Source organism: Thamnophis sirtalis, unplaced genomic scaffold (genome assembly GCF_051295495.1).
Source record: "Thamnophis sirtalis isolate CommonGarterSnake01/CBP01778 unplaced genomic scaffold, rThaSir2_p1.2 scaffold_3, whole genome shotgun sequence".
Classification (NCBI taxonomy): Eukaryota; Metazoa; Chordata; class Lepidosauria; order Squamata; family Natricidae; genus Thamnophis; species Thamnophis sirtalis.
Window position 1 is genome coordinate 68139378 of NW_028261383.1, and position 72089 is coordinate 68211466.

A 72089-nucleotide genomic window follows, 5' to 3' on the forward strand; every position below is an offset into this window, starting at 1 on the left:
ACATGATTGCCATTTGCACACTTCACAGCCAGCTTCTGAACATCAGACTCAATGGTGAAGCTGGCGGCAAAATTGCAAGTCACAGTCATGTGATGTTAAAAACTATGTTGCTTAGTGATAGAGTTGCTGATCCCAATTGTCATTAAGTGAGAACTACCTGTATTTAAAGAAGCATAATCAATACAGATATTTTTTCTCAATGGAATATAGATTCTGCTAATCTTTTTTTCTTTTTTTACTGAAATTGTTACAAAAGAACAATTCTTTGCAAACTTACAATGGCATCCTCTCTACTGCTAAATAATCTAAATCTAAAATAAGGTATTCATGCATTGTTTAAATTTAGAAGACTGCTGAACACATAGCAACTCTGGGAGTTACACAAATGAAAAACAAAATGAAAATATATTAATAACTAAAATAAAAATTGCTATGATAAGGTGGGTGGGGAACAAATTAACCACAAGTGTACTAAACATCTCATGCCATGGCAGTTAACAACCCCTGTCTAGCCCAAAGGCAAACGTTCATGGCTGTTCAAACTTCTCATTTAGTATTTTTAATTTCAGTTGCTTTGCAAATATTGTGATGAATATGCTGTGTTTTACTGTATTGACATTAAGATTAATTGAGATTTTGATGAATTTTATTTTGGTTTCATAATCACATCATTCTGGAGGTTTTAATGCATCACCATAAACAGCCTGCATTCAGCAGTGAATTCTGACCGGATTCCTTCAGCAGGCAAAAATGCAATCACATTGCGTTGTTCATGGTGTACTGATGAATATTCACTGCAGCTTCCAGTTTATTAATAGTAGAAACATTAACAATAACAACCTTTTCTTATAATACACTTTCTGCCATCTGAAGTGAAATAACCAATGTTAGAGAACACACCAGAACTTATGGAGAACATCATTCCTGCCCCTCTAATGTGGGAGGCATTGCTTCTCTTTCAACCTTCTTAACCCAGAACAATTAATGATGGTGCTTACAAGATTGGAAAATGAGAGCCAGTGCTATTAATACACTCATATAAGGAAATTATTACAGAGAATCTACAAAGGTGGATATTTATGAACTGTGTATCTAAATGGATAAAATGGGAGCAAGGAAAATACTATTTAGATCCTGAAGACTGTTATAAAAATGCATAGTGATAGACAATCTTCTCTTAGTTGTCATAAGATATGAAGTAATAGTGTGCCTAGAGCATGATTCTGCTTTAAGAGCAAGTTTGTCTCTTCAGATTTTTAATATTTTGAACACCTGTCTAATCAGTTTCATGTACAAAAAAGGAACTACATACTACTTTTCCAAGTACCGAATTCCACTATGACATTAAATATGTAGCCTACAACATAAACAACATCCAAAAATACTTTGAAATCAGCTCCATAGCTAATTGAACATTTAGAAAAGTCTTGTGTATCTCTTTAGATGTCTCCATTTTTTTTCTAGTAAGAACTATTGGCAATGACACCTTCAGTGTCTTTTTTTTACGGATTTCTCATCCTTCATGGACACTTTTCACATCCAGGTGACCTACTTTCTATTTGACCATCCAGTCCACTTTTCTGAAATTTCTATACAGCTCTTTTCTATTACTAATATTATGGTTTATATTATTACTATTAATAGCCTGCATATTATAAACAGAATGATAACACAGTTGCTTTCTTCCCAAGATTTGGAATTTCAGTCCCTCTTGTTCCTTCACCCATCTTCTAACCAATGGTGTCAGCAAAAGAGGGCAGGGATTTGTTGGAACTGACAAGAGTTAGACTTCCATCAGCTGTCAGCGTAGCTGAAATCTCTCATTATCACTGTCACAATGCTTCTTTGAAAGTTTGGTCAACTGACATAGAAAGGCTTCATCTGTATAATCTTTACACAAAGAGATTATTATAATATATAAAAACTGGAATTGGGATGGAATGGGCATGCACAGGCAACACTTTTGATGGAATTGGCCACAGAGCCAAGCAGAAGTGTGCACACATGGAAACAGCTGGGGATAATCTCAAAAGCAGGCACAAAGACTTTCTAAAGGACAAGGCTGCTTGAGGAGAGCGGCTTAACTAATGCGACAAGCCTCATGAAGTCTGAAGTATTTGAATACTTCAGGTAGTATGCAGTATCTTCATTCTCTCCCACACACATCTACATTCTAAGGAGCTATGTGTGATGTGGTAAGTGAGAGATGTAACTCTGGACTGAACATGACCAATTCTTTGGTCCACTCTGCATTCTACAGTTCAGCAGTACTTTAACAAGAAGCCAAAAATAATACAGAGCCTTGGCGATTTAATAAGAATCTACTAATTTATGGAGATAATCTACCCAAATATAGGTAGGTGGTCCTTGACTTCAAAGGGTTCAGAGTTCTGATAGACTGACTCAAAATGATACAGCCTAGATTCAAAGTTCCAAAGGCTGTTCCTTCCCCCTCATGATTGCATTTTGCATACTTGACAACTGGCATGTATTTATGGCTGTTTGCAGTATCCTGTGGTCATGGGGTCAAGGTGTTATAAAATATTTATTCATAACAATAGCTATTTTAGTATAAAATGACAAACTTCACTATACCATATTTGAAAGCAAAGAATTAAGTTATTGCCAACATCTCACGTTGCCTGTAGTTAGTTCTATATAATACAACTTTACAATAGATTTACTTTCAAATAGTGATGTGATTGATGACTTTGATTTATCAAAGGAGATGTAGAGTCATTACTTGGCTGGAAAACTACCTATACTTATCATATGTGCTAGAAGGCTCTGAACCATTTTAAAAGTGATCCTAATTATTTTCACAGTCAACAGGAACAACAAATTAGGCAAAATATTGGAAAATGGTATTATAGAAGAAGTACAATATTGGTATATCAAATGCTAATTATGCCAAAAGAACTTATTGATAAAATCAGTTTGAATATGAATATAAGACAACACAAAAGTCTGTGGTATGGGATCAACATCCTGTACTATGCTATGTGACATGCAAGGATTTTTGCTAACTTAGATGCCATCTAAGAATTGGCACCACAATCAAAACTGATTAATCTTTATAACATGCCAAGGTTGTTATGGGTTCTGCAAAATTTCATTTGGACTTCAATTTTTCTAAGGCTTATCAAAAGCCATGATTTTTTTTTTGCACAGTTTTCTGATGTTATCTGGAATACGGATGGTGTCATCCTCAATGCAGAAATTGTTAAAAGGCCCTGTGATTTTGATTTTTGTTGTACTATGGCACACAGTCTCAGTTTAAGGAAGTAGACATGATCCAAAGAAAATAAAATATATTTTAGAAGCACAAAGTCCTGAAAAATCTAGATTTTCTGCGTTCTCTTCTCATTATTCAAGGCTATCTTATGAAATAGGATACCCTGACTACACTGACTGCTCTTTAGAAGGCCAGTTCCTGAAGATGAAACTTAAAATACTTTGTCCACCCAATGAGAAGGAAAGACTTACTGGAGAAGAGCCTAATGCTGAGAAAGATAGAGGGCAAAAGAAGAAGGGGACAACAGAGAATGAAGTGGCTGCATGGAGTCACTGAAGCTGTCGGCATGAACTTAAATGGACCCCGGGGGATGGTAGAGGACAGGAAGGCCTGGAGGAACACAGTCCATAGGGTCACAATGGATCATGACTTTGCAACTAACAACAACCATCTTATGAAATATATTCTTAGCTATGTAGATATTTCAAAATAACTACAATTGCTGACTAACAAGTACACCCTTGGCACTTTTCTGAAGCAGATGAATAAAGATGCTTTAACTAAGGAATTTAATCTCTTCCTTATTATAATCTGAATATACCAACTTTTGTGGTGAGCGATGCTTCATGCCTATCCTGCGGGACATGGTGCCATCTTGCTACAGGTTTTAGAAGAAAGATCACAGAAGCCTGTTGAATATTGTATGTCAGCCATTCACTTTCTTCTCTGGAGCAGAATTCTGCCTAGCAAGATTCTTTGCTGATAAAACTTTGACATGCTGTCCAATCCAATAAATGACCAGAAATAATTGTTCCCTGTGGCTGCTTAATCATGCAGCTGCCAAATTTTCTGTCCAAGATGATTAGGATGAATGAACTGTTTTACCTGAACACAAAGTATGCCAGTTGTTAGAATTAACTCATAAGAAGTTTAAAGAAATAGTGTGAATCAAAGTGATTTGGCTTGCAAAATTTTACTTGCCTAATATGGATACAGATGTATTTTCTGAAGAACTGTGCTGTTTATATGCAAACTCAGTCTTTCTACGACGGTTGGCTACAATGCTCTCTCCCACTCATTGGGCCAACTTGTTGGCCCTTTGAGGGATTCTGGATGATGAAGCACTAGAAAAAAATCCTAGAGCCACATTGGAAAAAGAAAAAAACGAACTTGACAGAGCACAAATGAAAGCTCAGGGATTATATTGTGGTGATAAGAGTGGCAAAATGTAATTATTTTTCAACTCTTTATCACATCCATAGATAATCATCCAGTAGCCCTGTTTAATATGATTTAGATCTTGTTGGAAATGGACAAGCTACGGAATCATTTGCAGGGCTGCTGTGATGAATACTCTGGCTATCTGGTGGATAAAGTGGCTTGGATCATTTCAGAATTGGGCTGCAATAGGCAAGTCCTGTCAAGGTGACTGAGGCAACATCTGGTGAGGTTAGCTAGGATGAGAATTAACCTGCTACTCCTAAGGAAATGCCCTTTGTGACTGTGAGCTTGATCACAATCTATTAAATCAGTGGTTTTTCTGCCTAGCAGTATGTAGTAATGGTAACCTCCTTAAGGAAATGGTGGTTCTCCTTGCCTTGAAAGTGGCAGTGTTGCACATTTCAAGAAGCTGAAACCAACAGTCTAGATAATTTTTGATTGGTATTTAAACTTCCCCTATTTAGGAGTGTTACTGAGAAAGTTTTGAGCTGCACTTCAACGGGACCCAGAGGAAACTTTATTTAGATCTTTTTCAGTTGGGTTTCAGAATAGATCACAATATATAGTTAACAAGTTTGTTAATAATCTCTAGTGAGATTGTGACTGGGATGATGCAAGTGTCCTAGTTCTTAGTTTACAATACAATACAATACAATAGCAGAGTTGGAAGGGACCTTGGAGGTCTTCTAGTCCAACCCCCTGCCTAGGCAGGAAATCCTACACCATTCCAGACAAATCGCTATCCAACATCTTCTTAAAGACTTCCAGTGCTGGGGCATTCACAACTTCTGGAGGCAAGCTGTTCCACTGATTAATTGTTCTGTCAGGAAATTTCTCCTCAGTTCTAAGTTGCTTCTTTCCTTGATTAGTTTCCACCCATTGCTTCTTGTTCTCCCCTCAGGTACCTTGGAAAATAGTTTGACTCCCTCTTCTTTGTGGCAACCCCTGAGATATTGGAACACTGCTATCATGTCTTCTCTAGTCCTTCTTTCTATTAAACTAGACATAACCAGTTCCTGCAACCGTTCTTCATATGTTTTAATCTCCAGTCCCCTAATCATCTTTGTTGCTCTTCTCTGCACTCTTTCTAAAGTCTCCACATCTTTTCTACATCGTGGTGACCAAAACTGAATGCAGTATTCCAAGTGTGGCCTTACCAAGGCATTATAAAGTGGTGTTAACACTTTAATCCTAGCAATAGCACTTAGACTTACATACCGCTTTACAGTGCTTTACAGCCCTCTCTAAGTGGTTTACAGAGTCAGCATATTGCCCCCAACAATCTGGGTCCTCATTTTACCCACCTCAGAAGGATGGAAGGCTGAGTCAACCTCGAGCCTGGTGAGATTCGAACTGCAAAACTGCTAGTAGCCAGCAGTCAGCAGAAGTAGCTTGCAGTACTGCACTCTAACCACTGCACCACCTAGCTTCTGATACCATTGTTCATTGCATTAAGTATAGGTTTGCTCTAGGAATATTGATGGGAGATCAAGCCAGAAGCATTTGCCATCTGGGATAACTGAAGGTTCTTGTCTTTCCATTTAACATCTAAATGAGACTGCTAGGTGATATAATCCGTCAGTCCGGGATCCAGTATCATCAATATGGTGATGATACCCAGACTTGCCAAATGATGGAGTCAAGGTCTTGACCCAGTGTCTGGATAGTAAATACTGAATGTGGAGAGAGTCAGAATCAACCATATGAAGACCACATTTCTGTTGCTATTTTGGTTACTCAGTCTTGAAGAATTTTCACTTTGAGTCTTGGGATAGCACTTCCCCATTCGCTACTGCATGATCTGAAGGTGTTCTTAAATTTGTAAGTCCTGCTCAAAAGAGCAAGTAATAACTATAGCTATAAAAACCTTTGCATAGGTCCCTCTTATGCACCAGAAATACCCATTCCTGGATTGGGGTGCTTTCTTGATATCAGTTATGACTTGAGAACCACGCATGTGAACAATTACAATGCTGTCTATATGCAGCTGCCACAGAAGACATTTGGAAGTTGGAGCTGGTTCACAATACAGTGCCATGAGAAGTAATGGGCATGCCATGTTATGCCCATGCAACATGTCTGCTTTGCCAGTTAGTTTCCTGGTACAATTCAAGATGCTGATTACCACCTATAAAACCATTCATGGCATGCTACCTGATGGACTGGCATTGTTTGCATAATCAGGGAAGACCAGAATCTCATGGTCTCATTGATTTAATAGTGTCACCTGATGGGACCCAGAAAATGTGCTTTCTCTTTTGTTGCACCTGCCCTTTGGAATAGTTTCCTCCCAGAGATCCATATGGTTCCCATACTGACCTCATTTAAAAGGTCATTAAAGCATGGCCTTGGATTAGAGTGTGTAGTGAGCCTCTTATAGGATAATGTATATTAAGCTGGACATTTATTCTCTTCTGGATATGCATCTCCTTTGTTATATGGTTTCTGTACAGTTTTTATTATTCTAAGCTGCTCAGAGTCAAAATTGGAGTCAGCTCAGAATTATAATCTCAGTTCAGCAGTTTTATACATTTTAGGTCGACAGGCAGATAGACTGACAGACTGACTGATAGACGGACATAGTGAGTACATTGTAGGATTTTTTGATCAATTTGGAATTCTTACGAAATGTTTGCTGATCTTACTTTCCAGTTTGTAAGTCACTTTAAATCCCCCCCCCCCTGGTTCTGTGACATTAAATTGCACCATTAATTCTGGCTGTTTTCGTCTGGACTGCCTGTTTGTGTGCGTATTTAATTGGTTTATTAGTTTTCTGGATTTTAAATGTCAACCAGTGTCTCATGGAGTGGGCAGCTACAACTAATGTAATGAATTAAATATATCATTTTATTTATTTATTTATTTATTTATTTAATAAGTTTTTATGGTGCCCATCTCCCTACAAGTTGATTCTGAGCGACATAAAAACATATCATCCGTAGTTCTCCTTACTAGGCTAAATGTAACAGGGAGATAGAGGATTTTCATTGCTATTTAAAAATAAAAACCTTCGGGTTGCGCTCTGTGAAGGAAGGATTTGGAAAAAAAAGTATTACCTAAAACAGGGCTGTCAAACTCGTGTCGTCACAGCGGCGTCACATGACATATCTGGACTTTCTCCCCCTTTGCTAAACTGGGTGTGGGCATGGGCATGGCCATCTGGGCTATTGGCCACGAGTTTGACAGCCTTGACCTAAAATAATATTGTTCTACTCCACTCAGAATTCCAAATAGCAATAGCAGTTAGACTTATATACCGCTTCATAGGGCTTTCAGCCCTCTCTAAGCGGTTTACAGAGTCAGCATATTGCCCCCAACAACAATCTGGGTCCTCATTTTACCCACCTCGGAAGGATGGAAGGCTGAGTCAACCCTGAGCTGGTGAGATTTGAACAGCCGAACTGCAGAACTGCAGTCAGCTGAAGTAGCCTGCAGTTCTGCATTTAACCACTGTGCCACCTTGGCTCTTGGCTCAAAGGAAACACCTGCCAAGCTGCTTGGGTCTTTGGTTGCACCGACTAGAGAATAGCATTAGAAAGATTATATTAATATCATAAGAGTTAAGTGATACAGTTTAAACATTTGGAATAGTCTATGTTGCTAACAATCTGCCCAGCAATAAAGTTCACCCAACATATAAAAGTATCCATCATGTTGTTATTTGTGTGTAGGTGAATATTTCTGATTCTTCCCTAGGTTAGTTAACCCAAAGATGGTACTGTTTTAATTAGAAATTGCAAGGATCTTCAAATGTTCCAACTCAAGTGGAATTCAGTAAGTGGGTTGTCCTTTTAAATTGTTACACAGTGTGGCTGAATGTTTAGAGAGAGAAATTCTTAATAATAAAATTAATTTGAGAGTAGAACCTGTTTCACCACATTTCAAACAAGGGCTAGACAGCCAACTCTCAGGAATGCCTTACCTTGGTTGCAAGGCAGTGGCTTTAAAGTTTTTTTTTTTAAATGTGATTGTTAGGTAATCCAAACCAATATTGTGGTGTATTTCTGATTTAAATTACCATAGTTTAATGACTAACCATTGTATAGTTTCTGGTTGAAGTATATTGCTGTTTTAACTGACATTTGAACTGCTATTTTATATTGTGTGCCTATTTATTGCTGTCTACTCTGTTTTTATTATTAAGACTGCAAACCTATGGCAGAGATTTTCCTTATTTCTGTACTAAAACTTGTATTTTTAAATATTATATCTTTGTAAATAAGTAACGGGTAGCAATGTGGATGCAGAGTGTACAAAATAGATATGAGGAGGTTGGTTTTTTTAAAATATAATGTTGCTTGCTTTTAGTTTTCACTTAAGATGTAGGTGGAGACTCTTGAAAAGGAAGTGGTTTAATATAAATAACTGGAACTTCAATGAATTCTGCCTTATACTTTTTAAAGCAGCATTTAAGCTGCTCATGAATAAACAAATTCAATTTAATGTAACAAAACCTCTTATATGCGAGGCATATTCAACATAGTGTCTTCCCAACATGCTGAGTTAGGAAGGAAGGTTAATTTCATAGTGTACAATAGATACATAGTATACAGTTTGTTCTGATAATCCCACATGGATAGCACATACATTTACAATTGTTTTGGACACCATAGGTTTCCCATATTTTAGACATCATACTGGGAAAATAAGTAGTGAAAGCATGGGCTTTCACTTCTGCAGCTTCTAATGAGTAAGTACTGCAACAAAATAGCAAGAGTAAACATGGCATGGCTATTAATGAATTATATAGTAATTTAAGTATTCCACTTTTCTGAGTAAGTACACTCTATGTCAATCTTAGATGGTAGCATATGGCAATAGTATGCCGATTTGCTAGGTGTTCTATAAAATAACAATATTAACGAGGTATAATAGTGTTGAAATAAAATTAAAATAAATTGGCATTTGATTGTGCTTGTAGATTCTGATAAAAGTATGTCAAAACAGGCCAGTACTATTCAAAATGTATTGTTATGTAAGGCATAGGTATAGCTAAGGCTGATACTACCTCTTCTCTGTGTTATTAAATAGTGTCATAAGAAAGCCTCAAGATGGAAATCAGGATCTTTGCATCTATCTAATGGCAACTATGAAAAGTGTATGATTATGATTTGGAATGTAAGAGACATAAATAATAATGTACATTAAAAATGAAATGAAGAAAAATAACTCTTATCTGTAAAGCTAAGAGAGAGAGAGAAAGCATAATAGATCTGAATTAAGGTGGATTGATCTTATATACCTAGGTTTACACAAAAGGTGATCTTGAAAATCAATAAAATATAACTCTGCCCTGACCTGACATCCATATTAAGTGCCTAACTCAGTACTTAAAGTATCATTAACTAACAGCTGTGTGAAAAAGCATTGGGGATTACCTTTTAAAATGCCATTAAAGAGGCTATTTCTGAAAGTAAATTCTTTCTCAGGATGGAATTTAAGCTGAAGAGCAATGTGCCCTTCTTTCCTTCTCAGATCCCATGTTGGATACCTACTCTCAACATCATCATTGATGATCACGTGTTAGTTTTGCCTGAAGTAGGCAATTTTTGAACAATCAGCTCTTTGAATTGTATTCAGAAACCTATTCATTGCCTACAAACCAGTGGTAAATGGCTTTCTTACCTGCCATAGAATGGCTGTGCATTGTACAAAAAAAATATAGCTTCCATGCAATCTTTGAAGGAATATTATATAGAGATAGAGGAAGATGGAAATGAAGGTATAGGTGTAAGTATGAATGGAAGGGCTGAATTATACATGAGAAAATATGAATGGGTATCACATGAATTGACATTATCTGTTGTCTGGTAGTAGCAATTCATAAGTTAGTGAAAGTTACATATTACCTTTCAGTGAATGGTGAAATATTGAGCTTCCTAATAGAGTGGAAAAAATTACGTTAAAGGGTGACTCAGAAGTGTTTGTCCTTACACTGATCGGAAGCATGAAGAAATATGCTATGGGGATGGAATGAGGCAAAGATTGTGACTGAGGGGAAAAAGTAGGAGAATGATAGAAATACATTGTGAATAGAATACATAGAATAGCAAATGTAAAGGAATTTTATCATTCTGGGAATGAAAATGAAGTTTCTAAAATATTACAGAATACGAACAGATAAATATTTGTGTGTTATCAAATAAACGATTACTTTCTTACATTACTAAAGAGCCATAGTGGTGCAATGGTTAGAATGCAGTATTGGAAGCAAACTCTGCCCACAGCTGGGAGTTTGATCCTGATCAGCTCAAAATTGACTCGGCCTTCCATCCTTTGAGGACCCAAATTGTTAGAGGCAATATGTTTACTCTGTAAATTGCTCAGAGTCTGCTGTAAAACAATGTGGGATGGTGTCTAAATGCTATTGCTATCTTCTCCATGAAACTAAGATTCAAAAAGAGAAGTAATGGCAATAACAAAACTCCATTCTTCGTAGTCATTGATAAATGAGTTCCTCTTTGAAGAAATGGTAATAGCAATAGCAGTTAGACTTATATACCGCTTCATAGGGCTTTCAGCCCTCTCTAAGCGGTTTACAGAGTCAGCATATTGCTCCCACAGTCTGGGTTCTCATTTCACCCACCTCGGAAGGATGAAAGGCTGAGTCAACCTTGAGTCGGTGAGATTAGAACCGCTGAACTGCAGATAACAGTCAGCTAAAGTGGCCTGCAGTACTGCACCCTAACCACTGCGCCACAAAAAGTAAATGAGAGGTCATGCACCCAGTTCCAAGATTCTGTAACCTAACTCATGCAATAAAGCAAACTGTAGAGCTGTCCAACACGCATGCAGCGTGTCAATTAATCCTTAAAAAAACCAGCACATTTTCCGAATATCATGCAACTGCTGTCGTGAAGCCCTGGGAAAGGAAATATTTGGCTTAAGAAATTACCAGCAGGTACATGACCATGCATGTATGGAAAAATACATTCAGTTTTTCCATTCAAAACTTAAATGCTGGACAACTTTAATCTATAGCCCTATCAATTATTATTTTAGCATCACTCTTAATATTGGCTCAACTGTTTAATAAAAATATCAAAATAAAATAAATAAAAATTAAAAATTAAACCATGGTTCTTTATTTTATTCCAGGTTGTCCTTCTACTTTTCAAATCAATGGTCAGGTTAAGTCAAGAATAGTGCTGGAAACATGTGCTAAGTTGCAGCACGGTGAAAGAAAATCCCAGTTGGATAAGAAATATCTGTTAAGACCCCAAGGTTTGTATCTGTGTCCTCCTTTAGTAATGTGATTTTAATGTCATGTTTAAAAAATACATACACTGAAAGATGAAGTTACAGTCATCCATCAGGTGTTTTATGTAGTTGCATGAACAAGATAATATGCATCAAATGATTGCAACTAAAGTTCATGATGTTATAATTATGGTATGTAAGGAGATTAGGTTTTGCTGGATTTTTTGGCTCCTATTAGGAAGCTAATTATGATTACTTTCTCCAGTGCTCTTTTACTACTGTTAATTTGACTATGTAGGAGAAATTAAATAACCAATTTTGTTGAATTTATTTTGTACAATGACAACAAAGGCTGTACTATAACTTAATTCTGATTCATTAGGCATTTATAATCAATAAATAAAATAGAATATATGATTTTAGGCATGGAAATCCTGTCCTTGTATAAATTTATTTATTTAATTAATTTATGTTAGTGTCCAGATAAAAATGACTCTGTGTGGCCTGAAGAAGAGAAAAATCAACTACCACCACACAAAACAAATAATAACCAAGCATTTCTTTCCATAAAACCTCTAAAAAGAATATCTCACAGGTGAGAATCACTGCCCAACCCAAGCAAAAACAGTCTCCAGTACATTACAGAAGGCCAAAAGAATCTGGGCTGTTTAGATTGGCCATTACTTTGACAGATCTCATGTGTGGCATGCAGAATTTATAGGAGATAGAACATATGCAAATAACACAGCTCTATCATCTTGAAGGACTTCACAGATGCTATCCAGCACCTTGAATTTCACTTGGAAACCTATTAGCAGCAAATACAGCTTTCAAAGATAAGCCAATAACTATCCATTCTGCTGTATTCTGGACCAGTGGCAATTTCTGAGGGGTCTTCAAGGGCAGACCCACATAAATCTTATTACAATAATCCAAACAAGAGATGAATGTTTTTATTATGTCTGGAATCCGGATAAAAGACAAAATTTTAAATAGAGAAATACAAACAATATGTTGTAAGTAAATAACACCTTTGAACTCTAGGGAATGTGAACTGGGGAACTTTTGGTGCTTGCTGAGAACCTAATAGAAGTTTATTGTACTTTGTAACAAAGCTGGAAAATATTGTTTCAGGAAGTGATTGAAGGGCTAATTAACCTAAGGAGGTAACTCAACTTACAGTAAAACCTCTATTTAATGGACCTTGACTTCAGTTGTGGTAGACAAAATATGCTTATACAAATAGTTCTCAATTAACAACTACTTGTTCAGAGATTGTTCAAAGTTACAACAGTGCTGAATGAGTGATACTTTCAACTTGAAGTATCAAACAGTCCCAGTACTCCTGTGGTCATTTGAAGGTTGCAAGCCACTCTGATAAGCAGTTTGAACTCTCAGCACTTTTTTCTCCACCAGCTACAGGACTCACTGTGGTCATTTGCATACCCTCCACCACCTAGCAGCAACCATCTCCTGGTCCATCGCGTTTCCATTGTGCCTTAACGGCCACCCACACATCATTATACACTCTTCTCTCCAGATAGCAGCCATTCCTCTCCACTGTACTTGTGTATCATCCTCCACTTGGCACCAGTTACTTACCTGAGCACCAGCCTGTTTAAGAGCTGCCATTTTCAGTCCCAATTGCTATTGTAACCTGAGGATGACCTTCTGAGCATGTGTAAAATTCCATTTCCATTTCACACATGCATCAAATACCCATGTGTGAAATCTCATTCATATTTAATGGATGTTCTGTTTCAAATAAATACCCCCTTTCTCCTTTAAATGGAAGTAAACATTTTATTTCTTCCCATAATCCCACAATAGTGTCCCTAGATAGTGTAAGAAAAGTCTTCCAGAAAAGTAGAATCTATTCCCCAAACAACATGGCTTGTCCAAAATAAATTAAAATGAGCAAAATCTCATGAGATTTTGGATTATTTTCTGGGACGGGGAAGTCAGCCATTGGGTGAGAATTTTCTTTAAATCTGTGCACTTCTATTTTGGTGCAAATATGTTCTGCAAATCATATTTAGATCAAAACTTTTCAGAACTGTTTCAGTAAATGGTTAAATCAAACTTTAACAAGAAAAACAGGCTGCTAATCCTTTAGCAATATGCATTTAGGTAAGGAGACAGATCAAGACTCCCACATAGATTATATTTGTCATTGTTTCGCTAAATACTTACTGTACTTTCATTCTTAGTTACTTTTGCTTTGTGAAATGATGATTCCCTATGAATATCAGTGTGTATAAGCAGAGTGATGGGACTCAAAAATTCATAACAATGTGCCAACAGTGCATTTTAATGATATCATTTGGGTTCTCTCATTAGTGAGAGACTTTGATGGGCTGAGGACTTGTTCAGTTTCTCCACACTGCTGGGAATTCAAACTGTTGATCCTAGGACAGTTTGGTTCTCATGTTTAGGCTTCAAGTCTAATTATCCAGTACACGGTTCTTGCTTTTAGCCTTACTGAAGTCTTAATAACCTGCTGGATTTCAAACTGTGACCTCAGAGAGATTCTGACAGTAATTTCTATTGACAGAGATTGCCATTTTCAACCATATGTATTGTGAAGACCGTGGTACTATGGGTGATGATTAATGAGAAGTATTTCTCATTCTAATATTCTATCTTTGCTTTCTCACTAGCTTTTGATATTGTTTTGATTTTTTTTTGTTCTTGCCCCTCATTTTGTGTAAATTGAATTCTTTAATTCTGATGTTTTCCAAATTTAAATTCTGAATCCCCGTTTAGTTCACTTATGTTGCCCTTGTGAAATGAAATATACTTTGACCAGGTTACATAAAAGCAGGACATGATTTTTTTTATTGTCTCATTTGCACAGCATACAGCATTCTAAAATTTTGAATGCTTAGCATTTTCCCCCACTAAGCAGGTCAAACCTGATTGAAACACAGGTATTGCAGAGACAAATAATTGCCATTAATTCTCCTAAGTCACTTTTTCTGTTTCTACTTGAAGGATCAGTTAAAGTTGCTTTCAGCTGTAAGGAACAATGAAAACACATGACCCTGTTGCTAGGGGTTACTGCTTGGAGGCTTTTAAAAAGCACTACTTACTTCCAAGCAGGGTGAGAATTTCACATGGTTTGCTGTGTTTTGAAAAAAAAAGACTCACACAGTGGGACTGAAGTGCATATGTGCTTCATTGTTTTCTTCTCCCCCTCACGAACAAGCAGCAGTACATGGCAAATGCTTTTGTCACAGTAATGTGTTCAAGACTGCAACAAAAGAGGAAGGATATTTAGCATATTGTACTATAAAAAGTTGGGGGGAAGGGAAAAGGAGAAATGATGGGCTGTTTTTAATTTGCCTTTTGAGGTTCCAGAAGAATGAGCATGGGAGGATGAAAAAAAAAGTCTTTGAAATATTCCATGGCTTTAATGTAATAGTATTCAAAGTGTTGGGTCACCACTTCTTCAAATGTTCAGCCCTGCGTTAACGAGTATGCTAGAGCTAGAGGTTTTACTAATTTGCAATGTCTTTGCACACTGTATATCCTGTTTAGCAACCAGGAAGTGGTCACACTTGTTCTATCAAGAGTTGGAAGATACTAGCTTTACATGAACTCGTACCACTTCACTTAAAACCAGTGTGCTTATACTTGAAAATAACCTAATGTTACATGGCTTCAACTGTTGAGAACAAACAATGTCTCCAGGAGCACTCAACTTTTGTTCTGTATTAGCTGTAAAGATGAAAAAGAATTTACTTTTTATTTTGGATTTGTAGTACCTCCAAAACCTGTTCATCTTCAGCCTGCTGGACAGGAGAAGATTCCTCCAGCACCATCTAGGCCTTTACCAGCAGATCCAAAGTCTTCAAGAACTCAAGTGCCTGAAGTAGAAGCCACACATGCCTCAGCAGATATAAGCAGGCTTATTGAAAAATTTGAAGAGATAAGGTAAGCGTGTTTGGTTAATTTTCCGGTCAGAATCTCTTCATTTAAAGAATATTGTAAAAAAAAAAAAAAGCTACAATGAAATTGGAATAGCTGAGGCATACAATCCTTAAATACAGAAAATAGTAGTGATTTGATTATAATAGTGACCATTATTATAATAGTTACTAAACTGGGTCATTTTAAGTGGAGGGGGGGATTGAAACCTATCTCACAACCAATGGAGGATTTTAAAAAAATTGGAATACTTGTTTTTATATAAGTAAAAGTGATTGGCTTAACGCTTTTTAAAATTCTTAATATATAATAGGTTGTAATATTGATGAGTGGCCAGTCCAAGTGTTCATGATAATATATTTCTGTATCCTAAAAGTTTGTTCCTGTTTGATCTTGTATTGATATAGTTTGCTTGAACTACATGGTTAGGCATTCTTTTTATCCTATAAAGAATACTTATTTAAAAATTGACAGACTTGTCAATTGAGAAGTTATGAATATATTGCAAATGCCTAGGAAGTGGAGGTTTGTCATGATAGCATAATCTGTAGGTGCTGGGTTTTGTTTTTGTTTTTGGAAGCTAAAAATACATAGTCTAAAAGCTAATTCCTCCGAATGCACTGACTTCCTTAATATAGCTCTTAAAATTATAAAAGCCAAATTTGTGGCTTTTACTTGCTCCTTATAAAAACGGAAAACTCTGTGTTTAAATATATTTGTATGAATATTCAAGGCAAAGAATGAGGCTTAGAAAGACAACCAAATATATTTTGGTGCTGATGTAGAAAATTCAGATTCTGTCATTACATTGGTTTAACCAATCCAGTGAAAATTTGCTTTAATAATACTTTAGTAATAAACCACTTTCCCCAATCCAAAATTAGAGGTGGTCCTGGAAACTTAAAAATTTGATATCATAATTTGTGATAGATTAAATATTACTTCAATTATTGCTTTTTCACAGTCTATGAATTCATATGGATGTCCTAAAATCTCTCATATCAATAACCTTGAAACTTTTTCATTTGCAGGCAACCCACACATGTTGGGCAAAGAAATCAGATTAATTTAGTTTTTAAGATGGAACAAGAACCAGATTCTTCTAAACAGCATTGCCCAATCGTCTATGATTTGGTGGCTTCCAGCACTACAACAAATGAAAATAAAGAGTTGGATGAGAGTGGGCCTAACATCTTGGGTAGTCCTGAAGGGTCTAATACAGACCTAATGAAAATCAAAGAACTAAACATAGATGACACCACAAACACTGAAGATTTTACTAATGTGCCCATCAGCAAAGCTTCTGTGGCAGTGCACAGCCATAAGGACACATCCATTGAGATGAATAGCAATGACAAAATCCCTAACAGAGATAGTGGAATAGACAGTCCTTCTTGTAATGTAGCAGGAGAGAATTTTCCAAACGAGGAAGTTACAGAACAGAAAAAAACAACGGGAACTGGGGATCTAGTTGAAATGGACAATGACAAAAAACCTGTCCTATTTTCTGCCGGGGAACAGAAGAGAGACTCTGCTCAGGATGAAGACAGTGATATAGATGAGGGAAGCAGTGAAGAGCCGGAAATGGCAGACATCTCCAAGCTGGAATGTATAGATGTTAACAAGGTATTTTTTTTTAACTTCTGCATTGCTGTTATAATACTACTACTTTCTGTGTGGGACTTTTATTTTCAGCACATTCTAGCATGCATAAAGTTGCATTATACTGACATACATAGTGCATGGACTTAGATCAGTACTTCTTACTACTTGGCTACTTGTAGATTTGTCTTTTTTATTTATTCAAAGCTTAGTTCTGATACCACATTATTAGCTTCCCTTCACATTCTTTACCAATGCCAGTCAGTATTTTTTGCACATTCTGTGTATGTGGCTTTTAGAAATAAAATATATACCATATTTTTCGGAGTATAAGCCACACCTTTTCCCCTCAAAATAGAGGCTGAAAATCTGGGTGCATCTTATACACTGAATACAACATTTTTTGCCTCCTGAAACCCCGCCCCCTTTGCAAAAATGGCTATGCACAGCCTTTAGGAGGCTTCCAGAGTGCTCCTGGGGGCTTGGGAGGGCAGAAAAGAACAAAAAACAGGCCTTATTTCCCCCCAGCACCCAGGACAACTCTGGAAGCCTCCTAAAGGCTGTGCACAGCCATTTTTGCAAAGGGGGCGTGGTTTTGACAAAAATGGGCCCATTTTTGTGAATAATGGCCCGTTTTTTGCTCGTTTGCCCACCCTAACCCTAACCCCAGTCCCAAGAAACACTCTACAAGCCGCCTAAATGCTATACGTGCCCTTTTTTGACAAAAACGGGCCCATTTTTGCAAAAAACAGGCTGTTTTTTGCTCATCCCCCCCCAGCCCCAGGAGCACTCTACAAGCCTCCTAAAGGATATGCATGCCCTTTTGGGGGCAAAAAACAGGCCCGTTTATTTGGGAGGTCTGTAAAGTTCAAAAACCTTTTTAAAAATTTTGCCTCTTCAAAATTTTGGTGCGTCTTATACTCCAGTGCATCTTATACTCCAAAAAATACAGTAAGTATTATTGACCAGTACATTTAAGAAACATTCATATAAGTAGACTGTTAATAAAATGCATTCTTGTGTATGTCCTGATAGTAATAATAATAATACATTTTAAAATTTAAGAAAAAAAGATTTTTTAGCAAATTATTTGCTGGATGTCTTTTGTTTTCTCTGCTGTCTAATCTTTCCTACCTATATGATGGTGGGTCAATTCCAGGGGTGGGTTTCTCGCCCCGTTCCAACTGGTTCGGTTGGAACGGGGCCGGCGGCATCCTCGTGTACGCGTGCAGTGCGCGCTGCACGTGCACGGCGCACGCATGCGTACTAGCATCTGTGCGATGCTCCAGCTGCTCCTGGAGGGTCACGCATGCGCTGTATGCATCCTGCGCATGCGTGGAAGCGCAGAACTCGTCAAAAACGGGTAAGGAGCGCCGGCAGGCGGGTGGGCCATTTGCCATTCCTGGAAGTTACTTACTTCCGAGTTCTCCGACCAACCGGTTCGCAGGGACCGCCGCGAACCAGTTGAAACCCACCCCTGGTCAATTCACCCCCCCCGCCAAAAAAAATAGTTCCATCTTTCTTTTCAATGTTAAAATGTTTTCTGACTGGTGTTTTAGGTGCCTTAAAGTCCCTAAAGGTTAAGAACTAAGTTGTTCAGAAACTGGCTACAAAGAGAGCTTGGTAAATATTAGAACATCCAAATATCTATTAGAAAGGGCAAAGTCACATGGATGAAAATTGTACTGGACTTGAGTATTTACAAAATAGTCCAGACAAATGGCTGCGTTTACAATCATTTTGGCATGGCTATTAATTTGACCTTAAAGACATGATCTATTTTTCCATCAAAGGTAGTATAAATAATTCATGAGCATTCGTTTAGGAGGTAAGTGTTTCTGTATTCATAAACACCATCTTTTACACCAATCAGCTTATGAATATGACTCAGAAGGCCTATAAACATTGATTTTGATGTTATGGTAACCAAGGTAGTATAATAGTGGTAATTAAGACAAAACTTGGAAACTATTCTAAACATTACAAGCTCAGAATGTGTGTTCTTGTTTTGAAGCTGTAATGCATGAATAGAATAATTTATAATAAAAAGAAATGGCAAATCCTTAATTTGCACTTACAACATCAGTCTTTTCAGTAATAGCTTATATTGCATTAGCTGAATTATTCTTAAGGCAATACTGCTCTTAGCATCAGAGAGCATTGTTTATTGTTATTTAACTATAAATATATGTAGCAATGCACATAAGATGTTGACTGTTTTTATTTATTTCAATTTATACGGCTATCCATTTCAAATTCATGACTCTGGGTAGCTAACAATAATTGAAAATGCCAAACAATAAAAGTTAACAAAACTCATGTAACCTGTAGCTTAGGTAAAAACCAACACAGGTCAGCACAGCCATTGTACACGGTTAGGCACAACCCTTGATCTTAAAGTCCGTTGGTGGGGGGGACATGGCTTTAAGCTTGTGGAACTCCAAAAGAGTCAGAACCAATCTAATTTCTAGGGCAGGTTGTCAACCTCAGCAACATTAAGATATATGGACTTCAATTCCCAGAATTCCCCCAGCTGGCACTGGTTGAGACCCAGAGCATATTATTTTTGCTGTGTCTAATGGAACAGGTAGACATAATCAAGAAGTGATAGGCCCTCAAATAACCCAGTTTCAGAGGTGGTATTCAGCAGGGTCTGACCAGTTCTGGAGAACCGGTAGCAGAAATTTTGAGTTGTTCAGACACCTGGTAAATACTACCTCTGACTGGCCCTGCCCAGGGCTGAGTTGCTCCCTGCATTACTGCCAGTTTGGTGCATGCAAAAATCTGCAAAAACGACATCAGGTGTAGGGCGACACGCCCGCCACCACCATTTCTCACCCAGCAGAGAAAAGTTGAAGCCTGAGGAGGGAGCCTCCTCAGCTAGAGCTGGGTGAATCTCTTGCTGTGCCTGCAGTTCTGTGCAAGGACAGACTAGTCTTCTTTTCAAAGTTCACATACTTCCTCTTGGTATCCCAGGAGAGAGCTTGAAGGAGACCCCCTCATGTCTGGGGGGGCGGGGAGAAGAAGCATGTTGAGTTGGCCATGCCCATCCAGTCACGTGACTACCAAGCCACTCCTACCCAGCCAGTCATTAGAGCAGAGAACTGGTTATCAAATTATTTGAATCCCACCACTGTGTAGAACCAAGGTAAAACTCAAGCTATAAACAACTAGTTAGGAATGGGAAGGTTGTCCTTTCTCAGATGAACTTCTACAAAGAAGAAAAGGGCAGCTCCATTTTCCCTTTGTTCCTTTGTCTTTCATCACAGGAGATGACACCTCTTTCCAGTCTACCTATCTCCAGATAAAAGGTACATCCTAACCTGGAGAAAGGTTGAAGGATTCAGAAGTAAATAACCATAGAAAGAAATGCAGAGTTAGATACAAATTAGGAATTTTTTGAATTTATATTATGGACCGATCTAATCTGTTTATTTGAATGCTTAGTCCTATTTCATTCCACCTATGTATGTGTGTGTGTTTCTTGATATATATTCATCCCTAGAGTTGTCAGTAAAAACCTGCAACATTCATGAGATCTTCCTTTTCCTTTCCCCCCATTATTTTCAATCCTCAATTAGCCCTTATCTTAATTACTTAATCTACTTAATAAACCTAATCATCTGGTATTAGCAGGCTCAGTCTGACAGGGAATGTAGCCTATTATAATACCATATCACTCTGCCACTTGGAGAAGTCAAGAGTATAGAGACTTCCCAGTTCCTTTCCCCTGCGACCAGGTGCAAAGAGGAATTTTCTTGGTAATGAGTGGAAATTGTCGGCAATTGAAAAGACTTTCCAAGAATTGTGAGAGAAGGGTATAGGGGCCATTGTCTGAGAGAGCCCATGTAGCCAATTCACCACATACCTGTGTATCCACATACTGAACAATCAATACATTGTAAGTTACACCTTGGTGATTTAAATCACCTCTCATTGATTTTGTTTAATGAGCATACAGTTGTATAGTTCTTACAAATGGTTTAACAGTAGTGGAGTAAGACTAAAATAACTCTGAGTTCAGATATTTTCTCAGTACATTTTATAAAACTAGAGATAAATTGGCATTTGCAAAGATTTGGGGGACTAGTATTCATTAATATTTTCCATCTTGCCACTATCCTGGATCACATTATTGCCACTGTGCATTTATTTTAGACTTGGGTGAAAATGGAGAGATCTTGTTTTTCTTCAGTGACAACAGGGGATTAATTCCTTTTTTCCTTTCTTCCTCCTCCTTCCCTACTTTTAAAGCAAGATCAGGAGCACTGCTTAAACCTCTTGTGACAAAACATTAATTGCCTTTGGTTAATCAGTCAGGCCAGTAGGACTACATTTGATTCAGAGAGGGAAATTCCACACTGAAATAAGTAACACATTGGAGGGATTGATATAGTTTGCTAAAGATAATAAATATCTTACATGGTTCTTCATTTGTTATAGGAATTTTTGCTGTACTAATCTGATTTTGGAATAACAGTGAAATGTGCTCCTTTAATAATCACATGCATGATTATTGTATGTAATTGTGTATCAGCTAATTGTATACTTGATCAATGCAACAGAAAATACTGAAGTATTCTCACAGGAGAATACTTCAACAATTGGAATACTTCAACAATTGGAACAGTACAAAAAGATTCTTGATTTCTCTTGTAATTGGAATATGTATTTAAAGTGGATTTTGCATTTTTCGTATTGTTACAGTATTCAGAACCACAAAAGCTGTTTAATATTGCAAATGAACTTCTGCATACAGAAGAAGCTTATGTTAATAGGCTTTATCTTCTTGATCAGGTAAATTTATTTTAACTGTTTTTTAAGATGCATTGTTGTGCTATAGTTACACTTATTCCAAATATTGAACACATTCAAGTATTTTCAAGAGCAATGTGCCTGGCCCTTTTCCACTAGGGAAACCAGATCTGAGCGATAGATACCGAGATGACCCATAGGTGGCAGAAAAGAGTGAAGAGTTGTTATATGTGTGCTGCCATCTAGCTGTCACCTGGATTTCTGCAATCTGGTTTCTTTTTTTCTAGTTAAGATTAAATGCTTTTGACTAGTAACCCCCTTGTTATATGCATGAGTCACATCTTAAAAATACCTTACTTTCTGGCAGACCATTGCTGTATGCAATACCCACCTTAGATATCTGCACCTTAATTTCCAAATGGCTTCTTTTCCCTGTGTAGACTACTGCAATCCATAAGAATGGAGTGAATAAGGTTTATACAAACTAAACCTATTGGATGTTTTTTCTCTAAATGATTTAATGTTTCAGCTTCATAAAGATTGCTTCAAGACTGCTGACAAGAATAACTTATCCAATTCTGATGAAATGTTTATGCTCTCTAATTTCATTGAGAGGATGCTTTATCAACCATACCTCTCTCCATCTAATCTTCCTTATTATCTTACCATACTTCCCTTTTATGATAATATAATTATACAGTACAATTATCTATCTATCTATCTATCTATCTATCTATCTATCTATCTATCATCTGCTGTTCATCCATCTCCACATGGAAGATAATTTTTCATAGATAGATAGATAGATAGATAGATAGATAGATAGATAGATAGATAGATAGATAGATATAGATAGATAGCAATAGCAATAACACTTAGACTTATATACCGCTTCATAGTGCTTCACAGCTCTCAGAGTAAACTACTTAGAGAGAGAGAGAGTGATAGATAGATAGATAGAGAAAGAAAGAAAGAAAGAAAGAAAGAAAGGACATAATATACAGTAATATAGCAAACATTTATTCAGAAAAGATATCTGAAGATATCCGTAAATTGTATTGGACTTAGCTTTATATTTGAGACTTCATTTTTGTTAAGTGAAGCTAAAGAGAAACAAATTATGTATCACCTTACATGCTGAGTGACCTTGAAGGTGGGATATATCTGCTTAAAAGAAACCGTCTTAATAAATTCAACATCCCTTGAATATACTGTATAATGGGAAGATTCCTTAAAAAAATAGAATCATCTTTCAAAATCCAGCTACATCAATATAAGTTCTATACTATTTGGAACTGATTTTGTAGAGCTTTTGTGTTCTTTTTTTGTGCAGGTTTTTTGCACTAAATTGTATGAGTCGGGAATTCCACCTGATGTGGTAACAGGAATATTTTCGAATATTTCTTCCATATATCGGTTCCATGAACAGTTTCTCCTTCCTGAACTCAAAACAAGGATTACAGATGAGTGGTGGGTAAATGAAAAGTTACAAGGAAATATTTCCATATCAAGAGCTTCCTCATAAGTAAAGCAAGGTGTTTTTTTTCCTGTAATACACTATTGATATTAGTGTAATATATTTACAAACACATAATATATACTTTACAATAGAAACTTAACAAATTTCACATTGCTTTATTGGGACTAATAAAATAAAGGAAGACAGGAATATTCTCGTAAAACTATTCAATAGTCTTCTACCATTTCCCTAACCTTACGAGTTATTAGTCAGACCTAGTATAGAAGCACTGACCTTTCCCACTGTGTTCGGAGTTAGTAACTGCTACCTGCTTATATTCTCACTGGGTTAATTAAGTTTGCATCAGTAAAGCCTATTTTTACAAATTGTAGCACAAACAGAGCACTGGCCAAATGTAGAACTGGGTCCATAAAGAGACAGTTGGGTGGATTCTAAAGTAATAATCTGTAGAAAGAATTTATTCATACAGATAATCAATTTAGTGATGTGTAATATCAGGTTGCAGAAATTAAGATGGTTTAAGAAGTACAAGGCCACATTTTGCTTTTTCTTTAAATGATAAATTGATTTGGTCAGTTAGACATTATGTAAATACATCCTGAAAAGTGTATAATTCAGTAATCACAAAGCTTATCTCCAAAGTGGTTAATAAGGATGTAACTAATGGTTATAAATGATTTTTAACATCGTCTTAAAATTTTGCTGGTGTTTTATGATATTTCAAAATATTTTGAATATCACTAAAAACTTTCATTATTTCCAGGTGTTCCAGACATGGACATTCACAATACAAATTGTTTTCAATGTTGAACTTAATTTTATATAATACATTACAAAATCAAGTAGAGTTGTCTTTATGCAACTACAGTTGAATAGATCTAGATACTATCTGTATTTGATAGAAAAAAATATAGACATTTGGTGATTTCCATTTGTTGAAAATCTTTTGCCTCTTCAAAAAATTGTCCAGGATTTCAGAGTATAGTGCTACCTTGTGGAGGGAAACAATCAAAAGTTGTTTTTATTTCTGGATCCCATCATTTGCATATGAATCAAACCTAGGGTATGCCTATAATAATGATGAATCCAAGTTTATATCTCTCTACCTCTTTAAATGTGTGTCTTTAGGGATAAAAATCCAAGGTTAGGAGACATCCTTCAAAAGCTTGCTCCATTTCTGAAGATGTATGGAGAATATGTAAAGAATTTTGACAGAGCAATGGATATGGTAAACACATGGATGCAGAGATCATCTCCTTTTAAGGATGTCATCCAAAACATACAGGTATGTTTCTAAGTTGCCATTTGGAATATAAAATGTATGTATTCACTCTTTTTCTTTGTTACATGCCAACATATTTTCATATTGTTTTAGCCTTAACCACAGACTATAAAACAGAAGAATAACATAAAATCATAGAATTAAAACTGATCTTAAAGTAAAGAGACCAGTTTTAAAACATTCAATCTCAAAGAAACATTAAAAACCCATTGTAACAAAAAGATTTCTTTAGCTAATTTAAAACTAATTGGGTATGAGATTGATCTGAAATTGGGACTGAATTCTGCAACGGTGGTGCCTCAAGTGACCTGGCCTTATGCTACCCTTACACCAGCCAGACATCAGAAGAAGACAATACAGTACAATTGCTTATATCCTGAAAGTCTATAACAGATGGAGTACAACCAGGGAATAAAATATTTTCCAGTCCATTTGAAGTCATGGCATTAGATATTTGTGAAAAGTTCCTCACATGTAAAAACTTAGAGAAGGAGATTCCTGGATATTTGCAGCTGATATACAGAACTGAAGTCATTTTGTACTGATGCCCCTCTTTTTTATAACTTAAAAAAAGCATCATAGAATAGTTATGCAAATATTACTTTCAAAAATGAAATGATGTTTATTATTGATATTTTTCTTACTATGTAACATAATACTTGCTTATAACATTTTTCAGTACGTGCTGTCATCTCGTATACTACAAATTTGTCAAGATGAACTTGAATTTATGGATAAGCACACCAATTACCTTAATTTATGACTTTCATTTTAATTTGTTTGATAGACTTATAGAGGTTGTGTGTGTAAGAAAGGTGATACTAAAATATTGAAAAAGTATTTCACCAAATAAATATGAACAGGGTAGAAAAGGGAGAGAAGAGCTTCTGTAATTTATGATGTTTAGACTGAAATTCGGCTATTAATCAGGATCTTCTCTCTTTCTGACACTTTCCTTCTTTCCCCCCTTCTTTCTGGTGATTTGCCATATGAAAACAGCTTTGTATAATGTTTATTTTCTTTTGCCTGCAATATTTGCCACGATCTTTATATGAATAATACTATAGTCTGTGACCCTTTGTATAATTTTTATGGAATGGCATAAAAAATATTGCCAAAATCTCATGATAGCTGCTGATACAGAAACATGTTGATATTCTGAATTTGATTTCTCATTAAATTTGATTTCTTATTAAACTATTTTTAAAATGGCTAACAGTTACATGGAAATAAGACTGACTGTGTTTGTATGTAGGTGTGTATAGAGGTGCAAACATACAACATAAAGATTGCTAGATTTTTTTTTAATATTGTCAATCATTCTGTCCTTATGGAACAAGCATTGGGTTTGAAGAAAGAAAGTGTGTGTTTGTGTTTGAGTGGTTCTCTCCTCTCTCTGTAGTTGGAGACAATAAATGTTGGCCGGGGCTGGATGGCTGGAGGGAATCGATTGAGCCCTTTCTGTGCTTTGCCCACCTCAAATTTGGTTTGGTTTTGGTTTTATTAACATTTGTATGCCGCCCTTTTCCCTGAGGGGACTCAGGGCGGCTCACAGAAAAACCAGGGAGGGGGAGAATACAACATTAAAAAACGACAACATATAATAAAATAGTGAACAACATTCATTCATCATTCGGGCGGGGTAGCGGTCCTTATCCCCAGGCCTGACGGGCGAGCCAGTTCTTCAAGGCTATGCGGAAGGCTTGGACGGTGGAGAGGGTACGAATCTCCACGGGGAGTTCGTTCCAAAGGGTCGGGGCTACTGCTGAGAAGGCCCTCCTCCTTGTAGTTGCCAGCCGGCATTGGCTGGCCGATGGGATACGGAGGAGGCCTAATCTATGGGATCTTATAGGTCGTAGGGAGGTAATCGGCAGAAGGCGGTCTCTCAAGTATCCAGATCCACTGCCATGTAGGGCTTTATGGGTGATTAATAGCACCTTGAAGCGCATCCGGAGATCGACAGGGAGCCAGCGCAGCTCGCGGAGGATAGGTGTTATGCGGGTGAATCGGGGTGCACCCGCAATCACTCGCGCGGCTGCGTTCTGCACTATCTGAAGTCGCCGGATGCTCCTCAAGGGCAGCCCCATGTAGAGCACATTGCAGTATTCCAGCCTAGAGGTCACAAGGGCCCGAGTGACTGTTGTGAGGGCCTCCCGGTTCAGGTAGGGTCGCAACTGGCGCACCAGGCGTACCTGGGCGAATGCCCCCCTGGTCACAGCTGTTAAATGGTGGTCGAATGACAGCTGTGGATCCAGGAGGACTCCCAAGTTGCGAACCCTCTCTGAGGGGTGTAAAATTTGACCCCCCAGCCTGAGTGTTGGAATATTGGCCAAATCTTTGGGAGGAAAACACAACAGCCACTCGGTCTTTTCCGGGTTGAGCACAAGCTTGTTAATCCTCATCCAGTCCATAACGGCCTCAAGACCCCGGCCCATCACGTCTACCGCTTCATTGATTTGGCACGGGGCGGACAGATACAATTGAGGGCTACTGCAATATTATCTACATTAATGCAAGACCACACAGAAGCTATAGTTGATCAAGAATGCAGGACAGGCTATTATGAGTTTGGCACAGTATGCACATGACACACTTTTGCTTAATGAACTGCTGCATAGTTACCCAATTACATTTTAGATGTAATTGAAGCTTCTAATTATCATCTATAAATTGCTTTATAGCATAAGACTTGGTTATTTGAGATAATACCTGCCTTCTCTAATTTCTACCCATTCTGTATGAACTAGCAGAGTCAGCATGCACCCTCAATGAAATAGAATAATTGATGGGACCTAAGAAGCAAGCTTTCTCTGTTATGGCATTTATCCTCTGGAATAAGGTTTTCCTAGAGAACTGTTAGGCCTCCATCCTGCCCTTATTTAAACAAGGCCTTAAAACTTGCTTTTTTTTTTACCAGGCCTTGGGCTATAATGAGCAAAGGATCCCTTCAGAAAAAAATGGTTTGTTGATTGCTGGTGTGTGTCTCTCTGTGTATTTTCTGGATATTCCTTTTTTGATTATTTGTATTTTATTATTTTATATTGCCTTAAATTTTACTCTACCCAGTGTGAAGTGGAACTGAATATCCTACCAATTTAATAAATAAGTCATCACAATGCATTCTGCTTACTCCAAGTAGCATCTGTGCCATATTTATTTATTCAGTTTGGAGCTGGCCTCACTCTGGGCAAGTCACAAAGAATAACAAAAACAAAATACAAAAAATAACCAGTTCATTCAATAATATAAATACATGACCCATGCCCTTTTTTTAAAAAAAAATAATCAATGGAATACATCTTTTTGCAATTCAGAAACAAGAAATATGTGGAAACCTGACATTGCAACATCACATGCTGGAACCTGTTCAGAGAATTCCACGCTATGAGCTTCTCCTGAAGGATTATCTTAAAAAACTTCCTGGGGAATCACCAGATAGGAAAGATGCTGAAAGTAAGTGCAGTTTTCATCCATGCCGTTGTAAATAAGTTGCTGAACAGTAAAGACACATTTCAAGAATGAATGTTGATTATCCATAAAATGCCTTCTATGTAATATAACAATTAGAACTTGTTCCTGTTGTTTCAGTTTAACCACCCATATAGTACTAATTACTTTAAGCTATTTATATACTACTAAAACTCTCATCATAACAGTTTCCTGGGGAAAATAGTGCATTATAGGGCAACAGTTTTTGCATCAAGGTACCTCAAAAGGGCTAACATATAGACTGTATCCATGACTCTCAAAAAAATGAAATTTGGGGAAGTTGTGGTTGCTGCAGTGCTACTGGCTGCTGGTGTGATGCTACAGTTACATGATATTCATTTTCAATGTTCTGTGACAGTTTTCCAGCCACACTCACAATCCCTTGCCCCCTTCTCCACCTACCTGCCTGCTGAGAAAGGAAGGGAAGTTGTGATGGATTGTGTCTTTGAAGGGGGAGGTGGTGGACCACAATGAAACAGCACTTTCTCAAGATTTCCTAGGGTATATCAGAGTTAAGAGTGTGTAGGTTTAGTCTGGCAAGGTTTGGTTTATATACTGTGAGCAAATAAAGAGCTGAACTTTAACTGGATTGTTCTACACTATTCTTGGACTAAGCCTAAAGGGAAGGGAGGAAGGAAGATTACTGATGCTCCTCCCCTGCTTCCCTCAATAGGGAACCAGCATGAAGCCAGACTCCTGCTCCCAATGCTTTTTTGCCTGCCCTTCATCATTCTGTTTCTCTGTTTAGATAAGGAAATGCCTCTGAAACAATGATCAAACAGAGCATCTAGTCTAGCAAACCCACAAAATCAGGAATTCAAATCTTTAATTTTTTATATACAGTATATAATATATAACATACATCTAGTAAGCATAGAAGTATGTTTCTGTCACTATATTCCATTATGTTTAAAAGAGTAGAGCCTCTAGTATGTATTAATTCAAATGGGTTATTGACAAATAATATTTCCTGATATTTTAACAGCTGAAAAAGCAAAATAGTCCAGTGGCCAACTTTAAAAATCATGGTTCAGGGTCATGTCAATAAGCTCAACTAAAGTGTTAGGTTGTGCCCTCAAACATAAAGGTTACTTTTTATTAAATAGAAATAAACAGTTAAACAATCCATGGGTCAAATTTGACTTTTTAAGGGAACTGATGAATTTCTTTTAAGTCACATTTTCTGTTCCAGTATATAGGGTCACATGCAATAGAATCCAGTAAGTATATATCAACGAGGTATCATTTTTTTAGTGACATAGAAGAGAATGAGGTTACGTTTGCATACTGAAACAGCCCATTTTAATCCAAATTACCAATTAAAACACCAATGCTGTTCATTCAATACAATTTATTATGTTTTGACATTTGAGTAAATACAATTTTCTTTTGCTTAATAATATTATGCACTATAGCAGTGGTGAAATTCAATTTTTTTACTGCCAATTCTGTGGGCATGGCTTGGTGGGCATGGCAGGGGAAGGATACTGCAAAATCTCCAGTCCCACCCCCCCTTCCAGAAGAAGGATATTGCAAAATCTCCATTCCCACCCAGTCTGGGGCCAGCCAGAGGTAGTATTTGATGGTCTCCGAACTACTCAAATTTTCTGCTACTGGTTCTCCAGAACCTGTCATAACCTGCTGAATTTCACCCCTACACTATAGTATTTTTTATCAGTGATGCTAACTCAATAATATCAAATTCATATTGATCCTAAAAGGTGTAGACATGGTAGAAGTGAGTTCACTAGCTTGCAATTTTGGACTCAGATTATGCATACCAGGGGAATAAAAACTGTATTATTAGCCAATAATAATCTTCAGAATGAATAATTGTATATTGCAGAATCACTGGAGCTCATTTCTACTGCAGCAAACCATTCAAATGCAGCCATCCGAAAGATGGTGAGTAGAAAGTATGTAAAACAAATGTCATCTGAGCCATTAACTGAGATGCTTGCTTGAAACACTGTTTTTTTATTAATGCTTAAACTCTTTAATATGTATCGGACTAATATATAAAACTACTGTTTTTTATTTATATTTAATATTATGTGTATTCCTTGTGGGACTTTTGTTTCCTTACTATTTGTTATAGCAATAGCAGTTAGACTTATATAGTCTCTGCAGTGCTTTACAGCCCTCTCTAAATGGTTTACAGAGTCAGCATATTGCCCCCAATAATCTGGGTCCTCATTTTGCTGACTTTGGAAGGATGGAAAGCTGAGTCAACCTTGAGCTGGTGAGAATCGAACTGCTGGCAGCTAGCAGTCAGTAGAAGTAATCTGCAGTACTGCATTCTAACCACTATGCCATCCTGGCTCTGTGCCACTTCTTATGCATTATTTACAACATATGGTTAAGCTCAGAAATTTATTTTGTTAACAGGTCTTTCCCCCGTATTAATAAGCAAATGATGGTTTTCCAGGCTCACCTTTACCTGGCATATATCCTAACCATCTCTCCAGCAGAGCTGGGTTGCTCCTGGTTCAGCCCAGTAGTGGTGGTGGTGGGAGGCTCCGCCTACCTGCCCAGACACTACGCAAGCACTAGCACGCGCAAGAGCAAACCAGTAATAAATCAGTTAGCAACCCACCACTGCTGGCCAGCCAACTCTTCTTCCTCTCTGGAAAACCCCAGTTTTATCATTATTCCTTTTCCCCATGGTCTCACCTGCTCTTCTTCCTTCCCCTCCCCAGCACCACCAAAACACTGGCCAGGCTGTTGAGTTTTGTTTTGCTATGCACTAGCATCCTTGGCAGGCTGGGCAGCGTTCTGAAGGGGAAAGGAAGGAGAAAGAGGGTTTTATCTTAGAAAACTAATCAAATGGCCTAGTTTTCTCAGGTGCTAATGCTCAGGAGATTATCACAGAAGTTGAATTGCAAGTTTAGGTCTTATAGAAAGCCACATTTTTAAAGTAGTTCTGCAGAGTTAAATTTATATATTTTTAAAAAACCTCCTTAAAATAAAATCTAAAGTATAAGAATGAAATGTTATTAGTAGAAAATCTTCCAGTAAATCATCTAGCCAATTATACCTTCTATATTTGTAATTATTAGAAACAGACTCTATCTATGTACATGCAAAACTTTCTGCTTCCTAAAAAAAATAAAAAATAGTATATTAAAACCATTTTCTTAGTTGAAAGATTCTCAGATTATCATTTCGGTACCATTTGTTATTTTATTTACTTTGTTTTAGTTGAGACTTGTCCCTGTTGCTTGGTACACAGGCAGATTTTGCAGTAATTCAAAATATTAGTTATGCAGTGAGCCAATATAACAGAATTATATTAAGCTGGTATTGTTATGTTTATTTTATATTGCTACAAGATAAATAGAAAACAATTTAAATAATCTGACTTCATCTGATAATTATTAATGTGTGAAAATTGTCATCTGCGGCTATAAAATGAAGATAAATGAAAAAAGAGATAAAGAGAAATGTGTTGAGAATATGGAATCCATAAAAACCTCACAAAGACAGATAGTACAAATTATTCTTATTCGCTATTTAAAGTGGCTGAGACAGCTTTTATTTCTCTTTCTTGAATGTAGAATGTAAAATGTCCCATGTGTCTGTATTATTGTAGGTATTTTACTACTGCAGATGGCATACATGTTTAAGTTCTTTGCAAGGCATGCAGATTTAATTGTGGATTTCTTACATTGTGTGACATTAAAAGAAAATGTGTGTGAAGTTTTTCTATTATTAGAAAAACTGTTCTGATTACTTATTTTGCACAAGAGTATAAAATGAAGAATGACAATAATTACTTCATGTCTAACATATTATTTATTAAATGACAGAATTGCCTTCTCTTATAGGGCATTTATAATAAATTAGCAAACACTAGAAATACAAGAATTGTGTATTTCTTTTGTTCTTGTAGGAAAAGATGCACAAGTTGTTAGAAGTGTACGAACGCCTTGGTGGAGAAGAAGATATTGTTAATCCTGCCAATGAATTGATTAAAGAGGGCCATATTCAAAAACTGTCAGCAAAGAATGGCACAGCACAGGATAGGTATTTATTTCTGGTGAGTCACTTGGTTTCTTTGATATAAAATCTTTTACTCTGTCCACATAAGCTCCTTTGACTAAGTTAATCAATCTTCGACACACCTGCCCACAATCAAGAAATTCTATCAATAGTATTTCTACCTTTCTTAGCTGGCTTGTGTTATCGTTATTGAAAGAGTATTCCAAATGTTTTAGGAATAGTTAATGTTTGGCTTTCCCCCCCCCCTTAGTCTTAGCCAGGGGGTTTTGTGTGCCTGTGTGTGAATAAATTGTTGGTGTTTTTTTGCTGGTTTTTTTATGTGTTTGAATGTGAATACTGCTATTTAAGAGAATCTGGGTAGAACAAACAATGTTATTTAGCAAATGTTGTTTAGCATGCAAAGCTGTGCTTTCCTAGTTATGTTTACCTTACCTTTGATCAATTGGTGAGAATCTTGATAAGGGGACAAAAACACACCAGGAATAAGCCAGAATTCTGAGCTCAGACATAAGCATGAGTAAAACAGGGTGTAATTTGTAAAACAACTTCAATCCACATTATTAAGTTTCTAATTGATTGCCATAGTATAAACTGTGGTTTGTGGCCTGATATGTTTACAGTCAAAATAAATTATTCTGCAACTTTAGCACAAAACTATAATTAGGAATCTGTAAATAATCTGCAAGGCTTTACCTATCTTTCTATCTAAAAACTCTTTTCATGTACAATTTTTGTTTTGTTATATATGATACAGCAATATACTTTATTGTCCCTGAATCCTCTATTGTGAGGTTATATATGAAAACATAAATTTGGATTTATTAAATATATTAAAAAGAATATGTAAACAAGAGATGTTGTCAATAAGAGATAAGGAAGCATAAATGAGTAATTCTGGAGTTTGCTATCTTGCAATCTTATCTAAATATAGATAGTCCTCAACTTACAACCACAACTGAGCCCAGAATTTATGTTGCTAAGTGGAATTGTTAACTGAATCACTGCAGTTGTTAATTTAGTTACATAGTTGTTAAGTGAATCTGGCGTCCACATTGCCTTTGCTTGCCAGAAGGTCGCAAAAGGGGATCGCGTGACCCCGGGACACTACAATGGTCATAAATATGAACCACTTGCCAAGCATCTGGATTTTGATCATGTGGCCATAGGAAGGATTCTGCAAAGTGTGAAAAAAAATCATAAGCCACTTTTTTTCAGTACTGTTGTAACTTTGAACGATCACTAAATGAACTGTTGTAAGTCCAGGACTACTTATATATTAGATTTCCAATATGGATAAAGATGGAACTGAACAATGTTGGCATACTTACTGTATCTGCTGTTACATCAAATGAATTGTGCTAAGAATTTACCTGGAATACTTTTAAGGAGCAGTTTAGTGTAGAGTTGCAGTTCGGATCATATCCATCTCCCCATTCAACCATGGCATTCACTGGGTGACTCTGGGCTAATCACTGTATCTAGTAAGATTTCTATCAAAACTATCAAAACAAATTAGGAAGACACATGTATGTGGCCTTGAAGTCCTCACGTGCCAAAAGCAGGGGGAGCGCAGGGGGGTTGCATGCAGATGTGCTACACCCAAAATGTGATGGACACAACCCTAGCATGCATGCGCGCATGACCAATCCTCCCCCCATTTTTGGCATGCTTTCACCCTCCCCAGGCTCCAGAGGCTTTATGGGAGCCTGGGAAGGGCGAAAACAGCCTTCCCTGCCCCCCGGAGGCCCTCTGGAGGCTTCTGGAGCTTCCCTGAAGCCTCCAGAGCGCAAAAAACTGGCCCTAGGGCAAACTGGTAGTTTGGGAATGGACTTCCAGTTTGTTCGTATAGCCGGTTTTAGACCTCTGGAACCTTCAGGGACCTTCTGAAGGCTTCCCTGAAGGCCCTGGAGGGCAAAAAGTGACCCTGGGGAGAGTAAAAAATGGCCTCAAAAGAATGCCGAAGTCAGCTGTCCAGCGCGCACATGCGTGCTGGCCAGCTAACAGGACAACGCCTTGCATACCCTGAGAAATGGCTCTGTATGCGTGCCATAGGTTGGCCATCCCGGTCCTAGAGAATACTGAAATGCAAATACAATAAATAAAAAAATACAAAACAATAACTCAGTACATGTGCGGACATGCCCTGAAGGGAATATGCACAGATTATTTGTAGTAGTAAGGAAGAGTAAAATTAAGGTACTTCCCCTAAATGTGTACCACGCAGCACATCTAAATCTTTTGATTCTAGAATCTTCTGATAAAATAGCAAAATATAGAAATGTCTGTTTAATAAAACTATTAACTTTTATGATTCATTAAAAAGCTACATAAAGTATTTGGTTTTTTATATACATATACATGTGTGCATGTTATTCTTATGAAATAATTATGTAAAAATAACTACAAAACATACATCTTTTTTGTTATTTACAGTTTAACAGCATGGTGTTATACTGTGTTCCAAAACTGAGATTGATAGGCCAGAAATTCAGTGTTCGTGAAAAGATTGATATTGCAGGATTGCAGGTTTGTATATGATTCGTTTGGTTTTACTTTCTGGTGTATGAATTTCTAGTGTTAGTTAAGATACATAGTTACTGTTATATTTTTAATAAGGAATTCATTTCTGAATGAACTTCTATTGAGAGAAACACATTGGTTTGTCTGATCGTGATTAGAATTAAATACTAAAAAATGTCAAAATGTTGATTTGGTTTTCTAGGTCCAGGAAATAGTCAAGCAAAATGTGACCCATACTTTTTCAATAACAGGAAAGAAAAGATCCTTGGAGCTACAAGCCAGGTACAGATTATTTTTCTTCTCCTAAATATATTTATTTATTTTGAATTGGACCTTTCCCATCCTAAACTTCTAATGTAATGTTTAAGAAATATTAAAAGGGAAAAAAAGTTGATGCATCTTGTTTGTATTATATTTGCTTAGGCAATATTCAATCCAGGGATGGGCTTCAAAAATTGCAGCAATGGGTTCACTTTCCCATTGCTGGGTAGGCGTGGCCATGGTGGGGTGTGTCCTGCACCACGGCGGGGTATGTTGTTTCTCCCTCCCCAGGCTCTGGAGGCTTTTTTCGAGCCTCTGGGAAGACGAAAACTGATTCCCAGAGCTCTAGACTCTAGAAACAGGTCCATTTCTCGACTTCCAGAACTTCTGGTAGGTCTATTTTTCACCCTCCCCAAGCTCTGGAGGCTTTCCTTGAGCCTCTGGGAGAGCGAAAACTGCTTCCCCTGGACTCCAGAGGCCAGAAACAAGCTCTTTTGTAGACTTCTGGAACCTCAGAAAGGCCCGTTTCCCCCCCCTTCCTGAGTCTCCACATGACCCCTGCACTTACCTGGCATGATGAACTGGCCGTGTGGAGATTTCTGGGATGGGCAGGGTGGGCGGTGCCAACCAGGGGGTTCACCAAATTGAGCAGAATACTAGCTAGGGGATCACCCGAACCCGTGCAAACCCCCAGAAGACTACCCCTGGTTCAATCCCAGCAAAGAATGATTGCTGTTCACCTATAGCAGAAGTTGAGCATAGTATTGCGTCAGGATTAAATCCTTCTCACTGGGAATGTGTAGTTCCTGAGGAAATCCCACTGCAAGGAATAAGAAATATTTGAGGCATCAACTCTCAGGGCCTTCCATCTTTCAGATACGTTCATGAGAGAGGAAGGGGGAGAAAGAAGTGAAGAACTTCCCTTACCTACACCTCACTTTTCCTATTGGAAAGTGCCAAGAAAATGCTTCAAGGAAGCCCTTTGAAACTGTGTCTTGAGCCTTTTTTGTTCCCCTTTTGCTATTTCAACAAGACAGACAAAGATCCAATGAAGCAACTAGCTGCTTCCAAATGCTTCTGCCTTGAAGGCTGACCTCCCATGGAGCCTGGTTTGTTTAGCTCATTGGAAAAGATGAAGAGTAGAAGAAACCTGAGGAGGTGACAGTATAGAGTGCACAGAGCACTCTAAGGTGGAGGCTACCTGGAGGGTAGCATTATTTCTGAGTGAAAAAGCACAGTGGGACAGAAATCCTCCGGAATTCTCTGTTTCATGGTTCTTCCGAGCCTTGCAACAGAAGAACAAGAGCAGAAACAATCTGAGACTTTATTTTAGCCAGCTGGAACGTGAGGTCTAGAAAGATGTGAAGTTTTACTCCCTAGTTTATACCTTTCAGATATTAAAACAATTCCATATATTAAATTATTTATGTCTGGTTCTCAAAGAATTGATATTATAAAAAGAAAGGCAAACACCCTTTGTTCTAATTTTACAGGACAGAAGAAGAAAAGAAAGATTGGATTCAGGTAATATCTATTTTATCAAGGTTTTTTCTTGCTTCGCTCTGTGCTGCTGAAGCAATTGGGTTTTCCCAGGGCACTGTGCATTTGCACTGCATAGCACAAGCAGTTGTGGCTTCCAAGGATGGCTGTGGGTTCACACTGCACTAGGTGGGTGGGAAGACCTGGAGGCAGTCCCTTACCTTACTGAGTCTAAGGGCTGGGAAGGAACAATCGCATGGATTGGGGTGGGTCCTCAGCTAATAATTGGCAGAATGATATGATGTGACATGACATATGTATTATAATAGTTTATATATTATAATACATAGTTTATATTATTATATTTAAGAGAGATCCTCTGTAAAGGAGATGGGTGATATGAAAAATAAATAAAATAAATATAGCTAAACATCTCACATTAAAAAATATATGTCAATGTATTATTTATCCCATTTCTACGCTCTCACCTAAGATTAGATTATAATTTTTTCCCTTTTTCATGCCTTCCACTGCTTTGAGTTGTGTCTCTTTCATAACTTTTTCTTCCTTCACCTTGCTGGAGTCTTTCAGACATCACATCTCAATTGGAGTCCACACTCTGGAAATTGAGAATCGGTCAAAAACCATTAGGTTTTTTCAGAGCAGACAAGATTCGTTCACAATATTTGCCTTGGATTAAAATTCATGAGATCATATTTTGCACTAACTCCATTTTCATTGGCAGCCTGGTGTATACATTATTTCAGTAATGCCATTTAACTTTTTAGAATGGAAACAAACAGTTTTCTGAGTTACAATCTCATCTGCTTCCTTCTTCAAGATCCATTATCTCCCTCATTCTTCTCACTAAACAATTCAGATAAACCTTGTATTTAATTAGCAAAAATTATTACCCCCTCATTATCTGCAAGACACTCTGTTTTCTGAATAATTTTAATTTGCAATTTTAGACTTGAACAGGTAAAATTGTGAAACGTTGAAATCTATTAATGATCATTTAAGAAAAAATATTGTGTGTTGTTGTGGTCTAAGTCTTTGCTGAAAATTGTTTTTACTTATTACTTTTCTTTGAAACTACCACAGGTTATTCAAGCAACAATTGAAAAACATAAACAGAACAGTGAAACATTTAGGGCTTTTAATAACTCCTTTTCTCAAGAGGATGAGCACTTCCCAGATTCATCAGTAAGTAATCTAAGCATTTAAGATACATTGTATGGCAGATACACGTTTTCACACAGGAAACAATAGTGTCTGAAGAGTTAGGTTATAATGCCTCTTCAGTGATATCATATTCATATTTAGTGGGATCCTTTGACAGGTCTGGATTTCGCCTGCGGGGCAGAAATAAAAGGCTGAAATGTAAGAAATAGGAATTTTAAATTAAATTTTGTTTTGATTTGATTTAGCAGTTGCCAGATTCCAAGTGACTTTAGACAAACTACACTTTAAAAAGTAAAGCACAATAAAATAGAAGTAAAGTACAAATCTATAATACACAAAATAAAAACTGATTGGGTTTAATAAATACTCTAACCAAAGTACTTGGAAATATTTGGAATATTGGGGAATACAAGCCTGGAAAAACAGCTAAGTTTTCAAAGATTTTTGAAATATCAGGGGAGAACCATACAGATCTCTGGGGAGATGCTCTTCCAAACTTATTCTAGGTTATTGTTAATATATGCATACAGTGGTGCTTAGAAGTTTGTGAACTCTTTTTGAATTTTCAACATTTCTGCATATGCATGACCTAAAATGTAATCAGTTCTTCATAGAAATTCTAAAACTAGATAAGAGTACCTAGTTAAACACAGGCATCAAAAAACATTATATTTGTTCATTTATTTAGTTGCATTTTTGCTGCCCAAGAATTTCTGAAAGCAAAGGTTAACATGCAGTTATTGGGCTGACTTGTGATGGGTTATTTTATTTATTTATTTGTTTTATTTGTATTCTGCCTTTATTATTTTTACAAATAACTGAAGGCAGCAAACATATCCAACACATTGTCCACCTCCCACTTTCCCTACAACTCAAGTGAAGTGGGTTGGGTTGAGAGAACGTGACTAGCCCAGAATCACCCAGCTGGCATTCATGGCAAAGGTGGGACTTGAACTCACACTCTCCTGCTTTCTAGCCTGGTGCCTTAACCACTAGACCAAACCAAACATTTTTATTTTTAAAAAACTATTATATATTTTAAATGTTTATTTTGAATAAATAAAATATTTAGAATATTTTATTTAGAATTATCTTTCTATTAATTTCTCCAAGCCTTTGAATCTAATTTCAGGATTGATTTGTTCTGATTTGTTTTTGGCTTTCTCGTTATCAGATAGTGAGCACCAGTTCCATGGAATCTATGCCAGGAACAGACAGTAGCAGCAGCACATCTGCAGGGGTAAGCAGTTGTGAAACCAATGCCTCATTAAATGCTTTGTTTAATGGGGCGCTCTCTGTGTGGGTGCATGTGGGTGCGTTTGTGCACGCACATGTGTAGGAAACAGAAACTAGTTTAGATAAGTCGTATTTCTTCCTTCCATTTTACTTACAAAAGCATTTTTGCCATGAGTAAAGGTTATGCTTTGCCTTTTCTAATACAAAGCTTTAACACATACCTGATTTATGAAACCGATAAGCCCTTATTTCCTGTACTTTCTTTAAATGCAGTTTGCTGCACATTCAAGTAGGTACTATAAACCATAGCAATGTACATAGTATATGACAGATGCCTCACGGGCTGCTACAAATTTTCAGTTGCTCAGATACCAGACTGTATTTTTCATATGAAAATCCCCATTTAACTCTAGGCTAAACTGCTCTGCCTAATTCAGCTGCACCAGACTTCCTTATAATTAGGGTTGCCACCTGATAATAGAAATTGTTGCTAGTTAATCAGTTGTGTTTCCGCCTAGTAACTGATCGCCTTATTAAGTCTGTGTAAATCTACATATGAATAGACAGTGCTACTGGAGAGGAAAATGCACCCTTCCCTTTATATTTGCACATGAATGTTGTAGCAGGTGCCACCAGAAAAGAGAAGGGGCGTTTCCTGGAGATAGAAGAATGTCCAGCCAACAATCAGGGCTGGCTGAAGATGCTGTGCTGCCTGGGGTGAAGATGGCTCAACTTAGAATGATATTTTCAGTCTTTGTGGTATACAAGCATTACTGTGTCATAAACGTAGTCTCTGGGATTGCTTCATCCACAATGCTTTGACAACCCTTTCTGACACAGACAGAGATGCTTAAGAGGATAGCTTCTCCTCCCCAATTGAACAAATATAGATAACACCAGCAGTAGAGGACCAATCAGAGATATTTCCTAACTCCCTGGATTATAGTGGTTTTACCACAACCCCATATAAAGGAAACTCAAATTTGTTTAATATTTTGATAAAAAAATAAGCATTTCTCTCTTCTAAGGCACACACATTCTTCTTGCATTTAAATCATTTGAAAGAAAATGAAAATATAACTAATACCTTTATTCAACCAAAGCAAACAAAGATTCAAGCAGTCCTCAACTTACAAGCATTTTGTTTGCAATTGTTCGAAGTTGCAGTGGCCATGAAAAAAAGTGACACATGGTACTCGCTCTTAATAACCTTTGTAGCATTCCCACATCTGTTGAAAGCCTCTGGCTTCAAGTCCCTGGATGTTGAAACCACCTCTTGGGAAACCTTGGCACAAGATCCACCAAGGCTACCATACATCTGAGGACAGAAGAACAACCGAGCACAAAGAAGTGAGCACACCGCAAAGCCAGAGCTACAAATGCTGCAACAATGGTGCCCACACCTGTCTGCCCGACATGTGGCAGAACATTTTGTGCCCATATAGGCCTTACCAGTCACCTGCGGACACATCGTGGACGGCCCACAACCTGTTAGATGTCAAGATCCTCTTCGAACACAATGGACAAACATCAGCATTCCCACAACATCATCAAAATTTGATGCTTGGCAACCGGCATGTATTTATAAGAGATGCAGCATCTTAGGGGTCATGTGATCACTATTTGTGAATTTCCCAGATGGCTTCTGACAAAGTCAATGGAGGAAGCAGATTCACTTAATGACTGTGATTCATGTAACAACTGCAGTAATTCATTTAACAACCATGGCAAAAAAAGTTATAAAATTGACATGGCTCACTTAATAATCATTTCCTTAGCAGTGAAAACTGTGGTCTTAGATCAAGCAGGAAACCCTTTAGCATCTCAGACAAATTGGTCTTTTTAAAAGCCTCCAGTGCTGGAGCATCCACAGCTTATGGAGTCAAGTTGTTCCACTGATTAATTGTTCTAACTGTCAGGAAATTTCTCCTCAGTTCTAGGTTGCTTCTCTCCTTGATTAGTGTCCACCCATTGCTTCTTGTTCTACCCTCAGGTGTCTTGGAGAATAGTTTGACTCCCTCTTCTTTGTGGCAACACCTGAGATATTGGAACGTTGCTATCATGTCTCCCCTAATCCTTCTTTTCACTAGACTAGACTAGACATATTCAATTCCTGCAACTATTCTTCATATGTTTTTATGATTTGAATAAGGATTTTAATAAATGATTATTAAATCATTTATATTTATTCATATCACTTAACTAAATATGTGGCTAAGAGAAGTTACTGAAACACTCTGGGTCTACTTTAAGAAACTTTGGCTTGAACTGTAGGAGCAAAGCCCATTTTTTTCTAACCATGCAGGAGTTGTTGATTGGTAGCTCTCTATTCAATTTATGTCTGATCTCAATGGCCTTGGCTCATTTGTGCTAGAAATGGCAGATATATGCAAAATATGTTATAGTTTTTCAGATGCGGCCAAAGGTAAAAAGAAGTATAAATACCCTGAGTTATTTGATCCACACAAATATTAACTTGCTAAGTTTTTAAAAACTTTTTAAAAGTTTTTAAAAGCCAAGAAATTAAAAGACTCTTGCTCCTGGGGAGGAAAGCTATGGAAAATCTATGAAAACCCTGCCAACAAAAGTGTGTACAGTCAAGGCTATGGTTTTCCCAGTTGCAGTGTATGGCTGTAAAAGTTGAACCATAAGAAAGGCTGAGCGCCAAAGAATTGAGGCTTTTGAACTATGGTGCTGGAGAAGACTTCCTGCAAGTCCCTTGGACTGCAAGGCGATCAAACCAGTCAGTCCTAGAGGAGATCAACCCTGACTGCTCTTTAGAAGGCCAGATCCTGAGGATGAAACTCAAATATTTTGGCCACCTAATGAAAAGGAAGGACTCCTGGAGAAGAACCTAATCCTGGGAAAGATTGAGGGCAAAAGAAGAATGGGATGATAGAGAATGAGGTGGCTGGATGAAGTCATTGAAGCAAAAGGGATGGAGGAACATTTTTCATGGCGTCATGATGGGTCGGACTTGACTTTGCAACTAACAACAAAGTTTATAATGGAGGAGCAGCATGTTATCTGTTGCCAACACATGCAAAAACCTGTCAGATCCTTCCTAGGATTTACACATGGGTATGAAGCCCAGCCAGGCAGGAAGTTATGCTGCCTTCATTTGTCCTTGAAATGGGGGATGTCCCTCCCTCACCTGGAGGTTAGATGGACCGTACTAGAAGCCCCAGTTCCCAGAGAGTAAGCTTATAAATAAGTGGCTTCAGTTTCCCCTTTTTATCAAAATGATCACGTTCAAACAGTTCTAAAGACCCTAGTGGTATATAGAACCAACACTGGATTAAAAAGAACACTGTGAAGGGTTTTTATTTATAATAAAGGTGACAAAGTAAGATTTGAGAAAATAATCTGTCTGCGTGCATCAAGTTACTTGACACTGAACTCTATAAAATCATTAGCTTTAAAATAAGATGGAAGGACATGGGAGAATGGAAGCAAATAGAAAAATGTCACAAACACACAAAAACTCTCCTTCATTCATCTGCCATATTTTTGCAGCCCACTTCCTCTTATTGGTTCCAGTTCTTTCAGGACTTTTTGATTATTGGGTTCAATCCCAGCCCGATCAGGAAAATGTACTGTTACAGTATTTTTGGATGTACCGGTGCACTGGACTCCCTGGGGAAAAGAAATGTCTATCTTTTTCTCTGTCTAAATCCCACCCATCTGCCACTCATTGAAAGAGAATAGTTGCTTTAATTACAGATTACTTAAGAGTTGTCAGTTAGTCATCAGCCTTCTGGATCTACTGCAATTTTAGTAGTATTTCTCTTTAGAATGTCACTTGTGTCAGTTACTTAATAATGATGTTATTTGAATAGACTATGTATGACCTTTGTTTTTAATAGAAAGGAAACAATCCTGTTAAAATTAGTGTTCTTTAAAATGCACAGGAGGGGCATGAAGTTAAATTGAAACATCATATTATCATATGGTGTTGCGAATGTAGTAATTCTCTTTTACTTGATAAGAGATAATTAACCAATTCAACAGAGGCGAATTCTGCCACTTGGTGGTGATAATAGTTAGCAGACCAGAAGCCACCTCCTTCATACTGTTCAACATGCTAAAAAAAATACTTTGCACATTAAGATATAACCACAATTAGTTTGAAAAACTAAAGTGGTAAAGTTAATGGGGGAAAATAGATGGGATTATATATGTTAGTAAATGATCCTCAATAGTTTTTTTTTAATTCCAAAGCAATAGAGATTGTTATTACTGCTGCTGCTACTTTAAATTTGCAGGCGGCCCCTGCCTTAGTGGGAAATAGCCCTCTATTCCTTGAAGTTTTTGTGTTGAATTTGTTGACTTATATCTAAAATGAAAACTCCCAATACATTCAAAAGTCTGAAATAGTGTGTAGAATCAAATATATGAGACTTAATTATATTTTCCTGTAATTTTATCAGCCATTTGGAATAGCTTTGTTTTCTTTTCTTTTTAATGTTGTAAGCTTTGTTGAAGAGACAGGGGGATTCAAAGTGGGTAATGGACATGACATCAACCAGGACAAGAAATAAGCTTAATTTCCCATAAACATACATGTAATTAACATTTAATTAAATGCAATTAAATTTTTCATGTATTTAGTAATTTTTAATATCTTTCCCATTAGAAGTTCCAATCTAGTGGCAGTCTTTATAAAGGCTCTGGCAGATCATACCCCAAGAAATGAATTTGTATCCTGCATTAAAATATACTGTTGCAAGCAGAGAGAGAAAACAGGATGATTTTTTCACTTATAACAATGTCCAAAATTATCCCTGATGGGATAGCATGCATATTTTTCTCTTGCTTCCTCCCAGCAGGTGTTGTCTGCTGAGCAATAAGAAGGACAAGTGTCCAAGCTTGTCCATGGATTTCACATAGGGATATCCGTACTATCTATCTATCTATCTATCTATCTATCTATCTATCTATCTATCTATCTATCTATCTATCTATCTATCTATCTATCTATCTATCTATGAGACAAGCTTTAATTCAGGAAAAATATTTTTAGTGATGGATCTTAAGAAATACTAAAGATTCAGAAGATTACCTTTGTGCTTCTCTTTAGTGTCTGTTGCTATCTAGGCAGCCCTGTAGTAATCTTGAGTATTCTTGTATAAAGAAACGACTGATCAACTCAAGGTGCTAAAGACTTCCAGGAGTTTCCTCAATTTTTCTGCATCATTTTTTTCTATGGTATGAGGTCTAGATTCTCAAAGATGAAGTGGATCATATATTGTAATAGACTACCCAAACTCTGTAATTGTTACTAGGTGTGCTTTAGAACTTTAGCCTTTTTCGGAAGTTATTTAATGTTTTATTTTAAAAGTGATCAGACTAACAAACTTTGGATCTGGGTAATTTTAATGCAGTATTACTCTTTGCATAGTTTAAATATGTACCTTATTTATATTAGATAATGCAATGGGAGTTGAGCTGCATTTTATTGATTTGTAAATTTGTAAATTTACTTTTTCATTCCAGCCTGAGTGCTGCAGAAAATCTTCAAAATCAAAAAGAGATAAAGAAAAGCAAGCTTGCAAAAGTTGCAGTGAAAGCTTTAACTCCATTACAAAAAGACGACACCACTGCAAACAGTGTGGGGCAGTGAGTATTCGAATTAAAACCACATTATTTCTCTTAATTTTTATCATGCATAGCATATACAGTTTAACAATAAAGCAATATATGTCCTGACATGCTTTTGAAACAGGTTATATTTTGTCTTCAAGATCCTGCTAAGAAAATACCATATTACTATTATTTATTACAAATATATGAACTTTCAATATTTTTTTCTATGGCATAGCTATATAAATAAATCAATGTGGGGCTCAGTAAATATGCATGTGCTCTCACCCACCAAAAGAAATTGTGTCGGCACTTATATTTCCTTACTACATAATTCTTTTGGAATTTACATATTTTAAATCATGTTTCTAGTGGCAAATTAAAATTAAAATAAATTAGTGGCACTTTCATTCATTCCTTTTAGTTTATTTACACAATTTACACTTGCATGTTTTAAATGTAAAACAATTAACATTTTTTAAAACATAGATTCAACCACTATGTTTTACCATTTCAAGTTATACATGGTTTAACCTATCAGATAAAAGGCAGAATATAAACCCAGCTAATTAATACATGAGAACATTGACTTTTTTCAATGTTTTATATTTTATTTTTCAATTTTGTTAGAGTTACATTCAATGATACAGCATCATGTTGCTGTTCTAGATGAAAGATTCAGAATTGCCAACCTCCAGATGTTCCTAAACTGTAACACCCAATTTAGCCATGTTTCACTGGGATTGCTGAAAGTTCAGCAATATGAGAAAGGTGACTGATATGCTGTAGGCTGTAGGCTTTTGGGCACAGTGGTTCCAGTAGTCCAGCTGTTTTAACTGTGCAGGCCAAATACTGGAATCTAGAACTTCATTGCTTCCCACAATAGATACCTTTCAACTGTATCATGCATGGTGTTGGTGAAATTCAAAGTTTCTTACTATGAGTTCTGTGGGCATGGCTGGGGAAAGATACTGCAAAATCCCCATTCCCTCCCCACTCCTGGAGGAAGGATATTGCAAAATCTCCATTCCCACCCCAGTCTTGGGGCCAGCCAGAGGTGGTATTTGCCAGTTCTCTGAACTACTCAAAATTTCCGCTACCGGTTCCCCAGTACCTGTCAGAATCTGCTGAATTTCACCCCTGGTTTACAGGCAGATTAAAACAGGAATGAGAAAGAATAGGAGTGTGGTTTATTTCATTAGATTTATGAACTTTGGAGGAGAGGGCTCAAAAGCAAGCTGATTCATGTGATCTCTTTTTAGATGTAAATGATTTAAGAACATCTTTGTTTGTCTTCTGTATTGGAGAGCTAGAATGCTGTGTAGCCCTTTAATTATATCCAGTGAGCTACTTCATTAGCCTGTACCTAGCATTTCTGACAGAAAGTTCACAGTGACTGCTAAAGCTGACATCTTATCTCTTTGATACATATATAGATGGTCTGTATACTATATAAAGAAAAAAATATTTTAACATGTAAACTACTGATGCAACTTTTGTGCTGAAATTATATTTGGCCATTTCAGTCTTTTCCTGCCATTTGTTTCAAAAGATGAATTCCTTGCTAGATATTACTAAGAAAAAAATGTTTAGAAAGGTTTCCCTCCCCCCCCTTAAATATGAAATAGGATTAAATAGGAAACGTAAAGATGCCATCAAAGTCTAACGTTTAATGCATTATACATTTTTAAATTATTGAAATATTTTCCCACAAATAATGCACTCTTTGCTTGAATGTTGTATACATATAGTATATCCTAACTTCAAACACATACCAAGTTTATATACTGATTTTAATCTGCGATTTTAGCAAATATTGTATTTTGGATCCAATTTCAAGGTTATAACCTAGATAGGAAAGACTATTATTTTCAAATTGACGGTTTTTGGTTAGTTTTGTTTTGCATAGGAGGCTATTAAACATTTTATTGAAGTTTCAGTCACAATATCCTGTACCTTCGGAAGGCATGATTCCATAAGTTGCAACAATAGAACTAAAAACTCACTACAAAAATATCAATCTGAGGTGTTTCCTGTTCCATACTCTAGTTTTTGTTCTATTTGATATTTATAAAAATTATGAAAAAGAACTTGCTAATTAGCCATCTGTTAGCTGATGTAAATACTTTTTGTGTGAAGTTTATCACATTGTTCCCTCTTTTTATTTGTTTGTTTCCTCAGATAAAAGAACTTGTTATTGGCAACTGCTATATTGATCCTGAAAATGTTCAGTAAATGATAATTATACATTTAATAGGGCAAGTTCAATTTGGAAAGAATTAAATTGGGGCTCCTGATTATTTTCTCTGTCTATCCTGTCCCAGGCTGAGCATTCAGGCAGAGTTGATGAAGTGGCTTACCTTGATGTTCAAGGACTTACAAGGCAATAGTTTACAGACCATTGGTGCATTTATGTGCATGTGTGTATTAGCACTGCTTACAAAAAGGAAAATTCTGAGAGAGATCAAAGTAGAATCAGGAGGTGGAAGGATAGTCAAGAAACAGTAAAGGTTCAGGTGTCACCTCAAGGATCCAAGGTGAAATTGCTGAGCTTCAAGGGGCACATGGGATCCAGAGACTCAAGAGCATGGATCCAAGGTTGGAGCAGTTGTTTCCAACAAGCAGCCAAGAACTGATAAGTCTAGTTGCCAGACATGGTCTAATTAAGACCATTGTTGCCTTTGTTTTATAAGGATATGATCACCAATGGTGAAATTCATTTTTTCTTTACTACCGGTTCTGTGGGTGTGGCTTGGTGGGCATGGCAGGGAAAGGATATTGCAAAATCTCCTTTCACCCCTGGCTGAATATTTGCCAGTTCTCCAAACTACTCAAAATTTCAGCTATTGGTTCTCCTAGAACCTTTCAGAACCTGCTGAATTTCACACCTGCATTCAGCCCTCTGAGGTTTGTGCTAGTTCTCAAGCTGAATGGCTACTCAAAGTAGAGAATTCCAGCATGTGAATTGTCTCACATTGTTCCTGATGGTTGCTGGTGAAGGTAGCCTCAGATTCATGACTGTTCCCCAAGTCCTGAAGCTGGCATTCATTCCAAATAGGTTCCTCAACAATGGAGACCATAACAGTTTGATATATGGAAATGAAGAATTTGCAACGTGAATGTCAGATATACAAACCACGAATCAATACCCTTTCATGAATGGTCTATTTAAATTTTTCATTCCAATAAGCTTTCAGAAAACCTTTTAGAAATATCAAAAATAGCCAAATAGTTCTGTAAAACATCGAATAAAAAGGAAAATCTATATATGTTTGCTTTTGTAGAGAAAATAACAGAGAGTGTTATTATTCCTTAATGTTCTTCAAGTAGATGAAGCAAGCAGGAGGTAACTATATCTTGGATATTGGTACTGAAAATCTTAGTGCTACAATTCAGTTTAATTGTTTTTAGGAACAGAAACCAATGCTATTATCAGGATACTTTTTCCTAATGCTGTTGTTGATGTTGTTTAATCCAGGTTATCTGTGCCAAATGTTCTGAATTTAAAACGCTTGCTGATAATAGTCGCCAAAACAGGGTATGCAAAGATTGCTTTCAATTTCCATCAGCAAACCTGTGCATCTCAGGGACTGAAGGTGCAGGAGAACAAAGGAAAAAAATAACCATGGAGGTATGTTTATCATGTTTAATTGACTATAAACTAGCTAATTGCCTTGACAAAAGCAGTTTTTGTTGCTTTTCCTAGTTTTATTATTTTATTTTTATTAATTTTTATTTTTTATTAATTGGGGGGAAAAAACCCAAGCAAAATGAAGACGTTATAAAATAATGAAGCATAACATAAACGTTATACTAGAGCAGGAGTGTCAAACTCGATTTCATTGAGGGCTGCATCAGGGATGTATTTGACCTCGGGGGGCATGGTAGATGTGGCCAGGGTGGGTGTGGCCATCACTCATGTCGGGGCACCTTTGGTGGCCCAAACGCTCTGCCAGGGAAAAGGGGCTCCCAAGCTCCGTTTTTGCTGGCAGAGGCATTGTGGGCCAGATCTAAGTACCCCCAAGCACCAGATATGACCCCTGGGCCTTGGGTTTGACCCCTGTACTAGAGAAAAGGTTGAATGAAAAATGAAATTATAAAAAGTTTTTAAAAGACATAACAAAAAGAAAAAAGAAAAGAATAGGAAAAAGCATTCTAGTAGCACCTCTCTTCCCTTCTCCTCCACCTCCCCCCCTTCTAACTGCTATTTGAATATTTTTAAAGTTTATTTTATTATTACTCATTTCCCTTTGGATCATTTGATGATTTTAAAAGCAGTTTCACTTTTTCTTCAAAAAACATATTCTGAGTGTCTTAGCTTGCCTTGCTTTGTCATATGTACGGTATAAGGGAACCATTCCTGCTTGAACTCTCTTAGATTTTTGCTAAGAATATATAAAGCATTTTTTCCCTTTGCTGCATTTTTTCCATTTTTAGTCTTCTAGTCCTGTACTGATGGCAACATTTCTGTTTTCCAATGTTGTGCTAAATTGATTCTTGCTGCTGTCAGCACATATTTTAACAATTTGAGATGTTTTTCATTTATATTCTGTGAGGTCATAACTAATAAATATTCATAGTTTTCATTTGAATTTTATTTTCAGAACTTTTTTAGAAGTTTCAGTATACATATTTCCAGTACTTTTGAGTCTTTTGGCAAAAACAATCAGTAATAGTAAAATAATCCTCCTAAGATATTTCCAAGGTTTATCATTGTGTCCTTGAAATTAATTGATGGGGTTTTACAACCATCTATAGAACATTTTGTACTAATTTTCCTTCAAATAGTGGCTTGGTGCAAATTGTGTTAATGTTTTTTGTAGTTCTTTCCATTGTCCTATTGTTATTTCTCCTTTCACATTTTGCATACTCCGTATCATACAATTTTAATTATATTTGAGTAACAATTTGTAATTATATCTTAATAAATCATCTTGATTCAGTGTTTTTAAAATTCTTTAAAATTCTGTCATTTTTCTTAGGATCCCTCTTTCCTCTTGAGATTGCTTTTTAGTTTTCCATTAACCATGGTAGATTTCTTCCCTTATTAAGCAATTCTTATTGTGTCTTATTTCTTATTAAGTTTAGATATATCATATTGGCATATGTGATCAGATCCTTCTTACTATTGTTCTTGAAATAAAAAGCATTGGTCAGTGATGTTGGAAGTAAAATTGTTGGCCTTAGCCTTGCTTTTAAGGAACTTTTGTTTATACCTTAGATATTTAGAAAGTTCATTGACTAGGTTTCCTCTTCAATAATTGATATTCTGTTGTTAGGAAATTTTATAGCAGATTTGCTGTTTATGTTATAACTTAAGGAACTTGGATGGAGAGGTTTATGGGAAATTAATGGGAAAAGAAGCTTATTTCTATAAAATATTCAATTCTTCATATTTAGTGATTATAGCAAAAATGCCCAGTCCATAAGTATAAGAGGAAAACCAGAATTGTTGGCATGTGAACAATAGAAGGAAAAGTAGGAAGAAAAAATGGATAATCACAGAATCAAGGAGGAAAAAAACAATGCTCTATATTTGATTTATTCAAACAAGCTTGGTGGTAAAGTTTTGTTGTTGCTGCTATTGGTGTGTGTGTGTGTGTGTTATTTTAGACAATTTCATGATTCCTTTCTCTTCTTATACCCATGGTTCTTAATTGATGTTTATATTGAAATGAAAATTTGTATATCACTAAACAAAACCCAATGTTTTATAGCAACACGGGGGGTCTAAGGGAGAGCTGTTTCATACTGAACTTAGCATAAGGATTATTTTAATACTAGCACATAAAAATCTTGGTCTCTATTTAATCTTAAAAAAAAAGATGTTAAATGTCCTGATTAATTTTAGTTCAGTTGTTTTGAGTGAAATTGTAATACTCAAGTGTTAAGATCTTGTTATCAGTAATAGAATGTTCTCCCAAGATGGATATTTTACCACTGTATCCACTATTTTGCTAATATCCATATATGGCTGGATTGATTGATTGATTGATTGACTGACTGATTACATGCTATCAAGTTATATTCAGCTCCTAGCAATCAGCTAAATAGATTTTCTCCATAACAATCTATCTCTAACCTGGTCTTTCAGGTTTCTCAGTGGTGCCATTCATCACCTCTGTAACTGAGTCCATCCACCTTGCTGTTGGTCATCCTCTTTTTTCTCTCTCTGTTCTTCCAACCATTCCCAGCATTGTAAGCCAGTGTGGAAACATAAACCCCTTTCCCATGATAATTGGGAATTTTCATTTATTCCTCCAGCAGTGCTACACTCCATTCACATTAATTTTCAATCTTCCCCAAGCTATTTGAAGCCTGAAAATGCTTCTCTCGTGCTAATAATTGTTCTCCGTTTCTATTGTGCAAGTGAAGTTTGCACCAATAATCAAATTCAGATTATATGAAAAGTTATCTAAACTTCTGTATATTTAAAGTTTGGTTTATTGTTAAATCATTCTTCCATGCACACTTGCTATGTGTGAACCAATAATTAAACCAAAATGTATTAGCACATATAATGAATGATAAATGCCTGAGAATATAAGTCTATTTTTATTATTTTTACCAGAAACAAAGCATATTGGGCTCAGAAAACAGTCTCTTCAGTAGCCACCTCCTGTTTCATGAGAAAGGAAAGGGTTGGTGTAAAGTGTGGGTCACCATTCCTAAGACAGAGCCTCTTGTCTTATATCTCCAAGGAGAAAACCAGGTAAATATGTTAGAATATTACAACTATAAGTTTATTTAAATAAAGTTAAACTGGTAATTCTCAAGCTCTCAGCTGGAATGTACTTGTCTACTGCTTGGAAACTGCTGGCATGCCAAGGTATGCACCCAATATATTTACACTTTGGAAGCCTACCGTTTATCTCTGCATGACCTACTATATAGAATTTCCCCTTTTCCAATCATCCTTCTTTATTACGGCTTTCTGTATTTATATTGAACTATGGTGGTGCAGTGGTTAGAGTGCACTACTGCAGGCTACTTCTGCTGACTGCTGGCTATCTGCAATTTGGCAGTTCAAATCTCACCAGGCTCAATGTTGACTCAGCCTTCCATCCTTCCAAGGTGGGTAAAATGAGGACCCAGATTGTTGGGGGCAGTATGCTGACTCTGTAAACTGCTTAGAGAGGGCTGTAAAAGCACTATGAAGTGGTATATAAGTCTGCTAATGCTATGTCCAATATGATCAGTGTCTTGTGGATCCAATGATGTGGATGATCTACCCTCGGAGAAGGTGGCAAATTGTCCTTGTACATTTTGCCTCTGTGGCTTTTTTTTTCTTCCTTTCAGGGAGGTTAGAGATACTTTGAGCAGAGACACACCCAGAAACATGGAGTAGGCCAGATTATCCTGAGAATAGAACTGTATTGTATTGTATTGTATTGTATTGTATTGTATTGTATTGTATTGTATTGTATTGTATTGTATTTAATAGATTTATAGGCTGCCCAATCCAGGACTGTATAGTAGATCTGTCCTACAATTTTCAGGAGTCTACTGTCTCCAGCTTTAACTCAGACAGAAAGTGCCAAAGGTTAGGGAATCTTAGGTGGAAACATTTAGCTTAGTCGCTTTCAACCACAAAAGCACTTTACTGAATTTAGTAAAAGTTCCTGGAGTCTTTTTTCTTCTTTTATACCTTCTTATTTTCTCAACAAAGGGACACAATAATTATTTGTTTGCCTTAGTTTCAAGAAAAGTATGTTATTCTCAAATAAATACTTCAGAGGTTTTTTTTTAATCTTGAAAAACATTTATCCTCTCTAAGATTAAGAGGGGAAAAAATGACATGGCATTTTAAGCCAGCGTGACTTTAAATCTTGACTGGATTTGTAAAGTTCAGTATTGGTTCCATGCAATTGTGGAATTGCTGAGAATGTGTTTTGATTATGCATGAAAGAAGTAGATTTCCTCAGCTCAAGCATACTTAAAAACAAAATCACATTTACTAGAAATACATGGGATTTATATAGCAGTAAAAGCTATCCTTAGATTACTCTCTGGTATCTACACTAGAACGATAAAGAGAAATATGTTGATTCCAGTGGTGGGTTGCTCCTACCATCATTACTGGTACGCTGATCGCAGTCTGTCTGTGCACGACCCTGATGTGTGCTGTGCACACACGTGATGTGCCCAGCACGCACATGTGAAACCCACCATCCCTGCAACACCCAGCTGCTTCTCGGGGGCGTGCATACACTGCACACTGTGCACACGTGTGCAGTGTGCCTTTTGGCATAAAAATAGGTATCGACACGGGCGGGCAAATGGGCCAAATGAGCCACGATACCGGTACGCTCTCAGCTGCTCCCAGCCACTATCGGTGGTACGTACCGGGCCATACTAGCAGCAAACCACCACTGGTTGATTTACAAAATATGCAGAAAAATGCTTTCCTTTCCCAGCAAACCAGAAACCTATGGGTAGAAGGCCAACTCACCACAGTCTTCGGTACCATATGGGAATAGCATCAACCACCTCTTGTGTGTACCAGTTTTAATGGAAACCAACTTGTGGAACTATTTTTGCAAAATGCTTTTATTTCCTCAAGTGTGAAAAACCAATTCACAAATGACTTCCTTTCCAAATTATTGGCCCTGTTCATCTGTTGCATGCTTGTGCTCAACCTTTTTCTAGTTTTCACACCTTTCTTTATTTCTGGATTACATGTAGGATGGACGCATTCCACGCAGCATACCCTTGCTGGGATACGAAGTTGACTTTCCACCTTCTGGTGAAAAGTTTGAATCAAAATACGTCTTCAAACTTTGCCAGTCCCAGCAGACAATATATTTCAGTGCTGAAGATGAAGACTTGCAAATGAAATGGATGGATATTCTCACCAAAGCAGCTAAAGGGGACGTTCATGATCAGTGTGAGGAAACCAGCAATCCCTAATGTCATTTCATGTGATCTTAATCATAATAGGGGATGGGGGGAGATAATCCACCTGAACTCTGAATATTCATGGCACTTTGAAAACACACATGGCTTTATATTTTGGTATGTCTATACAGAAACCGCAGTCATTTCTCTCCCCCCCCCATCTTTTTCTTATTCATCACATTTGGTACCAATTGTCCAACAGCTATGTTGTTAGTGTGTATAAATTGATGTAGTTGCTATGAGTGTTCATATTGCTATTAATGGTAAAGGGCGAAGGAGGGGGGGAAGCATTCATTTTATCTAAGATAATTAGGAAGACAATGGTTTCCTGTTCCCCTTGACTATTTACTTTATTCCTTTCAATTGCTGTTTCAGTGAAGGATGTGTATAGTCTGTTACAGATGTTCTGCCTCTAAGTAAAATGTTGTACAAGGGCTTGTGGCTGGCCACTGATGTGCTACTATTCTCTGTTTTCTCTTGGATCTTTTTTAAATGGTCTCTTCTCTGCCATATATGATCAAATGTAAGGGGGCTATTTCTTTTGTTAACACTGACTTTTCTTGACAGGGTTTTTTTTCACAAGACAAATACTGTTTTTAAAGCTATTGCAGAAGGCATCTTGAAAGCCGAAATATCAGGCATTTCTATATATTTATATATAAATATTTTTCCGTTTTTTTGTTTTTTTTACAGTTTTACACTTACTTTTCTTATTTCTTTATATCGCCTCTTTTTTAATATATGCAAGCAAATGTTTTTATACTGCAACCTGGGATGTTGCTGATCAATAAACATTTTGGTACACCCAGGAAGGTAAACAGTTAGCTTTTTTTGAATAAGGATTTATTTATATAATTTGTAAATATCATTTTAAACTTCTTTTTAAAAATATGTTCATATTACACTTGTATAAATTGAATTTGTTTCCTGTGTCTTTTTTGTTGGCAAATGTATTTATGTATGCAAATAAAGCCCAGTTTCACTGATTCTTGTCCCTGTACTCAAAATACAGGAAGACTTAAGAAAAACTTGAGTAAGTTTTCAGTGCCTTAATTTTTTTTAAGTGTGGAGATGAAATTTGTATTTGATGATGGTGATGATGATGATGACAATCATCAAAATTGTAGAGAAGTTTCAATAGGATGAACTGAAACCTCTGGATTTGCAGTTATAGTGCTTGTACTACTATTTTTATGTTTCCTATCTCAAAATGACAGAAAACCCTACTGTATATAAAAATATTTAAAAGGGCTTTTAAATGGGCTTCCGTGGGTCATGGGTCTACAAAGTCTTTTGGTTACTCAGCTCCAATTGTTACAACCATCTCTTAGTATTAAAAGCCAAGGTTACAGAATTTGCAATGAGCATTTTGTTGCAACAGAAGTTAAAATCTGATTGACTTCTGGATGCAGGTATTACTACCTGAAACAAGAACTGAAGAGTAACCATCAATTTCTTTATATAAAATGAAAGAAAAGGAAGAAATAGGATTACAGGAAACTATAGTGTTGGCGACTGCTGGGGAGGAGCACCAGGAACCAAAGAGCAGTTCCCCGGTGCACGGAACACGGAAGATCAACAGGTGATGGCTGGTATGCCCAAAGAGATGGGTCTGCATGCCACTTCTGGCATGCGATCCTTAGGTTCGCCATCACGGCTATAGAATAATGTAACACAGGAACTGTTATACTGCAGATTGCTGATAGAATTATATTTTTAATATAGGATATAATCTTTAAAAATTCAGTATTAATATCAGTATTCAGATATTTTCTTCCCTAGTTTTCCCCAAGCTGTATATTGTGGAATCCTGGCCAAATTCATTGGGAATTCTGGCCTACTTAACAGTGGCATATATTGTATGAGGGGCTAACTTTGAAAAGTATCTGGACATCACAGACAAAATATGCTAAATGGTGATTGCTAGTTCATCACTGGGCACAATTTAAGGTTAAAAAGGAGGTGAAGATTTCAGCACCTTCCAAAATGAGGAGGGATAGTGGCTAGTACACTATGGGACATTTGTTCCTCAATGTGAGGACTATAGCAGCAAAGACCAGTTCTATCACTGATGCTCTTTTGACTCATGTGATGGAACTTGATGCAAATCTCCTTTTAATATTTGGACTGAAAGTCCTTGAGGCATTCTGTCACCACACTGTGTATGGACTTCTAAGTACTATAATAACCAGCACTTTGAATTGAGTCTCAAAACCTATTGGTAATCAGCACATCAGCTTCAAAATGGCTGTGACGCTCCATTTGCAGGTTTTCTATCCCAGCCATCCTTACCCAATGCACATTGCCTTTGACATCTGCAGATGGAATATGGGTAGAGATCCCGAGACATTTTATCACCTTCAATGTCACCAAATAATTATATTATTAGATTTCCCCCTATAGTTCGCCATAGTTACCATTGGTTTTATTCCCTCATTGCTCAAGGCAACTTATCACTTGTTACATCTCTGAAGCCTCTCAGAAAACTAGAAAGATGCCAGTAGAGGAGATGGCAAATTTTGTTAATCCTAATTACTGAGGCAGGTAATAAGCATTGTTACTATGGAAAAGATAAGCAGCTTTACTGAAATCCTATTTCAGTCTATTTACAAGAGTGTCTAATCTCCTTGATCATGGCACAGAAATGCTTCAGTTAGATTGATTAATAATTATTCTTGCAGTATCCAAAAACTGTGACATGGTAATGGAGAAAAGGGTAATGGGAAAAATTGATTTAGAGATTAGACCAACTTTTTATGAAGTTAACGTTCTTTATTTCTCTAAGACCAAAGAATGCTTCCAGTTATTAGCATCTAATATCCATTAAGTCATAGTCGTGCCTTCTGCTCTTGTCTATTCCTATGTAGAATCTTTGCATTCATAATTAGATTGGTTCTTCAAACCAGAGAAATTCATGGAAAAGAAAACATTTTTGTTATCTAACTGGTAACAGGAAATCTTTGACAAAGTGTTTAACAGTTCTGTCCATGCTTTAGACTGAAATGATGGCATCTTAAGTTATAAGATTGTATATTGTATATTTAGGCGATGGGGAATGTTCTCATAGTTGAAAGGTGAAGAAAATATTGCTAATTGCTTGTAAATGGACCAGGACAAAAGATTAGACATCACTCTCGTACTTTGTGTGGTAAAATTAGTGGACAAAGGCAGCAACAGAATCATAAACTAAGTTTATGCACCACACAAAAACTGAATCCAAAGAAACCACATCATTCTGATTCTTAGTCTAGATGAAAGTCATAATATGAATTAAAGTGCAATTTAATCAAGTTTGGCTAACATTCAAGTCACTTAAACTGATGGAACATAGGAAAGCTGCCTTATGCCATGTCAGCCCATTGTTCTGTTTCAGTATTATTTTCCTGGCAAAGGTTTTCTCCAGGGATTTTATAAAACCTGAAAATGCAGATTGAAAAAGTATGCATCTCTGAATGACTACCATCCTTTACCATATTTGGTTCGCATGATTATATGCTGTGATTCCATCAATAAAGATCACTGGAAGAGGCTACATCCAATGATAAACCATAGCATAACTACTTCTTTAGGATGAATGTGATAATTTCAGAGGACTCCTGCTTGTAGAAGCCTATAGGAAGCTCAGATCTCACAAAATAATGTATTTTTAAAAACCAGGTAAAAAAGGGCATTAATAGTCTTTAGGAGGCTTGTAGAGTGCTCCTAAGGGGCTGGGGACGGCAAAAATGAGCGAAAAATTGATTCTTTTTTGCTCATTTTTGCCCGTCCCCGTCCCGAGGAGCAAGCCTCCTAAAGGCTATGCATGCCTCTTTTTTTGACAAAAAACAGGCCCATTTTTGTGAAAAGCGTGCCAGTTTTTATGAAAAGCGGGCCAGTTTTTGCTCATTTTATCCCCCCAGCCACCAGGAGCACTCTACAAGCCTCCTAAAGGCTATTAATACTCTTTTTTGTCAAAACCCGGACCCATTTCCGTGAAAAACGGGGCGGTTTTGGGAGGTCTGCAGAGTGTAAAAACTTTTTAAAAAATTTGCCTCTTCAAAATCTTGGTGCGTCTTATACTCCGGTGTGTCTTATACTCCGAAAAATACGGTATATATAATTTTATTTTGTGTTTTCTTTTCAGATATTTCAATTAACAGCCTTTTATCACAATTATTACAATTAACTTGGAATTCCAAATTGCTGTTGAAACAATAATTTAAATCAGATTAGTCTGATTTAATTTGCAATCTGCAAAGAAAACGATTGCATCTCTTTTTGCAGAGGGGTTGGGGCAAAATAACTGGAGAAACCTATTTTCAGCTGTCTTTAAATTGTCATTCCTTTTCACAACACAGTCTGATATATGCTAGACATCTGATGTCTAGAACTATTATCTTTTCTCAGCTCTGAAGCTTAGTGATTAGCCCTGGGCAATTTGCAGCTTCTTCAGAATTTCTGTAAGACTAAAACACTCTTCCAAATGCCTTAAAGGAGGAGAAAAGGTGCTGGGCAGGCGAGTCTATAAACATCCACTATGGGATTGCTGTCTGTATGTGAATTGCATACTCTTAAACAATCTGAGAAAATAGCTTACAGATAGAGTGACAGTGAATCATCGTTATTTTAGAATAAGCATCTGTTCCACAATCAAAAAGAGACAAAAAGAGAAAAGAATGGAAAGGGAAAAAAAATATGAGTAAATGCTGATACATGTCCTGATGGTTACAACAGATGTGGGTTTCTGCCGGATTGGGCAAACGGATAGTGGCGGCGGGAGGCTCTGCCCACCCACCCAGACACTTCTGTGCAGAAGCGGCGCATGCGCACGAGCAAACCAGTATTTTAAAAAATGGAAACCCACCACTGGGTTACAACCAAGAATTGAAAATCGGATGGAAAAGTCAAAGGCTGGCATGAAAAACATTTTGAATACGCATGATATAACTGATACCTGAGAAAGGCTAAACTGGTAAATATGTTAGAAATTTGATTTAAATAGATTTGAAATCCATTGGAAAAATCCATTTCAAGAGATAAGTATGCATTATGTTATTTATTAGATGCAAATGTGGGGTCCTGTTTACTTTATGACTTTCATCAATAAACTAGAAATACTTGACGTTTACTTAGCCTATCTATATTATTCAATATTGATGTCAATATTACACAATAAAACCCTGGATGGTTAACAATAGTCAAACCGTACCTGTAGATGTACAAGCAATGACCAGCTTTAAGTTAAAACTCCTTTCTTGTTCTCTGATGTCTTCTATCTAGGGTTATCTTTCCTTATAATACTACAACAATGTAGCAGTTGTAATATTTCCCTTGTGAACAGAAATCTATTAGTTTGATACTAAGCTTTAATTACTGCTTCCCCTCCCCCCAATTTACCACCTCACCAGAGTATTTTTTTAAATGTCCACTTGTTATTGTTTCATAATTTCTCCAGTTATTTGAGGCAAAAGGATTTCAGCAGATTAAAACTCTTCACCTCAAGTGACTAGAAAATGAAAAAAAAAACATTGGACTTGCTTATCCAGAAACTAGGGTAGCTCAAGGAAAGAAAAACAGTAATAAAAAAACATCGAATAAAACAATAGCAACAAAACCCCCCAGAACTCCGAATCTACAAAAATGATGACTGGGTGATTCCCACCCACCCACCCCTTTTACATACCCCTGGCTGTGTTCAAGAGTGTGTGTTTATGTGTCTGTACATCAGTGGTGGATTTCTCGCCCCGTTCCAACCGGTTCGGTTGGAACGGGGCTGGCGGCGTCCTCGTGCACGTGTGCAGTGCACGGATGCGTACTAGCATCTGTGCGATGCTCCAGCTGCTCCTAGAGGATCACGCAGGCGCTGTACGTGTCCTGCGCATGCGTGGAAGCGCAGAACTCATCAAAACCGGGTAAGAAACGTGGGCGGGCAGGTGGACCCTTTGGCGTTCCCGGAAGTTACTTACTTCCGGGTTCGCCGAACAACCGGTTCGCGGGGACCGTCGCAAACCGCCTGAAACCCACCCCTGCTGTACATGCATGTTTGTGCGGCTATAGATACATAGACATGTTATATGTACTGAAAAGAGAGATAGAACTCCATCAAATTCTCATGGAGCCCTGGAATTTCCCAGAATGCAGTTCTTTAATAGCTGAAAAGGATCCTATTTCTAATGCTGCAGATGAGGAAAACTAACAATTGCTTGACTTCATCCTAAGGAAGAAATGGATTAGTTTATTTAAAAAATTCTCTTTTTGTAGCCATGGGACACTTGCCATGTTGTAAACCTTTATCTGGAATAAAGTCCCATTGAACTCATTGGGGCTTCTTCTTGAACAGCTATGTGTAAGATCACAGCACGGTGTTTATCCACAGTATAGGTATCAACAACATAATTGAGTATGATAGATGTTTTCTTTCCTCCTTTTGAAGTTGTAGATGTTAACATTTGGTTCTGTAAAGCACTGAATACAGTATGTCGCTTGATTTTCTTCCTGTTAACTATGGATATAATCTTTTAGAGAATTATTTCATATATTCCTCTATCTGACAGGTTATTCATGTCTTGTTTGCCTGGTTGATAATAAATAGTAAACTGTCTAAGAACTGTCTTGGAAATAAGTTTCACTCAGGCTATGAAATCTACCTCAAAGAAGGAGGAATGAACAGGTAGCAAAGGTAGTAATTCAAAATGACCATAGAGTTATGACTCACTCCCTTTTAAATGTGTTGTACAAAACATAAGCAGGAAATCTTAAACAGTCAAAACAAAGCTCCTAACAACTGTGTACCGTGTTCAGATTTTGTTATCTGCTCATCATTCAGTTTAAAGAATCGTTACACATGAGTTCAAAACAAGCAGGAAAAGAAAACCACAATGGTAGGGCTAATTCAAACATTGGTTTTGGTTTTGCTTATCTGTTGCTATTAGAGCTCCATGTAGGGCACCCAACCAGTGTGCTTATTTTCAAGAATGTGCACAAGGTAAGTTGGACTGAATTAAACAAAGTATTTGTACTCCACAATGCAAAGCCATCCAGGCTCTAATTGCAGCACTTTTACGAATATTTGGAGTTTTAGTGCTTCCTAAAGATAGTTCTCATACTTAGGGTTTTGGTGTCGTCCGTGTCCCCCACCCCTGCTCTATGGTTGGCTCACTGAATAGCAGGGCCTAGAGGAGGAAAAAGATCTAATGAAATGCAACTTAAAAAAAAATCACAATAATTTAGTTCCAAATGGTTTCATGTTAAAAAATAGTGTAGCTACAGTCTTTATCTTTGGGGACACTTTGAACCACACTTTTTGACAAAAATTCACTCTTTGCAATAGACCTCGTATCACCCACTACTTTTCTACCAGCAATTGCACATCCTAAATATTCTCTTTTCATTCCCCATCTTTAGTAAACATTCTACGTAGTTTACGTAGCTTATGCTGTCAAAGATAAGATAGCATAAGCTATTCTTGCTACCTCGAGGAAGGAGAAAGCATATTTTACCTGTATGGTTGTTTTAATTAATTAAAAGTCTATGCACCTCAGTTGTGAAGGCTTTTGAAAGCCTGGAATCATTTCACTGTTCCCATATCCTGGAATATGCCTTCAGATGCTGTCCCAGATGCTTCTTCCATGCATGAGAATTACACCAAATATACCTTTTGCAGTCAAGATTCTGACCTGGTTATAGCACTAAGACACCATTGATTGCATGTGTCAATGATCTATAGGGGGCTCAGGATGGGGATGGTGCATCCATCCTGATTTCCTGATTTTCCTTGATATCTCAGTGGTGTTTTTTTTATTATTATGGTATCATTCTAGGCTAACTCAGATATGGATGCCTCCAAGACCTGATGTTTCCCCAAGTATTTGGATCCAATGGGTGGATGAGCTCTGTTGTTATTGGTGTGGGTTTTTGGATAAATGGCAGAGGTGGGTTGCTGCCAGTTTTATTACCAGTTTGCAATCCATGTGCAACGCACACCAGATGTGCACTGTACGTGCATGCACTGTTCAATGTAAATTGTTCTTTGCGCATGCACTGTGCACATGCAGTCACTAAAAACCAAAATGGTGGCAGCCCAGCGGCAGCAAGGGAACTGGTTTGGGGACGTGGCAGGTCTGGATCGCTGCCAGTTCTGTGACCCAGGCCTGAATTCCACTATCGGTTCAGCCAAACTGGGCCAAACCAGGAGCAATTCACCTCTGATAAGTGGGGCATCCTCGGGTGCTGTGGCTTGTATATGGTGGGTTTTCTGTATTTTAGTCCAAAATTATTTGTGAGAAATAGGCAGCTTTATAAATTATGAAATGATTTCATACTTCCTACCAGCTGGATGGACACTGGCCAGGTGATGGGGTCAAAAGCAGGTCCACATCTATCATTTTTCCATGTCTACCTCTGGATGTAAACCCAACCCCTTTGCACAGCCACCAATTTTGCAGCTCACATAGCTGTTTTGTATATATATATATATAGCCCATGTAATGTTTTCACTTTCTTCCGCTTGGAAAGAACACCTGCAGGTATATACTTTCCTCTAACTTCTAGCAAAGCATTTTTATTTCCAGAAATACATCTACAAAATCACATGCTGTTTGACAAGCTTAGTGGAAACTTTGATGCATATCTTTTAATCCTGAAAGGCTGGCAAACTCTGGAAAAAAGAATCAGTTTGCTTTCTGAAAAGAACTTCATTGCCAGTAGGATAATGTAACAAAATACTGAGGGCTACCAAAACAATTATTCCCTACAATTCATATCTTGTGTAATTAAAGTGTGGTTATTCCAAGTTTCTCTTTCATGAGTTTCTCCTACTTTAGATATTTAAATCTCTTCTTTAACAGCTCTCTTTCTTTCATATGTCTGGCTGCCTCCTTTGGGTTCCCAAGACCTGTTAGGCATTCTATGCCAACATATCAGAAATAGCAATAGCACTTAGACTTATATACCTCTTCATGGTGCTTTTACAGCCCTCTCTAAGTGGTTTGCAGAGCCAGCATATTGGTCCCAACAGTTTGGGTCCTCATTTTACCCACCTCAGAAGGATGGAAGGTTGAATCAACCTTGAGCCTTCTGAGATTTGAACTGCCAAATTGCAGGCAGGCAGCAGCCAGCAGAAGTAGCCTGCAGTACTACACTCTAACCACTGCAACACACTGGCTCATAGATATAGAGATAGACATCTCTAAAATGGATTTGGAATTTCAGTGAGGAGAAATTAAGGACAAGTTATGATGGGTTATGATGCCCCCTCCAAATGTCTATAAAGGAAATTGCTATGACTGCTTATTATTGCATGGAATGGAGTTTCCATAAAGATATGGAAGATATGAGATGTTTAGGAAGGTCTTGAAGATCTGGTTGTTTATTCAACACTTCATCTAGGGCAGTGGTTCCCAAAGTGGATGGTACTGCCCCCTGGGGGGGTGGGATGACTTAGGGGGGGGTGCTAAGAGGCAAAGGGGGTGGCGGGGGGGGTGCTAAGAGGCAAAGGAGGTGGCAGAGGAGTGCTGGAGGTGGCCCCCTCGCAAGGTGCAATTCTGCCAGGGGCTCTGTTGGCCACCAGTCAGCTGAGCACTTCTGGCAGGGGTGAAATTCAGCCGGTTCTGACCGCTTCTCCTTAACTGTAGGACAAATTATGGGCAGTTAGGAGAACTGGTAAAATGCACCACTGACTGGCTCTGCCCTCATCTCCCGTCCCTCAAACTTCCTCCTTTTTGTATCTCGCCTGCCTAGAGGCACAGGTGCTGCTGCTGCTGCTGCTGCTCCCTTGTCTTAACCACACAGCCCAGCAGATCTCTGCTGGGTGAGTCTTCCTTTGCTTCTATTCTAGCTACCTACCCAATGCCCCAGCCAAGGTATCTATTCTTTTCCCAAGCTATTTCCCTCTGTCTGGGCTCTCCCTTGCAGAGCTGAGCCTAGCATTCAGTTTAAAATCCAGGTCAGGGGAAGCGGGGCAACATAGCAGCCAGGAGGAGAGGGAAAAGTTTTTCCTTTTTGTCAAGCTATTTCTTTTTTCACAAGGAGAGGAGGAGGGAGGGAGGGAGGCAGAGAGGGAGGGAGAGAAAGAAAAGGACAGAGGAAGGGAGGAAGTCAGAGAGAGAGAGAGGAAGAAAAGGAGGAAGGAAGTGAGAGAGAAAGAGGAAAGAAGTGAGAGAGGGGAAGAGGGAGAAAGAAAGTGAGAGGGATAAAGATGGAGAGAGAGGAGAGTAAGAAAGAGTGGGAAGGAGATAGGGAGAGAAAGGGGGAAGGAGGGAGGAAGAGAAAGAGAAAGAGAGGAAGAGAGGAAAGAAGAAAGAGGGAGAGAGAAGGGAAAAGAGGGAGGAAGAGAGGTGAGAGAGAGAGACAACTGAACTTTACTTATGAAAAGATGTTAATTATGTCAATGGAAGAGATAGGAAACTGCATTAGTGATATATATGTCAATGCGTTTTACTGAATTTTACTGTTACTATCTTCCTTCTGTCGTGCAAACCGCCCAGTCACATGACCACCCCCCCAGTCACGCCCACCAAGCCACACCAACAGAACCGGTAGTAAAAAAATTGAATTCCATCACTGGGTGGGGGGCACTGAGGATCAGTTTGTAGCACCAAGGGGGCAGTGGACTGAAAAGGTTTGGGAACCACTGGTCTAGGGTGATTGAAGCCCTAATTCATGTGGGTATATCTCTTCTTGTTGCCTGTTTTAGTCAAATTTTGTTCCTTTTGTTTTTTATTGTTGTATTGTTATTTTTCTGTGTCTTTATTTTGTAAACCACCAGGAGCTACTAGGAGCTGGACAGCGTACAAATTTACAAACTAAATCAAACGAACAATAAGGCAGCCTTTCTACCCTGGTGTTCTCAAGAAAAGTTGGACTACAACTCTGGCATGGACATTTTGAACTTTAATGGAAATATCCTATCAATTTTACACAGTGTCCTGGTTTCTCTGGGAAAGCCTGAAACAAAGTTGGCACTGCCATCTCCTTATTTCATCTATAGGAATAATCTGGATTGGCAATGGAACCTTATTTTAGCTTCTGTATCTTCAAGGCATGTAGCATGTCCAGATAGATCTCCCATCAACTCGGCAACAGTGCCCTGACATCTCTGTCTCAGACAACTGACTCGTTCACCTAATGGACCCCAGTTGGCTGGTAGAGGAAGCACAATGGATTAGAGAGAATAATGTAGCAAAGCAAATTTTACAACTCTGCCATCTCCTAGCTTTAGCCAGAATCAATGTTGATGCAATGCTGGAAAATAATTTTTCTTGATTTGATTCGTGAAATTGGGTGAAGTAGAAATAACGTTATTTGTTATTTTAGAGGAAAAATAAACATGTGAAATGTGGATGGGTCATGGAGCTCAATTAAGCAGAAAGCTGTATTACAGTATGGGTTGATCACTAGAGCCTGTCACTTTCATCAACTTTTAAAGAAACACTGTAGTCAAGAAAGGTCTCTTCTGAAAGTTTCCTCAGACCTTAGCTTTGCCAACCATTGCAAGAAGAAGGACAAAGACTTCCCTGAGGAAATTATGGTGTTGTTCTCTGGGCAATATTGCAGAAGTGGTTTGTCGTTTCTTCTAGGAGATTTTTATTCAACTTCCCCATCTACCATGCAGTTCTAAGACTTATTAACCCATTCCAGCCCTGATTCACTTCTAGGGATCAGCCATGATGGGTTAAATGCCGAAATGAGGAAAGTTATAGATGCAGTTTAGATGAAGGGCACAGCACCTCCTTTGCATCCTCTTCCTTTCTATATAATAATTGCTATTAAATCTACAAATGCAAAGATAAAAAACCGATGTAAACTAAAAATACAGGGGGAAAAACCTGCAGAGAAAAAAATATAAAAGAAAAAATAGTAAAGAAAAAAAAGAAAAGAGATATGTGAAGAAATGACTTTCTCCTTCATCAAATCAAGTGTAATTTCAGTGACATCACCATCTCTGATACTACAACAAAATATCTCTACTTCCCATATCTCATCTCTCAAAGGTAAAGGTTCCCCTCGCACATACGTGCTAGTCGTTCCCGATTCTAGGGGGAGGTGCTCATCTCTGTTTCAAAGCCGAAGAGTCAGCACTGTCTGAAGACATCTCCATGGTCATGTGGCCAGCATGACTAAATGCCGAAGGTGCACAGAACGCTGTTATCCTTCCCACCAAAACTGGTTCCTATTTTTCTACTTGGATTTTTACATGTTTTCGAACTGCTAGGTTGGCAGAAGCTGGGACAAATAATGAGAGCTCACTCCATTATGCGACGCTAGGGATTCAAACTGCCGAACTGTCAACCTTTCTGATCGACAAGCTCGGTGTCTTAGTACAAACAAATTTTAAAGCCTTGTCTTTGCATCTGCTTCTGTATTCTGGTTTTTTAAGCTATTCTCCCACCTTGGCAGTGCCCCTTTTATCAGAGTCTTTCTGCGAGCAGAATGGAACACATCACCCAAACCCAAAGTTCCTTTTGTTGGAAAATGGGCATCAAAGTTACTGAGTCCTATGCCCTGCTTGTCCCAGGAAACCAAATTAAAGAACATGCCTTAATTTGGGTGGCTGCCCAACCACTGCTGAAGGGCATCCAAACACAGAAAGTTCCCAGTGCTTCTAAATAACTGGTTCCACTATTGATTTTTTTAAAAATTCACATCCAATTAGAAGCTGCCTTCCTGTCACTCATGTCCCTTGTTCCATGTTCTGCCCGGTATAATGGTGTAAGCTTTCAGACCACAAAGGTCACTTTGTCAGATGAACAAAACTGGAGGTGGGGAAGTCTTTTTCCCCACTGAAGAATAGATTCTTTCTGAAGCATTTATTCAAAGCCACAGTTAAACAAAGATTAGGTTACCTTTTCATATCTTTCAGCTACCCGCTTTCCTCTCCCTTCTGTCCTTTTCCCTCCACCGTGCAGGCAACAGGGAAAGCTGATGCCAATTGCATGCACACAGATAATTTTTGAAGTTAGACTCCAGGTTGTTTGTCCCTGCAAAGTTCTCACCAAATTTGGATGAATTTCTAAGCTCAAAGTAAAGTTTAGAGGATTGAAAGGCCCATGAATGCTAGATCTGCAGTAGCAGGCATGCATTTGACCTTGTAAAATGCAAACGGATACAAACCTAATCAAGAAGGCAAGTGGTAATTGGCAGTCAGTACAATTAATTCATTTCTACTTTTCTGCTTGTTTGTGGAAGTGACCACTTCACAAGGAGAAAGAAAACTCCTGCTTAGGAATAGAATTGTTTAAGGCGCCACACGAGTTTTGTTATTTAAAAAGAACCATCTTGTGTCTAGGCTGGGCAATCTAACATCAGTTCAGAAGTTCAGTTCAGGCCTGATCAAGGGATGGAAAACCAGGAAACTCTTGTAGGCTAGGCTAGAAAATTATACAAAATAAAAAAGAGGCAATGACAAAGCCTTCTTGAATTAAATGTCAGAAAAATTGCATAGATGTGGCCATTAGAAAAAGATGGATTCAATGGCATTTTCATCTTTAAACTTAACGAGAATAGCAATAGCACTTAGGCTTATACAGTATATCGCTTCACAGTGCTTTCCAGCTCTCTTTAAGCAGTTTACAGAGTCAGCCTATTGCCCCCAACAATCTGGGTCCTCGGAAGGATGGAAGGCTGAATCAACCTTGCTGAACTCCTGGCAGTCGGCAGTCAACAGAATTAGCCTGCAGTACTGCATTCTCACCTCTACGCCGCCACCACAGTTCATACTAGACCCATGCTTTTCACTAGCACTGTATTCTGGGTTTTAAAAAGGTGCCGTAGAAGGTACAGGCTCCATATTGCACATCATTGCTTCAGACAATGCCTAAAAAAAAAAGTTCTTTCAATCCTTTCTGTTGTGTCTTCAACCTAATGAAAACTGTTACTGCCTGCATCTATTTGCTCAGTGGGTTCTGTTTATTTGTCCATTTGCTGTTTTATTTTGACAGTAAGACCCAGGCAAAGAAAATCTTTATAAGGAGGAGGTAGGTGTCAAGTGCAAAAAAAGCTGCCAGGACTCACTGTTGCTATCCTTGTCACCCTTCTTCTTTAACTCTCTTGTCCCTCTACTTGCTTTTGCAAGCAACAGGACATGAATGTTCACTAGCAATTCAAAAGAATGCTACAATTGCAGTCTGATTAAATGCATATTCCTTATAAATCATATTTGTAAAAAAAAGCAGAAGAGGAACCAATCAATTATTTTCAGTGAAAATAACTATTAAGAAAATATATTTAGCTCAAGCTTGAACTATGCAATCCTTGGCACTATCTGAGCTTGGTTGTTTGCGTGCAGGCATTTTATTATTTATTTAAAATATTTATATAGCCACTATTAGTCAACTCTGGGTAGTTCCCCATCAAAGATTAAAAAACATATAAAATCATGTAAAAACTCTAAAATACAACTAAATAAAACATAATATTAAAAACCCTACAAAAACATTACCCAACTAGGTAACACGATCAGTGCTAGGAGGGAGTGGGATTTGTTCTCTGTTTATATATAGTGCTTTGTTTATATTTGATAGATAATAATCGAATCATTTGACTGAATTTATACAATTGTATTTAGAATAAAGCTGAGTGCTTAGTTTGGTATTATAAATCACATTAAGAACACAGATGTGTGTGTTGCATATCATTATGATTTTCTAGGCGTTATAATGTGACATAGAATAACTTAGAAAATGTATGTGTGCTACGTATTACAAATTCTGCCAATGTTCTGCCATTAAAGACATCGTTCCAATTTCTGAATTTTTCTCTGATTGCTCACAGTAGCAAAGAATTGAATACTAGATCTGGAAGACTGGGCAGCTGGCTTATAGTCCCCAGTGTCATTAGAGCATAATGGCTACAAAAATCAATGTATCCATTACAATGAAGATTGGTACCATAATGCAAAATAATGCATTTATTCAATAGAACTTGCCAATACAGCTGAAAAGACTCACTAATTGTCCTGCATGGAGTGACTGAAATTAACCTCTGTCAGTAAAATTGTCCTTTGGATCTCTATGTATAAAATTTCTAAGTAAGATTTACAGTATAAACTACTTCTGATTTAAGATCAAGCATTTGGGAGACTTTCTTTTTTTTTAAAGAAACTACTTGAGTAAATTTGCTCCCTCCTCCTAAAATGCCATTATAGTCTATAGCTGCACTGACACACTAGCAAATGGGTGTACCCTGTTTTTCTTAACAATAATTTTTGCTTGGATGTTCTATCCTTAGAAAAGCATCAGTAGAAATATGTCAAGTACATCAGGAAATGCTGCAGGAGGCTTGGCTCTCATTTGCTGCAACTTTATTAATCTGTCACTGAATGACTTGCTAAATCAAGAGAAATGTCACTAATCAAAAATAATGTTGGAGCAAACTGGATGGTATTGGGGAAAGGCATCCAAAGTCTCTCTAACTTTCTTCTGTTCCTATAATGAGACATGGAATCCGTTCACGCTTAGTTGAGCTATGCCCAGGAGTATTGCACAAAAAATGTGTAAGAATAGCTGCCAGGCACACACATTCTCATTGAAATAGCAGTGGTGTGTGTGTGTGTGTGTGTGTGTGTGTGTGTGTGTGTGTGTGTAAGAGCGGGGGGGGGGAAGGAGGGGAGACAGGGAGGGAAAGAGACACACACACACACACCTTGGAGGCGAGTGACAAGAGCTGCATCATGATGCAAATATCACAACTTTCAGAGACTTGTATTAATTTTATCTTTTCAAAGCTTTTTTTAAAAGCATGTGTCTCAATGTGATTTTGACCCAAGTGGGCCTTTTTTCTACCCCTCTCATAATGTAACGGTTGGATTAATCCATGCACAGCATAGATCCACTTCCTGTGATTCTTCATGACTGTTGGGACAATTCTGCACAGTAGCCTTAAGCTGCTTGTCTCCTGTGCTGACACTGATTGAAAATAACACCATCCTAGGAAATTGCTGTCAAGTTTTCAAGCTTTGGCAATAATCCTCGCTAGGTGTTCTTACTGGGCAATGGTTATGCCACCCTCCCAATTGCTGAGATTCCCCGCTTTTTTTTTTAACCCTTTCCACCTGGCCAGGAAAAAATAAGTGCCAATAGTTTACCTTTCTTTAAGCAGGCAGAAGAAACCCAGAGTTTCTATTTGTGAGTACAAACTATAACTATTCATGGATCAATCCCCCGGGAAGGGACTTTAGAGACAATCTAGTCTGATTCCTCTGCTGCATTGCTTGCTCTCAATGGGCGCAATACAGATGGTCCTCAATTTATGACTGCAATTGGGAGCAAAATTTCTGTTACTAAGCAAGACCATTATACCACTCCAGAAATAAAACTGCAGATTACATACAGAGATACAAATGCCTTTGCAGAGAAGAAGAGGAGGAAAAGACAGGGGATAAGAGTGCAGCTCTACGCCCATTTGTTTGGGATGAGGCTGATGAGAGCTTAAGAGCTTATACCCAAGTAAGTGGATCTCAACGTAAAACTCAGACGGAAGGGATAGGTGAAGCTGGACGCATGCAAGGTCAGGGAGAGTAAAAGGATAATCAAAACATCAGAGGAAATAAAAGGAAATAAGAGGTGGAGCCACATTGGGAAATTTTGTAGTCCTATGCTCAAATTAGGGAGTAAGAGGGGGGGATGTTTGATTTCTTCTCCAACTATGAGTGCAAAGTTCCTGCAAAAGATAAGACCCGGGAGCTGTGCATTGACTTTTTTTACTAATTGCCTAGACATTGATATTGAACTTGTAGATCTTTTAAGCATTTGTATTTTATTACATTTTCTTAATCTAGGTGAAATGTTAATATACATTGCAAGTTCATGTATGATATGCCATACTCTAAATAAATAAACCAACAGGATATATCTGGCAGGTTACAATTTTTCATCATAATCCCACCCTCCATTTCCTGGTTAATCACTGCCAACTCATATTCCAAAGGCACGATCTCTTTTTGGCCCTGGCCCTCTACTTTCATGACATTCTTTCTTCTCTGTGAAGAAGATGCTATTAATATTGCATGATTGGGTTTATTTCTTTTGCAGGAATTGGAAGAATTTCAAATACGCCTCCCCTGAGGGTGATGGAGACCTCTGTGTGTGTGTGTGTGTGTGCGCGCGCACTTACTTTCCAAAGCTTGCAAGGTGATCAAAAGTTTCACACTGCCCCATGTACACTGGTCCAGAAGGATCTTGTGGTTGACAGCATTGAAAGCCACTGAGAGATCAAGCAGCGCTAGGATGAATGTACCACCCCCTACCCACCAAAAGTCATAAACAAGTGGGACCCAGGTTGTTTCTGTAATGTATCCTGCCTGAAACTGGACTGAAATAGGTCCAGATATTCTGTTTCCTCTACAAGATTCTCTTTAGATATTGTTCAACCATGTTTTCCACAGCCTGCTGCCCCAAAAGAAGATTGGAAACTGGCCAATAAAATATCCAGCAGGGAAGGGTCTAGAGGTGACCTCTTGAGGAGAGGGTGTATCACTGTCTCTTTCAAGGCTGGTGGGACCATTTCACCACTCTCCAAGAGGCTGAAACCTCTACATGAATCTACTTGTGGTCACCATCTGGACTACCTTAATAACCAAGAAGGGCCAGAGTCTAATAAACAGATGGCCAAACTAACTGGCACAATAGAATCAAACTCAATCCAGAAGAATATCATAAGATTGCACTTTGGGTAACTTACTTGGGCTTGCCAAGCAAATAGGAGCAACATTGTCTGACGGATAGCATGAATATTTCTCAGTGTGGTTCTGAAGATGACCCTGTGGCTTAGCTCACCCAATAGAGAGCAGGTCAGCCTAAGTAGGGCTGCTAGGTGGCTATGGCCAGACACAATATCCATACAGATATTGTTTTCCATTCCTTCCATTCACTGGGAAAGTTGTGTTGCAAGATATACACTGTTCCGAGGCGCTTAGGTTTGAAAATGGTTTAATAAATAACATGGCTATTTAACAAATTATTGTTTACAACATACTCATTCCATTCAGGGTCTTTTATTCACTGAACTAAGATCCAGTTCATTGGAGCTTACATTGTCATAAATCTAGTGCTCTTTTTGATGTTGAGATTAACATAAACTTGTAAAACTATCGCCCTAAATTATTTTTCCCCTCTCTTTTGCCTTGTCCTCTTCATTTGCAGTTCATCAGTTTCTGGCTTACACTACTCTGCTCTGCTCTACTTTATTCTGTTCCTCTGGTACACTTTGCTTTTTGTATTTGTTGCTTTTGATGTTCTTCTTAACTTTTATTGTACACTGTCTAGCCTTTGGACAGCTAAATAAATGCTTTAAGTAAATAAATCCATCAGTGCAGAAACACAGCACCACTCTGGGTTATCTTGGCCAGCATTACTTATTTTCACAAAATAATATTAGTCTCAGAAGAGTTTGTTCATTTGCCAGATATGTCCTAAATATTTCAGGGCATCTGTTTTAGAGTTTATAGTTTATGGAAATCTGCCTATTCCCCACCTCTGATCTTTCTCCCTCCGTAGAGCACTTGAATCGCTTGAACAACTGAAATCAATCAGATGACTGTATCACTGTCTAACATAGACAAATTTACTTGGAAAGTAATAGTGGAGCAGACCGGATAATTATTCTTCTAAAACATGAGCCTAATGTAGCATGTAAGACAGATATCCTTGCATAGGATTGTTTTGATCACTACGAAATGTGGTTTGCAATCCTGTCTCAGACTCAAGCAAGATCCATTTCAGGCATTCTACAGGACCATGACAGGACACAAAGCCACT

The 72089-nt window shown here is 37.6% G+C and overlaps 1 protein-coding gene across 1 annotated transcript; it reads left to right on the forward strand.

Moving 5' to 3' along the window:
• Positions 1-11554: 11554 nt before the first annotated feature.
• On the forward strand, positions 11555-54344 carry FGD3 (FYVE, RhoGEF and PH domain containing 3). The gene is made up of 18 exons (XM_087709058.1): positions 11555-11680; positions 15421-15592; positions 16618-17212; positions 21896-21985; positions 23277-23413; positions 24552-24708; positions 28020-28158; positions 30041-30099; positions 32087-32233; positions 34630-34722; positions 34919-34998; positions 36471-36501; positions 37561-37662; positions 38816-38881; positions 44374-44496; positions 47939-48091; positions 51032-51172; positions 53146-54344. Exons 3-18 carry the CDS (start codon positions 16667-16669, stop codon positions 53368-53370), a joined length of 2289 nt encoding a protein of 762 aa, XP_087565184.1. The 5' UTR covers positions 11555-11680; positions 15421-15592; positions 16618-16666; the 3' UTR covers positions 53371-54344.
• Positions 54345-72089: the final 17745 nt, after the last annotated feature.

Coding starts and splice junctions, on each gene's coding strand:
- FGD3 (XM_087709058.1), top strand. CDS start 16,667: ATGGAACAAGAACCAGATTCTTCTAAACAGCATTGCCCAATCGTCTAT. Junction 24,709..28,019: donor ATGTCATCCAAAACATACAG/GTATGTTTCTAA, acceptor TTTGCAATTCAG/AAACAAGAAATATGTGGAAA. Junction 34,723..34,918: donor TTGATATTGCAGGATTGCAG/GTTTGTATATGA, acceptor TTGGTTTTCTAG/GTCCAGGAAATAGTCAAGCA.